This window comes from Salvelinus namaycush, chromosome 28 (genome assembly GCF_016432855.1).
Source record: "Salvelinus namaycush isolate Seneca chromosome 28, SaNama_1.0, whole genome shotgun sequence".
In the NCBI taxonomy this organism is placed as follows: domain Eukaryota; kingdom Metazoa; phylum Chordata; class Actinopteri; order Salmoniformes; family Salmonidae; genus Salvelinus; species Salvelinus namaycush.
This window is the reverse complement of record NC_052334.1, coordinates 33,402,319-33,474,407: the sequence shown is the minus strand read 5'-3', so window position 1 is coordinate 33,474,407 and position 72,089 is coordinate 33,402,319. Positions and strand designations below refer to the sequence as shown.

The 72,089-nt window shown below is 43.0% G+C and overlaps 3 protein-coding genes across 4 annotated transcripts in view; 1 reads left to right on the top strand and 2 right to left on the bottom strand.

Annotated features, from left to right (window-relative positions):
- The first annotated feature begins 6,314 nt into the window (after positions 1-6,314).
- On the top strand, positions 6,315-7,862 carry LOC120023331 (gap junction alpha-10 protein-like). The gene has a single exon (XM_038967346.1). The coding sequence runs from the start codon at positions 6,315-6,317 to the stop codon at positions 7,860-7,862; it is 1,548 nt and encodes a 515-aa protein (XP_038823274.1).
- A 6,273-nt stretch (positions 7,863-14,135) lies between these two features.
- Positions 14,136-44,662, bottom strand: LOC120023330 (transcription regulator protein BACH2-like). The gene is made up of 5 exons (XM_038967345.1): positions 44,579-44,662; positions 29,926-30,207; positions 18,690-20,255; positions 14,878-15,084; positions 14,136-14,639 (listed from the first exon to the last, which is right to left on the bottom strand). The coding sequence occupies exons 1-5, from the start codon at positions 44,660-44,662 to the stop codon at positions 14,136-14,138; spliced, it is 2,643 nt and encodes an 880-aa protein (XP_038823273.1).
- Positions 44,663-64,123: 19,461 nt separating this feature from the next.
- LOC120023627 (mitogen-activated protein kinase kinase kinase 7-like) overlaps positions 64,124-72,089 on the bottom strand; it is a 17,658-nt gene continuing 9,692 nt past the window's right edge. For both annotated transcript variants that reach the window (XM_038967672.1, XM_038967673.1), the window contains 6 exons: positions 68,292-68,379; positions 67,975-68,099; positions 66,275-66,425; positions 66,047-66,108; positions 65,688-65,803; positions 64,124-65,378 (listed from right to left, as the gene is read on the bottom strand). In XM_038967672.1, the coding sequence (XP_038823600.1) occupies positions 65,207-65,378; positions 65,688-65,803; positions 66,047-66,108; positions 66,275-66,425; positions 67,975-68,099; positions 68,292-68,379 (714 nt within the window). In that variant the 3' untranslated portion in view covers positions 64,124-65,206. The remainder of the gene's footprint in view (positions 65,379-65,687; positions 65,804-66,046; positions 66,109-66,274; positions 66,426-67,974; positions 68,100-68,291; positions 68,380-72,089) is intronic.

Here is a 72,089-nt window from a genome sequence, read left to right as displayed (position 1 = left end):
CTGTTATCAAGGCAAAGGGTGGCTACTTTGAAGAATCTCAAATATAAAATATATTTGATTTGTTAAACACTTTTTTGGTTACTACATGATTCCATGTGTTATTTCATAGTTTTGACGTCTTCACTATTATTCTACAATATAGAAAATAGTAAAAATAAAGAAAAACCCTTGAATGAGTAGGTTTGTTCAAACTTTTGACTGGTACTGTATGCTACAAGGAATAAAGCAACTATCATGACACAGGGCAAGATCCAGGTGCAGACACAGGAGGCAGATGGTTGGAGTCTTACAATATTTATTAATCCAATAGGGGAAGGCAAGAGAATGGTCGTGGACAGGCAAAAGGGTCAAAACCAGTTCAGAGTCCAAAAGGTACCGAAGGGCAGGCAGAATCAAGGTCAGGCCAGGCAGGATGATCAGGCAGGCGGGAAAGAAGTCCAGAGTCAGGCAGGAGTCAAAACCGAGAGGACTAGCAAAAAGAGAATAGGAAAAGGATTACGGGAAAAACACGCTGGTTGACTTGACTAACATACAAGACGAACTGGCACAGAGAGACAGGAAACAGGGATAAATAGACTGGGGAAAACAAGCGACATCTGGAGGGGATGGAGACAATAACAAGGACATGTGAAACTGATCAGTGTGTGACAATAGTGCTTGATGGTTTTTGCGACTGCACTTGAAGAAACTTTCAAAGTTCTTGACGTTTTCCGTATTGACTAACCTTCATGTCTTAAAGTAATGATGGACTGTTGTTTCTCTTTGTTTATTTGAGCTGTTCTTGCCATAATATGGACTTGGTCTTTTACCAAATAGGGATATCTTCTGTATACCCCCACTACCTTGTCACAACACAACTGATTGGCTCAAACGCATTAAGAAGGAAAGAAAATCCACACATTTTAAGAAGGCACACCTATTAATTGACATGCATTCCAGGTGACTACCTCATGAAGCTGGTTGAGAGAATGCCAAGAGTGTGCAAAGCTGTCATCAATGCAAAGGGGGGGATATTTGAAGAATATCAAATATTAAATATATTTTCATTTGTTTAAGACTTTTTTGGTTACTACATGATTCCATATGTGTTATTTCATAGTTTTGATGTCTTCACTATTATTCTACAATGTAGAAAATAGTACAAATTAAGAAAAACCCTTGAATGAGTAGGTGTCCAAACTTTTGACCGGTAGCGTATATACTGTACATATACATACACAGAAGATAAAAGTCCAGTATCCCGGAGTTGCCTCTTCGCTGTTGAAGTTGAGACTGATGTTTTGCGGGTACTATTTAATGAAGCTGCCAGTTGAGGATTTGTGAGGCATCTGTTTCTCAAACTAGACACTCTTATGTACTTGTCATTTTGCTCAGTTGTGCACCGGGGCCTCCCACTCCTCTTTCTATTCTGGTTAGAGACAGTTTGCGCTGTTCTGTGAAGGGAGTAGTACACAGCATTGTACGAGATCTTCAGTTTCTTGGAAATTTCTCGCATGGAATAGCCTTCATTTCTCAGAACAAGAATAGACTGACGAGTTTCAGAAGAAAGTTATTTGTTTCTGGCCATTTTGAGCCTGAAATCAAACCCACAAATGCTGATGCTCCAGATACTCAACTAGTCTAAAGAAGGCCAGTTTTATTGCATCTTTAATCAGAACAGTTTTCAGCTGTGCTAAATAATTGCAAAAGCGTTTTCTAATGATCAATTAGCCTTTTAAAATGATAAACCTGGATTAGCTAACACAACGTGCCATTGGAACACAGGAGTAATTGTTGCTGATAATGGTCCTCTGTACGCCTATGTAGTTATTCCATTAAAAAAAAATCAGCCGTTTCCAGCTACAATAGTCATTTACAACATTAACAACGTCTACACTGTATTTCTGATCAATTTGATGTTATTTTAATGGACCAAAAAATTTGCTTCTCTTTCAAAAACAAGGACATTTCTAAGTGACCCCAAACTTTTGAACGGTAGTGTGCATGTATGTTTGGTTAGGTGATTGATTGAAGTACTACGTACATGTAGGTAGGGGGTGAAAAGCAGGAAGTCTGGGTAGCAATTTCATCAACTGTTCAGCAGTCTTATGGCTTTGGAGTAGAAGCTGTTAAGGAGCCTTTTGGTCCCAGACTTGGTGCTCCGGTATCACTTGCCATGCGGTAGCAGAGAGGACAGACTGTGACTTGGGTGGCTGGAGTCTTTGACAATTTTTAGGGCCTTCCTCTGACACCACCTGGTATAGAGGTCCTGGATGACAGGGAGCTCGGCCCCAGTGATGTACTGGGCTGTACGCACTACTCTATGTAGCGCCTCGCAGTCAGATGCCAAGCAGTAGCCATACCAAGCTGTGATGCAGCGAGTCAAGACGCTCTCATGGTGCAGCTGTAGAACTTTGAGGATCTGAGGGCTTATGCCAAATCTTTTCAGCCTCCTGAGGGGGAAGAGGCATTGTCGTGCCCTCTTCATGACTGTTGGTGTGTTTGGACCATGATAGGTCCTTAGTGATGTGGACACTACAGCCCCGTCAATGTGAATGGAGGCGATCTCGACCCTCCGTTTCCTGTAGTCCACAATCATCTCCTTTGTCTTGCTGACGTTGAGGGAGAGGTTGTTATCCTGGCACCACACTGCCAGGTCTCGGACCTCCTCCCTATTGGCTGTCTCATCGTCGTTGGTGATCAGGTCTAAATCCATTGTCTCGTCAGCAAACTTAACGATGGTGTTAGAGTTGTGTGCAGCCACGCAGTAGTTGTTTACAAACATTGGAGTAAACCAAGCTTATATTTTGGGTTCTGATGGGGTAGTACATTTGAACTGAGCTCATGAGGCATTTCTAAGTTACATTCTTCAAAAATCAATGGGTACATTTCATTCATGTATAAGTCCAAAAATGGATGTAGCAACTACTGATATAAAATATTGTACGTCACCATCCAAATGTATGACCTTGTTAAAGTTTAAAGGTCAACCTGTACCTGCGAACTGCAACAATCATATAATATGCTCAATGGCCAAATACCCTTGTCTAATAACTTTTTGATGAACGCATGTTATTGACATCTGTTGGGTCAATAACATTAACAGTGAGCAATAGAACAAATGACTAAATGCATGTCGTTCAGTCAGAACAGAAAAAGGAGAAACTAATCAGATGAAAACATATGGGTGCAGGTCTGGGCATCAGCAACCCAGATAGACAACAACAAATCCAGGCCCGGCACCTATGGATCGCTAGCTAAGTACTAGATGAACTCGTTACGTAATGCAACGTCCCGATGTGACATCTGGCATTTGCTGTTGAAGCTTCTGCAAGGGAAAATCAAATCAATCCTCCATTGACTCTGTCAGTGTGCAATGGAAAGCTAATTAAAGCCCTGAGGCTTGGCTGGTCTTTTTATGCAGCGGCAGCAGCTCACCTACTATTGTGTACTATTACTTAGCATGGGTATGGGGGGTTTGTGTTGTGTAGAATAACTTCAGAACCACACAATTCAACTTCCCGACAAGGTTACACGATTCTCTGCCTTTCGTCCCAAACAGATAGAAGGGGAGTTCAATATATACATTTTGTGGATAAAACCAGTTCAGGAATATTGCACTGCAAACCAAAGTGAGCATACAATTCAGTTTGCATGGTGTGTTGTTTTTGATAGACAATACTCAACAGGACATAACCAATACTTTGAAATGCAAAGCAAAATAGAGATCACGCCAACCAACTCACACCAAATTTGACTAACTAATTATATAACCTATCCCTACGGTATTCAGTAGTTGGATTGGATAGATTGAGTATATTTTGCACTATGGTGTTCTCTTTCGGCAGACAAACCATCAAGGGGTTAGAACACACACACTCCAAAAAACAATAACTCCCCATGCAGCTAACTATGAAACTGGACATGACTCATTGAACCAGTGTGCCTGGCATTATAGATTGTGCATTACATTAATCAGATATGAGGGATTACATACCTTTGTCTCTGTAACGGTATTCCTCCTCCTCTACAACCGAAGAGGAGGAGTAGTGATTGAACCAAGGCGCAGCGGGTTGTGATGACAATTTTAATAAAACAAGACGGGAAAAACACGAAACGAAACCACTTGAAATAATTAACAAAATAACAAAACAAATGTAGACAAACCTGAACTATACGAACTTACATATAACACTAAGAACGCACGAACAGGGAAAATAGACTACACAAAAGGAACGATGTACAAACAAACCGAACAGTCCCGTATGGTGCGACAAACACTGACACAGGAGACAACCACCCACAATGAACACTGTGAAACAACCTACCTAAATATGACTCTCAATTAGAGGAAACGCCAAACACCTGCCTCTAATTGAGAGCCATACCAGGCAACCCTTAAACCAACATAGAAACAGAAAACATAGAATACCCACCCAAACTCACGTCCTGACCAACTAACACATACAACAAACTAACAGAAATAGGTCAGGAACGTGACAGTCTCAAAATGTCAATATCTGAAGCTTCTACTTAGGAGGGTTCCTATTCTAACCAAAGGGCCGAAATGGGAGCATTGTGGGAACGTAAAACAATACACAAATATACCCTCTCTTCCAGCGAGCGGGGTATTAATGGGGGTTAGAGGGCACTAGCTGGGTTGGCACTGTTGGTTGGTGTGAGCGTAGGCCGTTGCAAGCAGGATTCAACAATTGCCTGGCAAGATGTGCCATGGGGCATTGTCCCTCCCGTCGGTTGCAGATCAATCCTCACATCCTGTGAACCCTGTGTGCAACAGCAGCACGGTAGAACACAGAACAGTCACTCTGTGTGGCGGACTGACTGACTGAGGGAGATATGTGCTTTTGCAAAGGAAACCAACTTCTCCATGGGGTAACCATACCAAGCATGTGATTTTGTAGAGTGGGAAACATGTTTTGCATCGAGAGGCAAAGAAAGTACCCATACCATTGATATGTAAGTGCTTGTTTTTCCTTTGCATTGAAATTATGTATTGACTTGTATTGAAAAAATGTAGGGGAGAGTAGGTGTAAAGGGGTAAGTTGATCAACACTCTAGGAAACCATTTGACTCAATGTGTAGGAAGAAGTTACAATTTCATGGAGTCTGTGATGGAAGAAACCACATGGAAAGAGTGGTAAGGAAGTTAGGTTCAGAAAACGGATTTTCACCAAATCAAATGAATGTATTGTTTTAGAGGTTTCATGATACTTGTATCTATACCAAAGAAGATAATTTAAAGATTATTCTATACATCAGTTGGGGTCTCTATAAGCTTCAATATGAGGTCCTAAACCTAGCATGAAAGTGCGTCATTGTAGCCTTGGGGGCTAATATAGTCAAAATGTTTGCCTTGGGGTAAGTTGAGCCAATGGCAAGTTGAACAAATTGAAGTGTTGTCTTCCCAGGTGTAATGCAAGGCATTATTGCTGGGATATGAGCTAACAACAGGGCCTATGTTAAAAGTGTTAGATAGACATGGTTTTAAAAAGTTAGTGATAACATTTCATTCAGTACAGAAATCTGAAGGCGGCTTAAATTACCCTGTACCGCGGCTCAACTTACCCCATACCTGGGGGAAGAGACCACTTTTTTTGGACAAGCTATGTTTACATGTAATGTTTACATGACCTCTGATTATTGACAGGGATACACAACATCCTTAAATATATGTAAATATCTTTGTTAGAAAGAATACCATATTTCCCTTGACGGAGGAATGCTAAATGTAAAAATGTCTCAACTTACCCCACTCTCCCCTACTGCTCTTACTGTCTGCATCATGATGCTGATTTGCAATGCAGTTGTCTTACCAACATAAAAGTTAGAGAGGACAACAAGGAATGCATGTCTGAAATGACAACAACTAAGCGAAACTCTTAGGTGAAATTCTTCACTGCGTTTCGACTACAAAAGTCTTCTTCAATGCTGCCTGAAGAAGACTTTTGTAGTCAAAACATGTTGCAGTTGTGTGTCCTGATGTAAACTATAGATCGATCTGTTCCTATTATATGTATTCTTTAAAAAAATATTGTAAATAGTAAATAGTAAATAGTTCACTAAACTTTTCTGCATCGTACTGGCCCCCTACTTGTTATCTTTCATGGATTATCTTCCATTGAGATGGCTTCCTTCCACTGTGCTTGTCTCGATTATTAAGTCCATTCATTGCATGATAATCATAAACATTGCATGTCTTAAACTATAGTTACAATCAACTGTTAAAAGAAAATAGATGGGATATCCCTCTGGTCTCTTTCTCTCCAGTGTGAGGACATGTGGCAGTAGAGACCAGTGAGCCTTGAGGAGAGACTATGGGGGACTGGAACCTGCTGGGCAGCATCCTAGAGGAGGTGCACGTCCACTCCACCATCGTAGGAAAGATCTGGCTCACCATCCTCTTTATCTTTCGCATGCTGGTGCTGGGCGTAGCGGCCGAGGACGTGTGGGACGACGAGCAGAGCGAGTTCATCTGCAACACGGACCAGCCGGGTTGCAAGACCGTCTGTTACGACCAGGCCTTCCCCATCTCCCTCATCCGCTTCTGGGTCCTGCAGGTCATCTTCGTGTCCTCGCCCTCCCTCGTCTACATGGGCCACGCACTCTACCGCCTGCGCGCCCTGGAGAAGGAGAGGCACCGGCGGAGGGTCCAGCTGAAGGCAGAGCTGGGGGAGACGGAGGCGCTGGTGGAGCAACACAAGCGCATTGAGAAGGAGTTGAAGAGGCTGGAGGAGCAGAGGAAGGTGAAGAAGGCTCCACTGAGAGGGTCCCTGCTGCGGACGTACATCATCCATATCCTAACGCGCTCCGTGGTGGAGGTGGGCTTCATCATGGGCCAGTATATCCTGTATGGCATTGGACTGGAGCCTCTATATAAATGCGAGAGGATGCCTTGCCCCAACAGCGTGGACTGTTACGTGTCCAGGCCCACGGAGAAAACAGTGTTCATGGTGTTCATGATCGTCATTGCCGGGGTGTCTCTCTTCCTGAACCTCCTGGAGATATCCCACCTGGGCATCAAGAAAATCAAACAGACTCTGAAGGGAGACAAGTACCCAGCAGACAACGACAGTTTGATTTACAAGCCGAAGAAGAAAGCGATGATACAGCAACTGTGTGTGTCTTCTCACAATGGGCCGCTGACTCAGACCATCTTCAAAGTCATTCCTGAAGAGGATCTGAACCCAATGGACCCACCTCCCCACTACATACCAAACCACGAGGTTCCCAGGCACAACAGCGTGGCTCCAGGCCAGTACCTGGCCAACTGCACTGGCCTCCAGCCCCATCAGCACTACCAGCAGCAGCAGCAGCTCCAGCAACGTCAGCCCAGCCAAGGGATGATCCAGACCCTGCACCTTCAGGGAGCCCCAGAGAACCACACCACCACCATGGTTGACCAGCACCCTCCAGCCTACGGAGGAGTTTTCTTGAATGGAGACAGTGGGCCCAGGAACCTGCAGGGTCAGCCGAACCATAAGGACCCCAATTTACACCCTCAAGACCACTACCAGCCCAGCCACATGGAAGTAGTACCTGTGCCTATTGCAACACACAGACCCAGCATCATGACAACACACAGACCAAGCTTGGCTCTGAGGGACATAGACCTGGAGGAAGATAGGAGGAGCTCAATGGGCAGCGACTTCCTCTTGCCTAACCCAGGAAGGAAGCAAAGCTTCATGACACGTATGCCCTCTGAGAGCATGTCCACCATCAGTGACTGCAGCAGCAACTCTCTACGGACATCCGACTCTGAACTGGGCGACATGGGGGACATGCCCATGATGCCACCCCCTGGAAGGAGAATGTCAATGGCAAGTAGAGCCAAGAGACAGGCAGCCTCTGACCTAGTGGTTTAGAGAGCCATAAACACTCTGTAATGTGAGCTTATTACAACAGAGCATGATAACAACAGAGCATGAGAGCATGACTGAAAGCATAAGATGGGAAGGTAGTGGGACAGAAAGAGAGTGAGAGAGAGAGAGAGAGAGAGAGCGAGAGAGATGTCTAGACTTGACTGGTAAAGCTGCAATAGATTTGTAATGTTGTAAAAAAAAAAACATTTTTGAAATCTTCCAGAAAGTAAGTCATGATGACTAGTGTCAATGTGTTATCTAGCCACTCTCAATCCCAAATGTTCTCTCTCTTTCAGAGTGTATTCTTGGATATCTCCTCTATCATGAAAAAGTGAAGAGGGACGAGAGCAAAAATAGGACCCAGGAGTTGCCTACGAGTGAAACAACGCACAGGAGATATCAATAACACTGCACTCATCATTGATTGAGCCAAAAACAGCCACCATCCCATGCCAAGCCGTGCGTGGGCGTACATAGTGCCATGTGTGGGCATAAGCCATACGCAGTGCTGTTCTCCAATGTGTTTTCAATTCAAAGATCCTAAAAATGCTCAGTATCTCCAAATGAGTTACTTTTTATGTAGTTGATTGTGGCAGAAAGGGAAAAGGATTGTGCACATCAACAGAAATGTGTGAAGTGTGAGAACTTCAAATGATTGTGATAAAAGAATGTTGGTGAGCATGCAAAAGCATGGAAAATGTAATGATGTCCCTTGAAAAACTTTTATATGCTTATATAGAGCATTCACTTTTATAAAAGTATTATTTAGTTTGAACTTTTTTAAATCCTAACCCAGACGATGCTGGGCCAATTGTGCGCTGCCCTATGGGACTCCCAATCACGGCAGGTTGTGAAACAGCCTGGAATCGAACCAGGATCTGTAGTGATGCCTCTAGCGCTGAGATGCAGTGCCTTAGACCGCTGCGCCACTCAGGAGCCCCCATTTTATTCTCGAATGGATTAAATAAATGATTTTCCTCATCAATATACACACAATACCCCATAATGACAAGGCTAAATAAGTATTCAGACCTTTTGCTACGAGACTCGAAATTGAGCTCAGGTGCATCCTGTTTCCATTGATCATCCTTGATATGTTTCTACAACTAGAATGAAGTCCACATGTGGTAAATTCAATTGATTGGACATGATTTGGAAAGGCACACACCTGTCTATATAAGGTCCCACAGTTGACAATGCATGTCAGAGCAATGAGGTCGAAGGAATTGTCTGTAGAGCTCCGAGACAGGATTGTGTCGAGGCACAGATCTGGGGAAGGGTGCCAAAACATTTCTGCAGCATTGAAGGTCCCCAAGAACACAGTGGCCTCCATCATTCTCAAATGGAAGAAGTTGGAACCACCAAGACTCTTCTTAGAGCTGGTCGCCCGGCCAAACTGAGCAATCGGGGTAGAAGGGCCTTGGTCAGGGAGGTGGCCAAGAACCCAATGGTCACTCTGATAGAGCTCCAGAGTTCGTCTTTGGAGATGGGACAACCTTCCAGAAGGACAACCATCTCTGCAGCACTCCACCAATCAGGCCTTTGTGGTAGTGGCCAGACGGAAGCCACTCCTCAGTAAAAGGCATGCTTGGAGTTTTTCAAAAGGCACCTAAAGGACTCTCAGACCATGAGAAACAAGATTCTCTGATCTGATGAAACCAATATTGAACTCTTTGGCCTGAATGCCAATTGTCACGTCTGGAGGAAACCTGGCACCATCCCTATGGTGAAGCATGGGGGTGGCAGCATAATGCTGTGGGGATGTTTTTCAGTGGCAGTGACTGGGAAACTAGTCAGGTTTGAGGAATAGATGAAGGGAGCAAAGTACAGAGAGATCCTTGATGAAAACCTGCTCCAGAGCGCTCAGGACCTCAGACTGAGGGCGAAGGTTCACCTTCCAACAGGACAACGACCCTAAGCACACAACCAAGACAACGCAGGAGTGGCTTCGGGACAGGTATCTTCATGTCCTTGAGTGGCCCAACTAGAGCCCGGACTTGAACCCGATCAAACATCTCTGGAGAGACATGAAAATAGCTGTGCAGCGATGCTCCCCATCCAACCTGACAGAGCTTGAGACGATCTGCAGAGAACAATGGGAGAAAATCCCCAAATACAGGTGTGCCAAGCTTGTAGCGTTATACACAAGAAGACTCGAGGCTGTAATCCCTGCCAAAGGTGCTTCAACAAGGTACTTAGTAAAGGGTCTGAATACTTGTGTAAATGCGATTTTTCCTTTTTTTATATAAACATTTGCAAACATTTCTAAAAAACTGTTTTTGCTTTGTCATTACGAGTTATTGTCTGAAAAAAAAACAATTTAATGAATTTTAGAATAAGGCTGTAACGTAACAACATGTGGAAAAAGTCAAGAGGTCTGAACCCTTTCGGAATACACTATATTAAAAGCAATTTTCCCACGTTAGTGAAGACTGCATTCATGATAAATGCTTGATATGTCGGCTCAATCGGAAATTAAGTGTTAATGGCGCTATAAAGCGGATCTTTCACAGCCCACATTGAATCCAGGCCTCAAACATTCAACAAGAGACTGTTATGCTAAGGAATGTGTCTTTAGTTGTTTGATATACAATCTGAACTCATGACATTAAATGCTTATTTACTAAAACTGAAAATCACTTTTTGTCATCCTCTTTGATGGGTTAAAAGTATTATTTGAGATATTTCACAGAAGAAAAAACAAAGAATCGACACATGCTATTTGTTTTAATCCATAAACAGAAATGTTGTCTTTACAAAACATGTTTCTTCTTCCAAAACACTTGGATATCAAATGAACAAAAAACACAGTTACACCCTATTTACAATATAGCAAACTCAGGCAATTTGAACATTCAAAGATAAAATGGGGAAAGCGAAACAGCTGAATCTGCAGTTTTGCAGTTTATTCAAATTACACATAAAAAATGGATCACCAAAAATCTACAAATACAATAATAACTACTGTGTGTGTAAAAATAGAAACACCACCACATACAACTTATTCCTACAATACAGTCCTAGACCCAAAATGAGAGGTATGCCGAATTTTACAGGTAGATAAGTGTGAGAGTCCATTATGTTCCTACGAGGCATGACCTCCGCATACACTCAGGCTGGGATTCAATCAAACCTTTACTGGTGAAAAAATAACATTGTTAATGCACATTAAAAGAAAAATGCTATTATGTTTTTCCCCAACAAGTAAACAATTTGTTTGTACTCAAATCAATCATTTTTCATGGTACGGACAGAATGTTATTTTCCCACAGTATGGTTTTAAATTGACACCTGTTCCCTTTCACATGAGTTTGGCCTCTGAAACCTCTAAGGCAAGACTTGGAGCTGCATTTGTCAAACATGTACTATTAAAATCTTGTGTGAACACATCATCCACTTACAATTGTATGTTCCATTTTAAAAACAGTTAAAAAAATCGAACTTATCGAACCAATTATGCAAAGTCTCTTGTCATGGAAAAATCCTTAAAAAACTAAAACATGTAACAAAACCTTTTGTAAACACTTTCACCTCTTTTAAACCATCGCTTAATTTGTACTAAATAAGGACATTGTGAATTATACAACACACAAAAGACTTGTCTTTCATCCAAAATGTCAGTAAAAACAACCATTAAAAATCACTAGAATCAATATTAGGAGGTTTACATTTGTACCAACAAATAATCCTCATAGAAACATTGTTAAAATAAATTAATTTAACAACATGTCCATATTTCTTTTCTAAATTCAAAAATATCAAAATGGGGTGATAAGTATATTCAATGTAGTTAGAGTAACAGTTACATTCTGTGGAGCTCTGTCATTGGTACTTTCTACTATGAGGAAAACTAACGGATGTCAATGAGATTCCCCGAATGTGACATTTGAAAGTTCCTAGAGAAAACAACAAAGAAACCACTAAGCTAACCATGACACATGCTACAGAACGATCTTCCACAATGGAATCATTTGGCATTACCATGGATCAACAACTATCTAAGCATCTCTTTGAATTCGTTTTTAACATTTCACTTGATAATACACCATTAGGAATACTGGACAAGTTTAGAGGATAAATTGCACTCTTATATTTAAGAATTTACATGGATTATCAAACAAGGAATATGTGGTGCCTTCCACTTACGTCCCAATACTTTAATACATCTGATTTACACTAAATGTAAGTGGAAATACCTCAGGACGAAATACTACATTTTCACTACATGTGGGAAGGTACATTTCTACCCCTAAAAGCGCAATATGGTTCAGATAAGTATGATAGTCTTTGACACCATGAATATTTGTTGAATATAAGTTTAGTAAGTACTTGGCTTGGGAGTTTTAATTTCTAAGTGCCAATTTCAATGCATTTGGTAGGGATATGTTACCTCTTTGAGGTGCTGAATGGTGCAGTACATTTTTATTTATTCCCATTTCCATCTTTAGCTACAGTATGTTGATTCCTGCATTTCTTTCTTTCTTTCTTTCTTTCTTTCTTTCTTTCTTTCTTTCTTTCTTTCTTTCACAACAGATGCTACTGTGTGTCACAGGCAAAAGAGGAATGTTCATAAAAAACATGGGAAAAGAAAGTGAGAAATAAGAACTGAAGGAAACTTTGCATATGAGAGTTAATTCTACTCTCAGCTGTACAGAAGAACTCTTCAGATGTACAATTTGTAATGAAATAGCTTTTTACAGAGACATTATTGAACATTCAGAGGAATTCCTGAGTTTAACCTCCCATGATGAGAGCCAGGGAGTGAGCGAGGGAGAGAGAGAGAGAGAGAAATATATACCCAGCTAGCACATAATGTTCTGAGAACCATATGTTTCTTAGAGCTTGGTGAGAGCGTGGTTGTCCTATGGTTATTTTGCATACAACCTTTCCACAACTTTATGGGAATGGTGCATAATAGTTGCTTGGCTTTGGAACATTCTCAGCACATTTAAGGAACTTGACAATAAGTTATTTTATTGGTATTTCATTACTTTAAGAGAACGTTTCCTAAAAGTTCAAATGTGGTTACATTTAATTTCAATTTTGGTAATGTTCTAGGAATATTCTCCAACTGGTTTGACATTGGGAATGTTCTCAAATTGTTCAGAGAACATTAAGAAACAATGTTCTTCTGTGGGAATTTCGGTACTTCAGTATAACGTTTCCTACAGGTTTCCTCATGGTTCCATTTAAAGTCATGTTCTCAAATTGTTCAGAAAACGTTAAGAAAACTTTCCATTAAAAAAAACATAAAACTTTAGTAACGTTCAGAGAGCGTTCTAAGAATGTTATTTAAAAACATACATTCCATTCTCAGAAGGTGAAGAAAACTTTCCATAAAAACCACAAGAAAACTTTAGTAACATATACACAACATATACATTCCGTTCTCAGCAACAACAAAACTCTCTCTATCCTCTATCTTGTTAAGCGTGTTCAGGTGTGTTAACCGCACCCACTTATCGGCCACACCTGGTCTTAATGATCGCTTGTTTTCCTTGAAATGGGGTCTGTTAGAACAGACAAAAATGAACAGATTTGTATGCATAAAAAACATGGCATGCTAGCTCCATCCTGGTGGTGCAGTGGACTAATTCCATGGATAGAGAACAGAAAACTAAAGGTTTGAATCTCACTGATGTCGTGTCACAATAAAATATAATTGCGTTTGCATGATTAATGCCTAAGGAAATACATTTCCATGTGTCTTATCTGTGCTTGGAGTTCAAAAAAGTTAACACAAAATAAGCTAGCAGTGTTAGTTTTAAGGAAGTCATTCAAAAACCTCCAAATAACCTATAATTTCTGTTCTCAGAGCGTTAATAAAATCTCCCAGGAAAACTTTCAATGAACCAGAGTAAAAAGTTATCAGAACCTCCCTGCAACCTAAAAATAAACATTCCCAGAACAGACAAAATGTTCCCTTCTGTTCTCGTTTAAAAAACGTTCAGTTTTACCAGTCAGGAAACGTATGGCTTCGTTCCCACAACGAATGTGAAACCAAAAACATACATTCCCACAACTTCCAAGGAATTAAATGTGCTAGCTGGGTGGAGAGATAAAGAGAGAGGGGGAAGCTGCCAGTGCTATGTCTTAAGGAGTTTGATAACTCCAAATACCTGTTTTAACAGTATTGCTGACAAGACAACTGTAGTGTCATCCTTTAAAAAACACAGATAACAAATGTATTTCAAACTTTATACATATCAAGGTAGAGATGTGCGTCATAATAACAATAAAAAGACAAATGGTTGCTAGCTATTCAGTCGTAGCTAGCTAGGTACAGACCTGTCCGGGCTGTTCTTCTGTCGTGCATTTCTCAGTCATCTCTTGACAGAAATCCACCGAAACAGTGGGGCTACACACACCCGGAGATGCTCCAGGCTCTAGGGAAGACTCAGGGTTATCCTGCCCCAGGACAGACACCTCTGTCTCCACACCGCCCTGCCCCCTCCTAAGCCTCTGCCCAGAGCCAACATCTCTCTCCACAGGGCTTTCATAGGAGCAGGGTGACTTGGTCAGGCTGCCCTCTGAGGTTGGGGAGCCTGGGTTGGAGGTGAGGTCGATGCTGGCCATGATGGAGATGCTGTTGGTGGGCGCGGTGGGATCGCTGGGCCTGTGTGTAGGGAGCAGGGCTTTGGTCTTCTCGGGGTTCCCCTGCACCTCCCTGCACACCTCCTGGGACACAGCCTGGGACAGGTAGGAGAGGTTCTGCCACAGCTCACCCATACACACCTTCAGCTGGTTCCTCTCACTCAGTAGCTTCTCCTTCTCATGCACCTGCAAGGAAACACACATACAGTACAGTACATATATGTTATGAGTACATAGAGAATAGACACACAGCTTACTCTCATGGAATACAAACATATAGAAAATCCATTCGTATACAGTGCATAACCAGTATACCAAAACCTGCTCTCAAAATATTAAAACAACTGACAGTCCTACAAATGCTAACCGTAAAGATGAACCTTCCTATGATAAATAGACCTTCATGTTAAAACAATGTACGTACCAATTTGCGTATCTCCACCTCCAGGTTCTGGATGCAGTCCAGCTTCCTCTTGCGGCAGCGCTGGGCGGCGATGCGGTTCTTACTGCGCCGCCGGATGTCGTGAATGAACTCCAGCTGCTCTGAGGTCAGTTTGTGCATCTTTATCATGATCTGGAAGTCATTACGGGGAAGGTTGGTGATCTGATCCACCGGGAATGGAAGTTTGACCTGGCAGACAAATAACAAAATAAGTTTCTATCTTCTCTGGTGTACAATACAACACAACTTTATTGTCCATGTTACAGTGAACAAGTGAAATGTGTCCTCTGCTCTAATTACTCAACTCCCCCAGATAGCACACATCTCACATACACACACACACACACACACACACACACACACACACACACACACACACACACACACACACACACACACACACACACACACACACACACACACACACACACACACACACACACACACACACACACAAGCACGCACACGCACACACACAGTTTAAAGAAGCCCAGGGTGTACCCACTCAGTCCACTAGGTGACACTGTCATTCTACCTCTCGTAGATGGTCGTAGCCTGTACATGATGTTCCACTTACACTACATGACCAAAAGTATGTGGACGCCTGCTCGTCAAACATCTTATTCCAAAATCATTGGCATTAATATGGAGTTGGTTCCGACCTTTGCTGCTTTAACAGCCTACATTATTCTGGGAAGGCTTTCCACTAGATGCAGGAACCTTTCTGCAAGGACTTGCTTCCATTCAGCCACAAGAGCATTAGTGAGGTCGGGCACTGATGTTGGGCAATTAGGCTTGAAGTTGGCATTCCAATTCATCCCAAAGGTGTTCGATGGGGTTGAGGTCAGGGCTCTGTGCAGGCCAGTCAAGTTCTTCCTCAACGATCTCAACAAACCAGTTCTGTATGGACCTCGCTTTGTGCACAGGGGCATGTTCATGCTGACACAGGAAAGGGCCTTCCCCAAACTGTTGCCGTAAAGTTGGAAGCACAGAATCGTCTAGAATGTCATTGTATGTTGTAGCGTAAAGATTTCCCTTCACTGGAACTAAGGGGCCTAGCCCGAACCATGAAAAACAGCCCAGGCCATTATTATTGTTCTCCTGGCATCTGCCAAACCCAGATTCGTCCATCGGACTGCTAGATGGTGAAGCATGATTCATCACTCCAGAGATCGCGTTTCACTGCTCGTGAGTCCAATGGCGGCAAGCTGTGGCATTGCGCATGGTGATCTTAGGCTTGTGTGCGGCTGCTCGGCCATGGAAACCCATTTCATGAAGCTCCCCACGAACAGTTATTGTGCTGACGTTGCTTCCAGAGGCAGTTTGGAACTCAGTAGTGAGTGTTGCAACCGAGGACAGGCAATTTTACACGCTACGCATTTCAGTACTCGGCGGTCCCGTTCTGCGAGATTGTGTGGCCTACCACTTCGTGGATGAGCCGTCGTTGCTCTTAGACTTTTCCACTTCACAATAACAGCACTTACAGTTGACCGGGGCAGCTCTAGCAGGGCACAAATGTGACGAATTGACTTGTTGGAAAGGTGGCATCCTATGACGATGCCACATTTAAAGTGACTGAGCACTTCAGTAAGGCCATTCTACTGCCAATGTTTGTCTATGGAGATTGCATGGCTGTGTGCTCGATTTTATACACCTGTCAGCAACGGGTGTAGCTGAAATAGCAGAATCCACTAATTTGAAGGGGTGTCCGCATACTTATGTATATATAGTGTATTTGAAGAGCAGATATAAATCAATAGTTTATATTAGTCAAAAACAGTGGGACGAAGATATTAATTTACTTCCAATTGACAAAAAGTACTTTGAAAAATACAGATTAACTAATGTTCTCAAACTGATGTTTACGATTCAATAAAGTTATCTCTGTTAACGTCATAAGGAACTCCTCCAACGTAAATAGTTGTCTGCATGATGTTCCCAATTGAAAGTCCTAGTATTCAGTGTTTAATGGGTCAGTATATGCTGTGTGACGTTTTGTCATGTCTCAGAGAGAGCTGGGGAGAGGCAGGGGACTTAGGGAGTGCTCGGTTTCAGCTGTGACCTTGGGGGAGGGGGGCTCTCTCTCTCTTTATCTCTCTATCTCTCAGAGCTGGATAGACATCTATATATAGCCCCTCCACTCACACCAGTCCCATAACAAGGTTAGGATGACAGAGTGAGCTTCAGACACAGCCGTAAATCCTGTCCTTCTCTCTCTCTTGTTCTGGTTTCCATTTTTACCTCTGCCTCCCTCTATTCAGTTCATTACTCCGCTCTGTGAGTGGGTCAGCTCTAAGAAGTAGGCCTCATCTGTATCAACTGGTGTGTGTCTGTATTATATGGGCCAGGTTCTGGGCCTGGTGCTCTGTCTCCAGGCAGGGGGCTCGCATAGTGGACTGTCCTAGTTAGGAGTCTAAACTGGGGGAGGGTGCCAGATGGTAGAGGGTACAGGGACACAACACCTTGTACCTGGTCACTGTGGATCCTGGGGTGTGTGTGTGTCTGTTCTGTCTGAGCTAAGTGTGTCAGTGCTGAGAACTGGTATGAGCATATGGACACACACACACTCCTCACCTCCCTTTCAGACTTGAGTGAGAAAAATCGCTAAAGCATCAACCCTCATTATGAACAGAATATCATTTTATTACACTAATTAAAAAATGACACCTCTACGGAGCTATGTGACTGAGAGTTACTTCAATTTCCTTCCGTTCATCTAAAAAAAACAGTGCCTAAAAAAGTTGAACAATTCTAGCCCTGTTTGTGTATTTTCAGCAGACATTCATTGTATTACATAAATCTCTTTCCCACGCACACCCGTTCCAACGGCTTCTGACTGACTGACTCATCACTGGTCCTGAAATAGGGACTTGAATCAAACGAGGACGCTGATACAGATGAGTTAATAGAAGAAGCTGCTGTGTGTGTGTCTCTCAGAGAGAAGCTGAATGACAGGCTTTAGCCCACAGTGCAGCACAGGAGGAATCATCAAATGTCTCTCCACACAGCAACATGAGAGACTGAGTGTGAGCTTAAACATTGCCATGGCAACCCCTGCAGTTCTCTTGAAGTCAAGGCAGTCAAGGTCTTATCCTCAAGAGGCTGTGTGGATGGATGGTGTGTACCAGTATAGACGGTGTGTGTATGGATGGGCCATGACTAGAGCTTTAGAGATGAATAGCATCACAGATGACTAGTACTGTTCTAAACTCTCCAGGCTCTTCTTCCCCAGAACAATGGTTGTCATACCAATAACCAGTACATTCATTTACCACTGTCTCTCTGTCTCTTTCTGTGTCTTTTGTCTCCACCACTGCTTTCATAGCAGTTCATAAAGTGGAGTGGTCGTAGCAATTTGTTCAGAAATGTTGCCCTTTTGGTTTAAAAAAGTATATTTCCAACCATCAGAACATATTTTCCACAACACACTCTTAGAAAAAAGGTGCTATCTAGAACCTTAAAGGGTTTTTTGGCTGTCCCCATATGAGAACCCTTTGAAGAACCCTTTTTGGTTGCAGGTAGAACCCTTTTGGGTTCCATGTAGAACCTTTTCTACAGAGGGTTCTACATGGAACCCAAAACGGTTCTGCCTGCAACCAAAAATGGTTCTACCTGGAACCAAAAGGGGTTCTCCTATGGGGATAGCCGAAGAACCCTTTTGGAACCCTTTTTTCTAAGGGTGTAGTTCATCATTTTAACCATAACACTAGTAATATCTTCAAAGAGCAAACCAATTTCGAAACCCATCGCACAGATTGCAATTGTAATATAGAGTGTAGATGAAGTATTCTGACCTCAGGGCCTGGCTCTCTGGCAGGGCCGGACTCACTGTCTCCCTCCGAGAAGGACCCAGATTCATCACTGGAGTTGGCCCCGTATGAACGTTCACACTTGATCTTGGCACGGCCCTGAGAGAAGATGGCTTCCCCCACCACCATCCCACCGTGCTCCCTCTGCTCCCCCACCAGACAGCGAGCCAGGCCAGAGCCCGACACAGAGCATGGGGAGGAGGAGAACTCAAACTGGGGCATGTTGGAGGGCGAGTCCCCGCTGCCCACGTCCTCCAGGTAGGAGAAAGATGAGCAGGAGCTGGAGGTGCGTGTGCGGGGCTCGCATGGAGGGGAGCGGGGGTAAATCTTTATGGGCAGAGGACAGCTGGTGGTGGGTTGCGCTCGGCAGGCCACGGTCGGCAGGGGGTCCTGGAGGGCCGTGGTGAGGGTGGTAGAGGAGGTGGAGGAGGATAGGGGAGAGTAAGGCTGGCGGCAGGGGAAGGACTGACTAACACCTGTCCACAGGGATTTTGATGTGATCTCCAAAAGATCTTTTTCCAGAGACTTCCGGTCGCAGTAGGATTGAGACGGTGTTCCCAGGCGGTCGCACACTCCGGAGGAGAAGATGACGCTGCTACGGCGATCCAACTCTACTTCCTGTTTGCTGAGTCCGTCTGAGGGCATAGGTTGCATGGTCACGCCATCCACAGACGAATGCACTGTCCCTGCAGACACCGCCCTGAGGTCCCTTCCACCCTCACCTTGAAATGCCCCCCTGTTCCTGTCCCTATCCCTGTTATGGGCTAATGAGAGTTCGTTGTTCAGTAGCTGCTGGGTGAGAGGAGTGGTAGGTAGAGTGCTGTCTGGGTTACTGAGGCCCCTCTGGAGGTAGGAGCTCAGGCAGGATGGTGAGCCTCTGCTGGGGGGACGCTCTGAGGGCTCCGGACCCATCTCCATCTCCATCTCCAGGACATCCTGGCTATCCTCTGACAGTCCTGGGGGACTCCCCTCGCCCCAGGAACGGGGTTCCTCTTTGATTCTGGAGGGGGAGAGAGGGTGAGGTTGTCCTCCTTGACGGGTGCTGCTGGTCTCTGAGAGAGGGCCTGGGGGGGTTGAGGTATGGCAGTGTGACGAGGCGGCTGAGGTGACGCTGTCATCGTCGTCATTCTCTTCGCTGTGCTTGGCGCATGCCTGCTGGTACTTCCTGTATTTGGGGCATCGTGGGAGGTCAGAGGTCAGGCTGCTGGTGAGGGACGTGAGGGTTGAGTGATTGGGCCGCCGCCTCGTTGCTGAGGATGACGTCACCCTGAGCTTCTCCGACGATGCGGAACCACCACTACCGTCCATCTCTGTGATGAAGTCATCGGTGTGCGCCGACGGTGGTAACTCCTTGCGGCAGAGAAGGCCATTGTTGTGATCAGTGGTGTCGCTGTGCAGCTGGGCCTGCAGAAAGCGGAAGCAGGAGTCCTCTAGGTTGTGAACGCCTAGGAAGTCAGCACAGCGGATCACCTCATGGATGTTCTCTTTGCTCAGAACCAGCTTGGCTGTGTAGGCAAACTGTAGCAGCGGGGCAAACCCCCTGGCTGTGACCTGGTTAGGGGAGGAAAGGAGGAAACGCAGTGTTAACATCTGTTGTGTTGTTATTGGTCCTGGGGATTTTGTGTGGGGAGAAAGCTGCTGCTTACACTCCTTACACACAGGCAAACAAACACTGCAGTGTGGACTACCCATTCATGTTTTTATTTAGACATTTTTACGAGAGAGAGAGAGAGAGAGAGAGAGAGAGAGAGAGAGAGAGAGAGAGAGAGAGAGAGAGAGAGAGAGAGAGAGAGAGAGAGAGAGAGAGAGAGAGAGAGAGAGAGAGAGAGAGAGAGAGAGAGAGAGAGAGAGAGAGAGAGAGAGAGAGAGAGAGAGAGAGAGAGAGAGAGAGAGAGAGAGAGAGAGAGAGAGAGAGAGAGAGAGAGAGAGAGAACATCGTTACAACACTGTATATAGACATAATATAACATTTTAAATGTCTTTATTATTTTGGAACTTCTGTGAGTGTAATGTTTCACTTTTGTTTATTATCTACTTCACTTGCTTTGGCAATGTTAACATATGTTTCCCACACCAATAAAGCCCTTGAATTGAATTGAGAGAGGGAGAGAGGGAGAGAACAAACTAACTGGAACACCACCTCCATACCTCCCCACTACTCCACCATCATCCCAAAAAATACCTGGGGGCTCGTCCGTGTCTGAAGGTGAAAGTCACCCAACCTTAAAATATGTCTCTCCCTCCCTTGTCGTCTTCTCCCCCTTCAGCTCGCTATCTCTCCCCTCCACTTTAGCACCTCCTAGCACCTTCCTCTTCCCCTCTTTTCCCCCTCTTAGCTCCCCCTATCTTCTCCTGTCCCTCATCATCTCTTGTTCTCTCTCATAGTAGCTGATAGCCAGCAGGCCTGGTGTGTGTACAGCGTGTGCGTTTCTGAATATGTGTGTGTGTGTGTGTCTGAGTGTGCCTGTGTGTGTGTGTGTGTGTGTGTGTGTCTGTGCCTGTTTATGTGTGTGCGTGTGCCTGTGTATGTGCGTGGGGGGGGGGGGGGGGGGGGGGTAGAGTGCTGAGTGTTCTGAGGCTCTCTTTTCATTGCGTCAGCAGCTGCCTACTATGCCTGCATAAGCATGTCTTTATGAACAGACAGAAGCATGTCTTCATGAACACACAGAAGCATGTCTTCATGAACACACAGAAGCATGTCTTTATGAACACACAGAAGCATGTCTTCATGAACACACAGAAGCATGTCTTTATGAACACACAGAAGCCAGGTGAGTTACCTTTAATGTTACTACAATCCTTCCTAATAAAGGCAGGGAAAGAAAGAGGGAAAACAGAATGAGAGACAACGGAGAGAGAGAGAGAGAGGAAGAGATAGAGAGAGACACTACAAAGCAAAAAGGAGGCAAACGAAAGGATGGATAGAGAGAAAATTAGTGTGAGTGAGAAAATTCACACTACAAAGAATAAAGGAGGCGAGAGAGGGAGAGGGAGAGAGAGGACTTCTGGTGAGAAAGAGAAGAGAGAGATATGGAAAATAAGCCATTCGGTCGCTTGAGCAAACACTGTCTGGCCGACCTCGCGGTTGTACATGACGAACCAAAGTATATATAAATTATCTCCAATAATAATAGTCCAATAATTGCACTATTTTACAACCTGCAGTGAAACCTGTGCAGAAGTTTGGGATATGGTATGGGGTATGCAAGTACAAAGTGTGCATGCGCAAAACCACAAGTGGGCAGTTGATAACAATCCCTAACTCAATCTTCCTGGGCCCGTACAACGGGAAGATCTCCTGCCCTAGACAGACCCCTCAATGTTACATCTCCCAGAGGCTGGACCATCAGGTCAGTGCCCAGAAGTGTTGGAGACGTGGAGACCCTGAGTCTCCAAGCATGTGCACCCTGTGTGCAAAAGAGGCCCACGACTTCTTCAAGTGTCCCTCAGTCTTATGTCTACAAAGCAAGGGCTTCAAATCAAATCAAATCAAATCAAATGGTATTGGTCACATACACACAGCAGATGTTATTGCGAGTGTAGCAAAATGCTTGTGCTTCCAGTTCCGACAGTGCAGTAAAATTGAATGGTCCTTTCAATGGACCAGCATTGAATGGTCCTTGTCACGGGTACATCCTGTTTGAGTTTCTGCCTATAGGAGGGGAGAAGCAAAATGGAGTCGTGGTCAGATTTGCCAAACAGAGGGCGGAGAAGGATCTTGTATGCATCGCGGAAGATAGAGTAGCAGTGATCCAGTGTTTTGCCAGCCCAGGTACTACAATCAATATGCTGATAGAATTTAGGTAGCCGTGTTCTCAAATTTGCTTTGTTAAAATCCCCAGCTACAATAAATGCAGCCTCAGGATATATGGTTTCCAGTTTGCATAGAGTCCAGCGGAGTTCCTTAAGGTCCGTCGTGGTATTGGCTTGAGGGGGGATATACAGGGTTGTGACAATAACCGACGAGAATTCTCTTGGGAGATAATACGGTCGGCATTTGATTGTAAGGAATTCTAGGTCAGGTGAACTGAAGGACTTGAGTTCCTGTATGTTGTTACAATTACAACATGAGTAGTTAATCATGAAACATACACCCCCGCCCTTGTTCTTCCCGGAGAGATGTTCATTCCTGTCGGCGCAATGCACAAAGAATCCCGGTGGCTGTACCGACTCTGACAGCATGTCCCCCAGAGAGCCATGTTTCCGTGAAACAGAGTATGTTACAATCCCGGATGTCTCTCTGGAAGTAACCCTTGCCCTAATTTCATCTACCTTGTTATCTAAAGACTGGACATAGGCGAGTAATATACTCGGATACGGTGGGGGGTGTGCGCCTCCGAAGTCTGACCAGAAGGCTGCTCCGTCTACCTCTTCTGTGGCGACATTGTTTTGGGTCAGCCTCTGGAATCAGTTTGAATGCCTTGGGTTGTTCGAACAAAGGATCCGCTTCGGGAAAGTCATATTCCTGGTCGTAGTGCTGGTAAGTTGACTTCGCTCTGATATCCAATAGCTCTTCCCGGCTGTATGTAATAACACTTAAGATTTTCTGGGCTAACAATGTAAGAAATATTACATAAAAATAAAAAAATACTGCATAGTTTCCTAAGGACTAGAAGCGAGGCGACCCTCTCTGTCGGCGCCATCTTGCTATTGTCCCCGGGAGAGGAGAGAGAGCGAGAGACAGGGCCACCGACACCGACAGTGAGTTCCATCCCCCACGCCACGACAGACCGCGAGTTCACCACTACAGGTTCAAGCGCAGCTTAGAGGCAGATGCTAGTGAATAAGAGAGAAGCAGAGGGAGTGGAATCGAAAAAGTTAGGGCGGCCAGATCTCACAGGTGTAGGTGTAGAGGGAGCTGAAAGTGTAAACGAGATTATCCAATCCCCAAATCCAGCTGCAGTGAGAGTGAGGAAGAAGAGTCCTTTGAGGAGACGAGCGGGTCAGACTTTAGTATTAATTCCGCGACCCCCGAAAGAGAGAGAGAGATGACAATGAATCCCGTCCCCCCCTGCCCACATTCTCTCTGCTCCCTTCCCCACCAGAGTTAGTTCCCCCCACCACTCAAGCAGGTGGATTGAAACCCCATTCACACTATCCAATCCAAAGCAAAGTTAAAAATAAAGATGAGAAACCAAGTCCCCAGTAGAAGGTAAGCAAATAATCTAAAAGAATAACAGACTTTGCAGACATCGATTATTTAATACTGGACTGCTACTTTAGAGGAATGAAACTAAGAGCGATAAATGTATACACAGCATATTATTTATGAAACTAGGGGCTATTTATGTGTGAGATATTCAGTAATTATATGTAGGGATTTGAATACTCTGACAGAACCTAATGATCGGGTATCTCAGGCAATTTCAGACATTTAGATATTAACTGGAACAGTCTTTTGAACAAAACTATTTATAAAGTGATTTCTGATTAATTATATAGTTGTCACGCCCTGACCAAAGATAGCTTTTTATTCTCTATGTTGGTTAGGTCGGGGTGTGACGAGGGTGGGTTATCTAGGTGAATATATATATCTATGTTGGCCTGGTATGGTTACCAATCAGAGGCAGCTGTTTATCGTTGTCTCTGATTGGGGATCATATTTAGGCAGCTATTTCCCCATTGTGCTTTGTGGGATCTTGTTTTTGGTACTGTGCTGTTTAGCCCTACTAGACGTTATGTTTCGTATTTGTTGTTTTTTCGGTGTTCATTTAATAAATTAAAATGTACACCTACCACACTGCACCTTGGTCCATTTCTAACAATGATCTTGACAATAGTGGTGAAGTGGCATACCGCAACCTGACCCCTGCAAAGACTAAATAATTTATTAACAATTCTACTCTGTGCACAACTGTCGAAACATTTCAGAGATACTGCCTGGGTGATTTCAGTACGACAGATAGTTATCAATATTAGTTATTTATTGTGTAGGCTGCTAAATGGTTTTATTTAACCTTTATTTTATTTTATTTATTTAACCTTTATTTAACTAGGCAAGCCAGTTAAGAACAACTTCTTATTTACAATGACGGGCTACCAAAAGGCATAAGGCCTCCTGCGGGGACGGGGGCCTGGGATTTAAAAAAACAAAAAACAAAAATATATAAATATAGGACAAAACACACATCACAAAAGAGAGACAACACAACACTATATAAAGAGAGACCTAAGACAACGACATAGCAAGGCAGCAACACATGACAACACAGCATGGAAGCAACACAACATAACGACAACATGGTAGCAACACAACATGGTACAAACTTTATTGGGCACAGACAACAGCACAAAGGGCAAGAAGGTAGAGACAACAATACATCACACAAAGCAGCCACACATGTCAGTAAGTGTGTCCATGATTGAGTCTTTGAATAAAGAGATTGAGATAAAACTGTCCAGTTTGAGTGTTTGCTCCAGCTCGTTCCAGTAGCTAGCTGCAGCGAACTGAAAAGAGGAGCAACCCAGGAATGTGTGTGCTTTGGGAACCTTTCACAGAATGTGACTGGCAGAACGGGTGTTGCATTAGATCTCTCAGATAGGGGGGAGTGAGGCCTAAGAGGGTTTTATAAATAAGCATCAACCAGTGGGTCTTGCAACGGGTATACAGAGATGACCAGTTTACAGAGTATAGGTGCAGTGATGTGTCCTATTAGCAGCATTGGTGGCAAATCTGACGGCCGAATGTTAAAGAACATCTAGCTGCTCGAGAGCACCCTTACCTGCAGATCTATAAATTACATCTCCGTAATCTAGCATGGGTAGGATGGTCATCTGAATTAGGGTTAGTTTGGCAGCTGGGGTGAAAGAGGAGCAATTACGATAGAGGAAACCAAGTCTAGATTTTACTTTAGCCTGCAGCTTTGATATGTGCTGAGAGAAGGACAGTGCACCGTCTAGCCACACTCCCAAGTACTTGTATGAGGTGACTACCTCAAGCTCTAAACCCTCAGAGGTAGTAATCACACCTGTGGGGAGAGGGACATTCTTCTTACCAAACCACATGACCTTTGTTTTGGAGGTGTTCAGAACAAGGTTAAGGGTAGAGAAAGCTTGTTGGACACTAAGAAAGCTTTGTGGTAGAGCATTTAACACAAAATCTGGGGAGGGGCCAGCTGAGTATAAAACCGTATCATCTGCATATAAATGGATGAGAGAGCTTCCTACTGCCTGAACTATGTTGTTGACGTAAATTGAGAAGAGCGTGGGGCCTAGGATTGAGCCTTTGGGTACTCCCTTGGTGACAGGCAGTGGTTGAGCCAGCAGAATTTCTGACTTTATACACTGCACGAGTTAGCAAACCAGGCCAAAGACCCCTCAGAGACACCAATATTCCTTAGCCGGCCCACAAGAATGGAATGGTCTACCGTATCAAAATCTTTGGCCAAGTCGATAAAAATAGCAGCACAATATTGCTTAGAATCAAGGGCAATGGTGACATCATTGAGGACCTTTAAGGTTGCAGTGACACATCCATAATCTGAGCGGAAACAGGATTGCATACCCGAGAGAATACTATAGACATCAAGAAAGCCAGTCAGTTGATTATTTACATGTTTTCCCAACACTTTTGATAAACAGGGCAAAATAGAAATAGGCCTATAACAGTTAGGATCAGCTTGATCTCCCCCTTTAAATAAAGGACGCCCATTGGCTGCCTTCCAGGCAATGGGAACCTCCCCAGAAAGGAGAGACAGGTTAAAAAGGTTGTAGATAGGCTTGTCGATGATAGGGGCAGCGACCTTAAGAAAGAAAGGGTCTAAACCATCTGACCCATATGGTTTTTTGGGGTCAAGTTTAAGGAGCTCCTTTAGCACCTCGGACTGGGTGACTGCCTGCAGGGAGAAACTTTGTAGCGGGGCAGGGGAAAAACAGGGAGAACCATAGTCGCATTAGGGATAGTCGCATTAGAAGGGGTGGGAGATGAGGAAATGTTGGATGGGCAAGGAGGCATGGCTGAGTCAAATAGGAATCCTGACATGAAGTGGTGATTAAAGAGCTTAGCCATTTGCTTATTGTCAGTAACAACCACATCATCAACATTAAGGGACATGGGCAGCTGTGAGGAGGAGGGTTTATTCTCCAAGTTTTTAACCGTTTTCCAGAACTTCTTGGGGTTAGACCCACAGAGAGAGAACTGCTCCTTAAACTAACTTTGGCCTTCCGGATAGCCTGAGTGCACTTATTTCTCATTTGCCTGAACGATAGCCGGTCAGCCTGAGTATGCGTGTGCTGAGCCTTTCACCAAATGCAATTCTTGAGGTGGAGCAACTCTGCTGTAACGAGTGCGCTGAGAGTCAGGAAGCAAGTTCAGGGAGTGTTTTAATAAATATAATATACACGAAACACAAACAACGCACCGACATGAAAACAGAGTCAATAACACCTGAGGAAAGAACCAAGGGGAGTGACAGATATAGGGAAGGTAATCAAGGAGGTGATGGAGTCCAGGTGAAGGTCATGAGGCGCAGGTGGGCGAGACGATGGTGACAGGTGTGCGGGATAATCAGTAGCCTGATGACCTAGAGGCCGGAGAGGGAGTATACGTGACATCTGCAAGATCACGGTCGAACCAGGGGCTGAACCTGTTTTTAATTCTAATTTTCTTTATAGGGGCGTGTCTGTGAACAATACCACTGAAAATATTTTTTTTTTTAAAGGTTCCAGCGTCCCCGACGGAGGGGATCAAGCTGATTCTATACCATTTAACAGAGGCCAGTTCATTAAGGAAGGCTTGCTCATTAAAGTTTTTTAGCAATCGTCTATGACAAATCAGGACAGGTCGTTTCACTGAGCAGCCATTACGAACACAGGCTGTAAAACAGTGATCCCTAAGGTCAGGGGTGTCAAACTCATTCCACGGAGGGCCTAGTGTCTGCAGGTTTTTGGTTTTTCCTTTCAATAAAGCCCTAGACAACCAGGTGTGGGGAGTTCCTAACTAATTAGTGATGTTAATTCATCAATCAAGTACAAGGGAGGAGCGAAAACCCGCAGACACTCGGCCCCCCGTGGAATGAGTTTGACACCTGTGCCTAAGGTCATTACAGAAAACAACAGACTGATACCTATCAGGATTATTTATGAGGATAACTTCGAGGAGAGTAGCCTTTTCTGGGTGTTTGGAGTCGGGGGGGAGTGGTAATAATGGGATTGGTAATAATCTAAGAAAGATTTAGGGAGTCCCATTGCTTCAGGACTTGGTCAGGTGGTTTAAGCATGTCCCAATTTAGGTCACCAAGCAAGACAAATTCAGACTTAGTGTCAGGGGCCAGGAGAGAGCTTAGGGCAGGTAGGGTAGGGCACAGGCCGGTGCTGATGGAGGACGATAGCACCCAGCAACAGTCAACCAAGAGCTATTTGAAAGTTTAATGCTTAAAACCAGCAAATCAAATTGTTTGGGGACTGAAGGTGATCCTTGGTAAAGATTGCCACTCCCCCACCTTTGGAAGATCTGTCTTGCCGAAAAAGGTTATAACCAGAAAAGTTAACATCAGTTTTCAAAACACTCTTCCTTAACTACGTCTCAGTAATGACCAACACATCTGTGAGCTGTGAACCCACACTTTCAATTGATCCATTTTAGGTAACGTGCAGAAAACCCAGGCTTTTATGAGAGCAGAAATCAGTGAAGCAGATATCAGAGCACAAGTCAGAATTGGGGCTAGCAACAGTAGATGTACATGCACATTTCCAGATATCAACAGTAATACAATCAAGGCACGGCAGAGGACAGGGATAGATCTGCAGTGCTGATTTATGACATCTGAATGTGCATCAGATGGCAACAAGATCATATTGTACAGCAATTTCATCAGGTAACATGAATACAAAGACGGCGAGAGGTGGTTAGAATAGGATGGGAGGCCAATTAGGCAGGTCAGTTTAGAACAATGAGTGCCAGAGTTAGGAATTGTGTGTGTTGTGTGTTTGTGTGTTGCGTGTGTGCACATGTTCATTTGCATGTGTGCATATATGGAGCTGTGTGTCAACATTTTAATTGTATGACTTAATTTGCCCTTTTTCCTTTGAAAATAATGACCAGTGCGTGCTGCAGTAAAGTGGAGTTGTTTTGACAAAAGTTAATTTTGTCCTATGCCTAATTGTCATGATGAAGAGAATTTAGAACACCTTTAAGTGAAATACTACAGAAGTAAAGAAATATGGGATCTGATGAGAATTATCGGGTTTGATGTATGTATAAATCCCAAGTCAAGGTGTCTTCGATATTTACATGGATTACTTTACTAAAGAAGTATGGTGAACAATATTATGCATTGACATTACTAAACAAATATTGTGGACAATAATATGCATTATGAACAGCAAAATGTGGAAGACAAGATGTCTATAAGACTATAAAACAACATTATTGTTCAAACACTATTTATTTTACAAACCAAAATGAAACTAAAAACAAGAAGAAAAAAACCCTCTATGGAAACTATTAAATCTGTAAACCATGCTATGTAATTATGAACTTAAATGTTTCGATGTAAAAGTTCATTTGAATTCATGTGATTTATTTATGATTGTAAAATGTGCAAAACTTGAATAAAGATATATACATTTTTTTAAACAAACAACAACTGAAATAAGCCATGCTTTCTAGTCATTAGAGGATGGATTTTGACATGTGAAGTGGTTCAGGCGTTGATAGTGATTACTATATGAGGTAGAGTCAAAGAGATAATCAAATTGACAGATCTAGGACATTATATGCTAATGGTAGCCACTGGGATGTGGGCCGGGGCTGTTCCGGCCGCGATTACATATAGCGGCGGAAACGGCGGAAAGATAACGTATCACTGATTCTGAAAATTAACACAGGGTTTTCAGGAATCCTTCCAACACTAGGTAAACAAGCTATTGGAATGCTTCAGTGTGACACCTGAGTAAGCTACCCGGCCGCCTCCCTGTCTCTATCTCACTCTCTCTCTCTCTCTCTCTCTCTCTGCCTCACACAGACACAAAAGATCATGAATTTTGAGTACTCAATAAGTCTAGATTCTCTCTCTCTCTCTGTCTCTCTCTTTGACTGACACGTCCTTTCTACCACTCTATTGCAGGTATCTGAATGTAATGGAAGGGCTGTGTAATAATACATTGTAACAGTATAAAACGGCCACGCCCAGGGGCGCATAAAGTCTTTCAAGTCAAGTTATAGCGCTTTCTAAGGGCTGTTAGACATACATATACATGTACATGATTGGTCATTACCCACCTTGTCAGACAGGCTGATGATTGGCTCCTGCTCGGGGTGTGTGTGTCCCAGCAGCACCTGTAGGAAGTATCTGCTGCTGGCTGCCAGGACGGCCCTGTGGGCCCTGATCTCCGTCCCCTCCACCACCACCGTCACATCACACAGGATGTCCTGCCGCCGCTGGTCCTCCAGACTCAGCAGCACGTTGGCACAGTGCACCGTCGACTCATACACGTACATGGGAGCATCCCCGGACCTGACGTGGGCATGAGCCCCCTCATCCGCAGACATCCTGCTCACGTCCTGCAGAGAGCACAACACACAGACAAGATGTTTGTTGGATACACAGTCAATGGACCCAAAGGATGCAAAGGACCTCATTTCTCGGAGGTTTCTTTTTTTCTTTCTTTCTTTTACAAATATGGAGAAAAGAAAACGCTCTCTCTCTCCTCCATACACGTACAAACGTGCCCACGTGCATGCACGCACAAGCGTACAAACTTGTATTCTGTTCAGGTGTTCAGTTAGACAGGGGACATACCACAGTAATGAAATACCTCAAATATGTTTTTATCACCTCTTCGCCACTAGCTTCAACAGAGAATCCTGGATTCAACAAACCTGACATACATCCCGTGATCATTTCCTAATAGGATACACATGTAGTCTCTGGACTAGTCTCTCTTGACCCACATTCATAGCTCAGACGTTCATGGCGATTTGAGATTACTAGCCTACAGCACAAACAGCATTATCTTGTTGTGCTGATACCTAGGAAAGGACAACGATGACATTAGTTAAGGGCTCTAGCACGCTACAGACAACAACGATTTAGCGTTAATTGTAAAAAAAATAAATAAATGTAAAGCACATTGGAAATCATATGATGTGACAATAAAAGCATAGAAAATAAATACGTTATGTGCAGGAAGTCTAAGGTAGCGTCACTCGGTATGGTTCCACATGGATTCAAAGTGGTTCAATGCGGAGGCATTTTTCATTGTGCTCATCTCAACACTGGAGCACTTAAAGCTCCTGCAGCCCTACAGACAGCTGAGGCTGCAGTCTGTCTATTTGAGCCCAGGAGTGTGTGGTGTGTGTGTGTGTGTGTGTGTGTGTGTGTGTGTGTGTGTGTGTGTGTGTGTGTGTGTGTGTGTGTGTGTGTGTGTGTGTGTGTGTGTGTGTGTGTGTGTGTGTGTGTGTGTGTGTGTGTGTGTGTGTGTGTGTGTGGACTCATCATGCTTGGAGGGGTTTCTTTCTGCTGTGTCACGGTGTTTTAATGTGCAGAGCCTGGAGCCAGGGGCCTGCCGCAGAGGAACAGACTCCAGAGGGGAATCTTCTCAGAATTCTAAATCGTCTACTATTTGCCCTCAGGTTACCTTTATGACTAGGGGAGAAAAGGCTCACAATAGCATCGTAATATTCCCTTTCTTTGTAGCTCAATAAATAAACGGTGATGCTTGCAAATGCTATTAATAAGCCACTTTGGTGTCCCTCTCCTCATAATATTTAGGTTATTACAGAATATACATTTCAGCATTTATATTTTCCCCCTTGTCAAAATACTGTATTTTTCTAGAGCAGTGTTGACTAGTACTATTACAGTAATACGCGTGATGCCATTAATTGGTCTTGATTGAACAGAATCAGCCCTTGATTGAACAGATTGATTGCCCTCATTCGTAGTCTCTGTGAGCTAAGCAGGCCAGCGGTAGAACAGAACAATTTTCTCTTTAACGGTTTGATAAATGTGGAGGACAAAACGTTCGGACAAAACAACAAACCAGCCACAGACAAAGAGCTTGTTCCCTTTCCATGGCCTAATCTTCCACACCTTCCATCTCTCTCTGCTCATCTACAGGACAACCACAACCTTCCCTCATTATCTTTAATACACCGATATGTCAATGGAAATGAGCCATAACTTCAAACCAGTGTCAATAACCTTACAATACCTTGCGAATTAGAATAGCAACCACATGACATACCTTTGTAAATTAGACTAGCTATCATTCTTATGTTTGACACTTGATCTTCAAAGTCGAATTCATTAACTCACCACAAACACCAGATGAATATTAAAAAACAGTCTGTTTCTGTAAACAAACCGTTGCAGGTCGTTTCATCATGTTGTCTGTTGTGTGTGGATGACATATTTCTACATCATATTTGTCTGCCAGACAGACAGCTTCTAGACAGACAGGCAGCTATCTGTATAATCATTACTCCAGGCTTCTGGGAGTCCAACTGTTAATACTTGACGAGAGCCAGGGGAGGAGAGCATATCCCCCTGCTCACCCCTCCTTCTCATCCCTTCTCGTTCCACTCTCAGCATGTCACAGTTCTGGGATCATATTGGAGATAATTGAGCTTTGGCTGGTTCAGACTGAGGGTAGAGCTAGTTGGGTGAAATAAACAGGACGTGAATTGAGGTTGGCGGGGTATACACAGTATAGAAAGTGCTGTAAGACTGTTTTGCCTTGGTGTGCCTGTAGGTGACTACATTGTAATTGGCTACAGTGTACACGGAGGTTGCGTGGGCAAAATCAGACATCAACTCAGAGATAAACATCAGTTGTCATTTTAGAGTACAACAGACTAACAACGAGGAAGAGAATTCGTCTTTCAGAATGAAATAATCAGCTGGTGATACAACACTATTATTATGAGCAACGACTCAGTGAGGAACTGTGTGTGTGTGTGTGTGTGTGTGTGTGTGTGTGTGTGTGTGTGTGTGTGTGTGTGTGTGTGTGTGTGTGTGTGTGTGTGTGTGTGTGTGTGTGTGTGTGTGTGTGTGTGTGTGTGTGTATGTGTGAGTGTGCATGTGTGCGTGTGACATTACAAAGGCAATAAACAAACACATTAACAAAGGGCACAGTGGGAAGGTCTCCCTAAGTCTCCTTTGTAGATGACTTTATGAAGCTGTACAGTATCAGCGACAACAATTAACAATTAAATATTTTAACAGCTCCTCTGGGTCTCACTGTCTCTGCCTTCTGTTCAAATGAACAAGCGCAGCACTAGATAGCACAGCTGTGATAGGCACTTACCTAACTTCATTGTTGAAGAATAAAAACATTAGTTACCAAACCCGTTCACAGTGTTGGTTAACTCCTGAGCTTCCGCGGGTGTCCACCGAATTAGGTAAATACGCATTTAGTTTTACCGCACCTCACTGCTGGAACGATTTACAAAACTCATTACAATTGGATGTTCTGGTGCCACTCGGGCAAATTAAAGTATTGATTGAGGTCCTAGTAGCTGAGAAATGTAATTGTTTTTCTTATAAAATTGTACATTGTATTGATCGCTGTTTTGTTTCATATTGTATTTTGGATTTTTACGTTACTGTGATCAGGGCACCGTTGTGAATGAGACTGATCTCAATGGGTTAACCTCAGAAGCTCAACTCAAAGGAATGCCACATCGATCCACATCATCTTCCATAGTTAGGGTTGCAAATGGAGGGTTATATTACTGGAAACTTTCTACGTTTACCAGTAAACTACCAGAATTTTGGTATCTTTCAAGGATTTTATGTTTTTTTATTTTTTTTATTTCACCTTTATTTAACCAGGTAGGCCAGTTGAGAACAAGTTCTCATTTACAACTGCGACCTGGCCAAGATAAAGCAAAGCAGTGCAACAAAAAAAAACAACACAGTTACATATAGGATAAACAAAAGTAAAGTCAATAACACATTAGAAAAATCTATATACAGTGTGTGCAAATGGAGTAAGGAGGTAAGGCAATAAATAGGCCATAGTAGCGAAGTACTTACAATTTAGCAAATTAACACTGGAGTGATAGATGTGCAGATGATGATGTGCAAGTAGAAATACTGGTGTGCAAAAGAGCAAAAAAGTAAATAAAAATAATATGGGGATGAGGTAGGTAGTTGGATGGGCTATTTACAGATGGGCTATGTACAGTAAGCTGCTCAGATAGCTGATGCTGAAAGTTAGTGAGGGAGATATAAGTCTCCAACTTCAGCGATTTTTGCAATTCGTTCCAGTCATTGGCAGCAGAGAACTGGAAGGAAAGGCGGACAAAGGTGGTGTTGGCTTTGGGGATGACCAGTGAGATATACCTGCTGGAGCGCGTGCTACGGGTGGGTGTTGTTATGGTGACCAGTGATCTGAGATAAGGCGGAGCTTTACCTAGCAAAGACTTATAGATGACCTGGAGTCGTGTATGTAGCGAGGGCCAGCCGACTAGAGCATACAGGTCGCAGTGGTGGGCGGTATAAGGTGATTTGGTAACAAAACGGATGGCACTGTGATAGACTGCATCCAGTTTGCTGAGTAGTGTTGGAGGCTATTTTGTAAATGACATCGCCGAAGTCGCGGATTGGTAGGATAGTCAGTTTTACGAGGGTATGTTTGGCAGCGTGAGTGAAGGAGGCTTTGTTGCGAAATAGGAAGCCGATTATAGATTTAATTTTGGATTGGAGATGCTTAATATGAGTCTGGAAGGAGAGTTTACAGTCTAACCAGACACCTAGGTATTTGTAGTTGTCCACATATTCAGAACCATCCAGAGTAGTGATGCTAATCGGGGGGGCGGGTGAGGGCAGCAATCGGTTGAAGAGCATGCATTTAGTTTTACAAGCATTTAAGAGCAGTTGGAGGCCACGGAAGGAGTGTTGTATGGCATTGAAGCTCGTTTGGAGGTTTGTTAACACAGTATCCAAAGAAGTGCCAGATGTATACATAATGGTGTCGTCTGTGTAGAGGTGGATCAAGGAATCACCAGCAGCAAGAGCGACATCATTGACATATACAGAGAAAAGAGTTGGCCCGAGAATTGAACCCTGTGGTAACCCCATAGAGACTGCCAGAGGTCTGGACAACAGGCCCTCCGATTTGACACACTGAACTCTATCTGAGAAGTAGTTGGTGAACCAGGCGAGGCAGTCATTTGAGAAACCAAGGCTGTTGAGTCTGCCGATAAGAATACGGTGATTGACAGAGTCGAAAGCCTTGGCCAGGTCGATGAAGACGGCTGCACAGTACTGTTTTTTATGATATCGTTTAGTACCTTGAGCGTGGCTGAGGTGCCCCCGTGACCAGCTCGGAAACCGGATTGCACAGCGAAGAAGGTACGGTAGGATTCGAAATGGTCAGTGATCTGTTTGTTAACTTGGCTTTCGAAGACTTTAGAAAGGCACAGCAGGATAGATATAGGTATGTAACAGTTTGGGTCTAGAGTGTCACCCTCTTTGAAGAGGGGGATGACCGTGGCAGCTTTCCAATCTTTAGGAATCTCAGACGATACAAAAGAGACGTTGAACAGACTAGTAATAGGGGCTGCAACAATGGCGACGGATAATTTTAGAAAGAGAGGGACCAGATTGTCTAGCCCAGCTGATGTAATCTATCACAAGACATTTAGTGTCCCTTTTGGGTCCTTCTGATTATCACAGGTGTCTGTAATTATCTCTGGCCCTCTGTGTGGCCTTATCACATGAAATTATTAAATAATAATATTTTTTATAACAAATTTAATGACATAGCTGTTAAACATTATCCTAAATATAAACCATAAAATTAGTGAATACCATTGGTATTTAATCAAATCAAATCAAAATGTATTTGTCACATACAAATTAGTTAGCAGATGTTAATGCGAGGGTAGTGAAATGCTTGTGCTTCTAGTTCCGACCATGCAGTAATATCTAACAAGTAATCTAACAATTTCACAATATGAGGGTTTCAGCATGAAATCCTTTAAAAAATGTTTTACACACTTTTATTTATTTTACGATGTCAATATGTATTTGTTGTCAATGTTTTGGCATCAAAATGGTGGGAGTTGTGAAAAAAGTCAATAGTTGAAAGAGTTGCAAAATAATGCCACTGTTGATGTTTTTTTCATTAATTAGGCTATTTTCTCTTGAACCACATGGTCTATCTACTAGAAACTCGTGGACAATATAAAAAATGAATACTATATATGAATAGATATTTTAAAAGTTATTCAAGTATAAATGACCAAAGTTACAATAGATTGCCATAGATTTTCTGTTAATTAGCAAAATTAGTGAAGATTCCAGTAACTTTAGTAAATTACCGGTAGCTTTGCAACCCTACCCATAGTACCAAATCAAAAGAAGAAGAAAAATACAGTTTTTACAGTGCATTTATTTTTCAAGGATACTTTACAAAACAAAACAAATTGTATGATCTATCATCTCTGTTTCGACCTGGAGTTTCCACAGGGAATGCACATAAACCTTTGAGTAATTTAGTGCAATATTATAACATGGCATTCGTAGTTTAAAGTGAGGCTAGCCTATATTCAATCCATCTGCATCTATCAAAAACCCCCCACATCTAAGGCCGCCCCCTGAGTAAGAAGGAGGAAGAAAACAACCTTGTGATCGAAAGTAAACCAGCAGGATTATCAGCAACTAGCTGTGAATTATTTAGCACAGAGCACAGAGAGTGGGGCCCCAGTCTTCCTCTGGGCTGGCAGAGAAATATTAATTAACAAACAGTAATAATTCAGGGCTTCCCACTTGAAGGCCGATGCTGGTGGTGATGTACAGTACACTATACACCACTGACAACTGCTATGCCCTACTTCCCTCCACCCTGTGTTCTTCCTGCCCTGATTATGTCTTATTTTCAACTCACGACAATGTGTGCGTGTATGTGTGTGGTGTGTGTGCGTTGGGAGTGTGTGTGAGAGAGAATAAGAAAAGGAAGGTGATGAAAGTGGGTTTTATGTGAGGTTGATCTCGACCAAAACACACATAGCCCAGCTCGACGGCAATGTGTGAAATCAATAAAACAATGTCAGACTTCTTTCGTTCCAACACATATTGGGGAAGAACATATAACACATTTGTTTTTATAATTAGTCATCAAAAGGGGCATTAGGTTGGATGAAACATCATAAGACAAGTGATATTGAGAAAGCTGGGCAACAGGGTCCATTACCAGGGGCCTTCCCCTGAGGGCTGCTGGGCCGGAAATGCACCAGTCACATCATCATCTGCGTTTAACAAAACCTCTTTGTTCCAGAATCAGGGTTAGGAGATCTCACTTTCAGAAGGTCAGTGAAACCCATGACATACAGTATGTCATCTGAGGTCATACCTTACACTGTTTGTGCAAGTCTCAATCTTCTTTACAGCTATAAGGCACCCAGGCATTGTCAAGTGAAATTGGATTTACTGCAAACGAGCTCCCCACTGGCCCTCCAGACAGGAAAATGGCATATTCAAGGGTTACTCGAGACGCAACTGAAGGGTGAGTCGACCTGTGCACAGCCAGCCTGTTTAATGAAGGGCCTGGTTCATTTCAGATGAACTAGGTTAGAGCACACGGCATCTGAAATTCATTCATCACGGAGAGGAGAGATCCTTCATTATGAGTAGTTCATGATTTAACTACAGAATAGAGAGAAAGAACCAGCGAGAGATAAGGAAAAAGAGGGAGACTGTGTGTGTGTGTGTGTGTGTGTGTGTGTGTGTGTGTGTGTGTGTGTGTGTGTGTGTGTGTGTGTGTGTGTGTGTGTGTGTGTGTGTGTGTGTGTGTGTGTGTGTGTGTGTAGTGTGTGTGTGCAGTAGTAGTAGTGGTGTAACTTACAATCTACTCCCCTCTAGACGCTGACATGATACATTGAACATTGGCTCCCATCTCTGGCCATTGACTATCAATAGTCACTTTCACCTTGCTCGCTACTTCAGCGCACAGACATGCACACGCACACATTTTCTGAGGGAAAGTCATGCACAAACAATGGACCCACGATGTGGGTCACAAACTTAGTCAGCCCAAGATAGCTGGGTCTCCACTCCACAGCTGTATTCTACTAAAGTTGCACACTTTCTTTCTCCCCTAAAAACAACATCTTTGTAATGGTGCATAGTTGGACACTCCATGAAAGGACAAAAACACACTCACTAAAGAGTTAACATCCACCACAACCATGAGTCATGCAGTGCATACCTCAGAAACCTTTACAGAGCAATTGCGTAATGTCTCTCTCCAGTCCATGTCAGGGTCAGTGACTCCAGTTAAATGCACCCTAGGCCTAGTAAACCCTTTCTCTCAGTGGGCCAGAGCAGATATTCCCCATAGGTAACAGCAGAAATGCATGGTGGTGCTGGAGAAAAGCAGTCTGTCCATGCTAGCCAGCCAGTCAGTGGGGAGCGTGGTCACGTCGTAGTAGCCTGGAGAGTATTTTGGGCGTGTGGTGGTAACTAAACTAAAGTGAACTAAACGGAGGGAGCAGGAGGAGTGAATCATGACTTCCCACAGCTCAGCGCTTTGTTGGTCGGAGCCCAGCCAGCCCAGGGTGAGTCACCACCACAGCCCAGTTTAGAATGGTAACAGACAGCTTAGAGCTAGCCGAGCGGCCATGTGACAGAAACGTACACTGTTGCTCTGGCCAGGAATAACCCCCAGCAGTCAGTCAGTGTGTGTAGAGAACTAACACGGCCGCCCAGCATTCATTCATGGTCAAACATGGACAGGCTACTGAATGGATGAGTGTGTGTATGTATGTATGTATGTATGTATGTATGTGTGTGTGTGTGTGTGTGTGTGTGTGTGTGTGTGTGTGTGTGTGTGTGTGTGTGTGTGTGTGTGTGTGTGTGTGTGTGTGTGTGTGTGTGTGTGTGTGTGTGTGTGTGTGTGTGTGTGTGTGTGTGTGGGTCTGCATGGCTGCTTAATGCTTGACAAAAGCCATGTCAGTACAAACAGACCATTCTTGGAATGTATCAGTAACCACACAAGGATTTCAGTTGAAAAATTCCGCAAACAGGCAAAACATGAAAAACATCTCAGAATCAACGGTTCCTAAAACATCAAAGTTGCTTAAATGACCAAAGTCATCCAGGAGTGATTGTAAAGGCTTTGTGTGAACCCTAAGAACTACATGTCTCCTCGGGGTCTGTATCAAGGCTGACCCCCTGCCATGTGACACCCCCTGGTGGTAATTTGGCGGCAGTCTCAGCACCCGCCATACCGCCTCTGACCATTAATGACTGGATGGATCCTCAGACACAGAGGCCTGATTAGGAGAAAGAGAGCGAGAAAGCTGGTGCGGGCAGCAAACCAGGAGAACTGTGGCTGATCACGTTTCACCCCAGAGCTGGGTGACGACCTCACAACAGCCGGTGTGTGTGTGTGGGAGAGAAAGATGAGCGAAAGAGAGAGGGGGGTGGGGAAGTGGGGGAATGTAACTTACAAATATGAAAACGTCAAATACCAAATATTTGTCATTTTCCTTAAAAGAAATTGAAATGCCATCAGGGGTCCACTCATATCTGCAATGTCCTGTGGTTAACAAGCTCAAAACAGTACAGGTCAGTAACAACAGTGACATGCTTTCACAGTTTATCACGCCTCCATAGCATAGCATTCGTTTTCAGATCAAGTGGAAATAGTCTGGGGGAGGAAATGTGGTTTGGAGCTATGACACGGAACGATACCTTAATGTCAATGTGAGGGAGGACCTAGCGAAATATCACAGCAGTGAAAGTCAGGAGGAAATGAATGGCCAAAATTGTGACGGAAGTGAGAGAAGGTGTGAGACAAGACCACAGGGTGACTTTCTGTTAAATACATTCTGGTTTTGAGGTACTTTCATAGAAGATGAAAAACAGGGAACTTGACTCTCTGGCACCTCTGAGAGGTTAGACAAGGATGGAGATGGCCAACAGCTACCATTTCCACTTCCTCTAAAACATACATGGAAACGTAACATCACTCAAACAATCAGCTTTAATTAATAATCAATACATCCCAAAATTGTATCCTTGCAGACTAGTAGTGGCAAAATATCTCTGGTTATTTAATAATTTTGCTTATATGCAAAATCCACATACATGTAAAAAGAGATTGACTGATAACCCTGAGGGTGTGAAACCTCTCTGTTGACAAATTAGTCACAAAGAGAGGAAAATTGTGCCAACCACTTTCATGTGGGATATTTCATTCACTGGCTAACACTAACATCCTCTGCAGCTGAAAAACGAAAGTACATGTGTGGGTCGTTGCACACCTACAGTGTTTCCATAAAGGAAAATCTACCAAGATAATACAGTACACAATGACATGATCTGAATTGTACTCAGAAAGTTTGTTTTTACAGCGCAGCAGATATTCTGTCAGATTCTGGAAATGTATTCTGTAAGGACCAAATCCTAACTCAGATATTTGTGTCAAATCATGCATTGAGGTCAACAGGACATTCAGGTTACACATGTGAACTCAATATACACTTTAGCCCTAAAAAGAGAAAATTGTATTGATGAAATCCGAGCGTAATCCATTGGTGTATTTCATCCAGAAACTGAGTCACTGTGACCTGGTTACTGGATGTCAGGATGCAGCTGGGAAGAGATATGATTAAGAAAAGATATTCAGTGGCATCTTGGTTTATTGGGATCCCCATTAGCTTTAGCAGAAGCCGCAAATATTCTTCCACAAACAAATATATAAAACATGACAAGTAACAAAACACTGATAGACAAAAACAGTCACACAATTTTAAATTCAACAACATACAAACAATACAACTAAAAGCATCTCTGTGGAAGCACCCCCCCCCCCCCCCCTCGTAGTCTCATCCTCCCTTCTCACAGGAACAGTGATGATAACAACTGTCCCTGATAAAAACGGAGCAGCTTCTGTGACAAGGTGTGTGTATACATTACACCTGTCCTCACACAAGCAGGGGAGTTTCCATCTGTGGGAACATTTTATTGGCTGTCAGTCCATTTCCAGATTTAAGTCATCCACTCTCCTCTTCTTTCTTTTCTTTCTGCTCTGTGGCTGACATCATTTATAGCCTGGGATCTTTTTCTTTTAGTCTCCATATCTTGCACACTCTAGGGTTTCTGGTAAACTCAGGTGTTACCCAAAAAATGATTGGATGTCTCACATCTGTAGAGTCATGCAATGGTAGAGCATCTAGTGCCAACACAAATGTTAGAGGCTGGGAATCTATCCAAAATAAGATATGGGTGATATAAACAAGTAAGAAAGAAAGGTTGTGGACCAATGTACTTCCCCAACAATGTCCGACATCAATCCAACTAGCAACTCTATCTCCTACATCTCTCTCCATCTACCCTATGCGTCAAAATATGGTACGGTCCCTATGCTCGCTGTCCCTACCAAAGTCCTTAGACTACGCCAAAAGAAGCTGATCTCAGGGCCTCCACAGTTCCATCGGTGTTAATGGAACATGATGAGGAATATTAACACAAGCCCAAAAGACCACTGTCTCGTGCCATCACAAAATGAGCAGATTGTGCCTCTCTCACATCGCAATTAACATGACACAGCAGCCAATTAACGTGACACAGCAGCCATTTCTTCATCATTATCTGTAATAATTATCTGCCTAAGATATGTCAGACATTCATTGAGAGGCATGTGTAACGGCAATCTCTATGGGGCCTCTCAAATTTGATTATTTTTTTATTTTATTTCACCTTTATTTAACCAGGTAGGCTAGTTGAGAACAAGTTCTCATGTGCAACTGCGACCTGGCCAAGATAAAGCATAGCAATTCGACACATACAACAACACAGAGTTACACATGGAATAAACAAAATTTACAGTCGATAATACAGTAGAACAAAAGAAAACAAAAAGTCTATATACAGTGAGTGCAAATGAGGTAAGTTAATGCAATAAATAGGCCATGGTGGCGAAGTAATTACAATATAGCAATTAAACACTGGAATGGTAGATGTGCAGGAGATGAATGTGCAAGTAGAGATACTGGGGTGCAAAGGAGCAAGATAAATAAATAAATACAGTATGGGGATGAGGTAGGTAGATAGATGGGCTGTTTACAGGTGGGCGATGTACAGGTGCAGTGATCTGTGAGCTGCTCTGAGAGCTGGTGCTTAAAGCTAGGGAGGGAGATATGAGTCTCCAGCTTCAGAGATTTTTGCAGTTCGTTCCAGTCATTGGCAGCAGAGAACTGGAAGGAAAGACGACCAAAGGAGGAATTGGCTTTGGGGGTGACCAGTGAGATATACCTGCTGGAGCGCGTGCTACGAGTGGGTGCTGCTATGGTGACCAGTGAGCTGAGATAAGGCGGGGCTTTACCTAGCAGAGACTTGTAGATAACCTGTAGCCAGTAGGTTTGGCGACGAGAATGAAGCGAGGGCCAACCAACGAGAGCGTACAGGTTGCAATGGTGGGTAGTGTATTATCTGTCATATCGGATGTGTATGACAGTACTGCAGGGGCTTGTGAGAGTTCTAACTTGACCAAGAAACTAAAAAGAGACAATGTTTTGTTGCAGTGAACATTCCAAGTAAAGGATTGGAGGGTAAAAGCAAGGTGGTGCGTCACTTCCTACGAGCATAACCAAGCGGTTGTTTATTTACCTCCTACTGTACTATATCATCTGTCCCAGAACCGTCGAGGCTCACAAACACTAATCCCCTCACATCAAAGACCAAAATATGTCTTCTTTCAGCCACAAACATGGAAAGGAATGTGGAAGCATTATAATGTAAAAAGACAGGTGTAATATTCACCACATAGGGCACAATCTCACATCCAATGTTGTATTGTATTGCACTGTATTAACACGAGATTATTTAAGCAATAAGGCCTGAGGGGGTGTGGTATATGGCCAGTGTAACCGGCTAAGGGCTGTTCTTAAGCACAACGCAACGCGGAGTGCTCGGACACAGCCCTTAGCCGTGGTATATTGGCCATATATCACAAACCCCAGAGGTGCCTTATTGCTATTATAAACTGGTTACCAACCTAATTAGAGCAGTAAAAATAAATGTTTTGTCATACCCGTGGTATACGGTCTGATATACCACGGCTTTCAGCCAATCAGGATTCAGGGCTCGACCCACCCAGTTTATAATACTCAATAACTTATCAACATTTACCACAGCTGCTGCAATAATAGTATTTGTAGAATAAGAATGCGTGAGGAGAAATGCACAACCCTGTTCTTTCCACATTAAAATGAAAGAGGTGGAACCGCTGACTAAGTGATCAAACATAACAAACAGACCAGAGCAATGACCTGTGTTTGTTTTTGTTCCCTTGATTGGAGTGGTTTTCCCCCTCAATGACCCCTCGTTCCTCGTGGAGCACATGACTCTGTCATAGAGTCTGACTGGCCGGCTGGCCGGTGTAACTTAGCTCCCAGGAAGAACCTTAGAGCCCCACTCAGGTTCACTGGGTTCAGCTGGTTAATGACTGACAGCCTGTAGAATGTAGCCCCAGCTAAAGTGCATTCCAAGAATCCAGCTCATTCTCTCTCGCCCTGCCTATGTTTCTTCCTGTGGTTCGTGAGGATTCCATGCCTGCCTTCCTGTCTAACTCCTCTCTCTGCATGAAGCTTCTCAAGGGTTTCCTCTCTCTCTCTCTCTCTCGCTCACACACTCACACCGAGCTTGATGAGTTCTACAGGCCTTTTTCCTACTGCCTTGTTCACTGGCTTCACACTGGCTCTTCGACTGCAAGGCCTTTGCCATTGTTTTGCCCAGTGGTGCCATGACTCATACCAAATATAACCTATATGTATCTGGAGGCCTTTAAACAAGCAAGAGAGAATGGGAATAAACAACATGGGCTTTGGCTTATCTGGTGGGCCCACCCATGGAATCCATGGATTAATGCACCCCCCAAAACAACAAAGACCCAGGGTATGATCTCGTCACCATCTGCCCCAGCTCCACTAATCATGCCCTGCCATGCCAGATGGGCTGCCAGATATATGGCAAGGTTATCCAACCCCAACCGAGCCAGCCATCAGCTGTGCCAATACTGGGCCAGAATGCCCGGACTGGGGACATTCTAGTTTCTATAAAGCAGACTAGCCTGGTATTGGGCAATCAAGAGGGCTTTTCTCTTAAATCAAAGCATACACATTAGAGCATATACATACAGCCTCTGGAGTGTATGAAATATATGACATTGGTGGTCTGTGTCAAACTATGTTGCCAAAATGTATAAGCATCCCCTAATATGCTGTCAAAATCCTACAATCCGGCGAGCACAATTCTTACCAGCGGTAGGTCCGGATGAATACATGAATGTGGAATGATCTGTCAAGAAACGCCAAAATTCAACCACAATGTGAAAACAACTGTCATGCTGTGAACATGAATTGTCAATTCCATGCCTATTAAACGTGATGTACTGGTGGCACAGATACGAGCACAGCCCACTGGGCACACCACATCATATCAACATGGATAATTAGGTAATATTTGATTGAGATGTTGATCAATGAGATTAGAAACTATATTCACCCACTCAAAAAGACAGCCAAAAGTTTGTTGAATTTCCAATGTGTTATCACTATGGTTTCTAGTGATGTGCAGTTCCCGAACAATTTGTGCTTTTTGAATTACTCCTTTTACTGACTCGCGAGTCATGACTTGTTTTTCTGAGCGACTCGTTCATTTTAGTCATTCGTGTGACCTGCTAGTGCTGGCCACAATGAGTCTTACAGCAGGATTAATACATACTACTCCTGCTCAGCGGTTCCAGAGATGTGCTCCGACCACCAACTGTCTGTCATATGTGCGCAGGACAATAGATCATGAGCATAGAGGAAAAAGACATGTTAAGAATTGATCATTGATTGTGCATGGTGCAAGAGTGAACGCAATTCATTGATGATTGAATATTATGATGGACAGAGCTTTCTAGAACCTTAACACACTGGAACACTCGTACTCTAGAACCTCCACAAACCTGAACTCGAGGAAAGAATCGTAGGGGGTCTGCAGTTTGCCGAACGACATCGCGCTTATCACCCTCACGGCAGTCAAGCAATGCACTCTGTCAAGAGTCGTTCACAATCTAGTCCGGTTGCGGCCCCAACTAGACCTCAACACATTTGTATGCCTAGCGATCAACAAATGTACATTGTTAAAAGCAGACGTTTGCAAGTCTCAGTCACAAATGACAGCTCCAATAAGACACCTATTGTGAATGACGTGAACGAGAGGCTTGTCGAACCATGACTCTTTCGAGTTTTCAGTTCATCGTTCACCAGTCGTGCTCTGGGCATGACTGACTCAAATGAACTAAATGAGTCGAAAGATTTCTTCTTTTTGACTGAACAAGTTGAAAAAATCAGATTAAAAGAGCTGAACCTCCCATCCCTGTCTAAAAGCACAACCAAATTCCAATGGAAAAACAATGTCTCATTTTCGGTTTAGTCACCACCCAAATGGCTATCATTGCACATTCAACCATTTAAAAGCACAACAAAGTTCAAATGGGAATACAATGTCAGATATGTTGTTTATTTATGCAACAGATTAATGGGTTATCAATGTGCTTCATCTAATAGCAGAAACAAATGGTCTGGACTGGAGATGTGATTACATTAAAAGTACATGGTGCAAATGATCAATGCCATTTGAGATTCTGCGCAGATTATTACAGAAATTGTGAAGATCTCCACAGACCTGCGAAGACCTTTGCATGCTATGTTGAACATGCACGCCTTATATGATTACATAAGAAGACATGTATAGTTACAGTAACCTCAAAATGTGGCCATGGATGTGATAGGGAAAGGGGGATACCTAGTCAGTTGTACTACTGAAATGTGTCTTCCGCGTTTAACCCAACCCCTCTGAATCAGGGAGGTGCGGGGGACTGCCTTAATCGACATCCACGTCTTCGGTGCCCAGGGAACAGTGGGTTAATGCCTTGCTCAGGGGCAGAACGACTGATTTTTACCTTGTCAGCTCGGGGACTCCATCCAGCAACCTTTCTGTTACTGACCCAATGTTACATTCGTTTGTAAGATAACCTTAACTTTAGGTTATTTGCTGTATTACAAAAGTAATATTGAATTGTGTTTGTTTGACAAGGCAACCAAATATCAACTTTTAAATTAGATATATCTACTGCTTGGTTAGTTCCATCTGAGCCACTGGCTTAATCACATTCTTTAACTTTTATTTGTGGTTGAGTTGGAGACGTGAATCCAACATATCATTTGTTAACTTGTCGGCAACTTATTAGACTATTTGTTGCATTTCAAAAGTGATATTGAATTGTTTGGTTGTCAACGCAACCAAATATCAACACTTGATGTATCTTCTGCTTAGATAGTTCCATCTGTCCCACTGACTTAGTCTGGCTTTAATGCCAGTTTGTATACAAATTAATAATTGATACATTGATGACTTTTTTCAAATCCAATGTATTTTCCACAAAGATTCCACATCACAATACGTTGACAAATTACATTGAAACAACGTTGATTCAACCAGTCTGTGCCCAGTGGGAGGGAACTGCATGCATCAGGACGTAGGATGTACACATCCTTTCACACTTTGATAAAAATACACATTTCTGCTGTGCTAGTAGGGCTGGGGGATATGGCCTAAAAATCATATCTCGATTTTTTTCAAACTTATGGGCGATTCACATTTCATAAGAAATAGCACAAAAGGTCAATACGTTTTTATCAATGTGTGCACTTCCATACATTTTGCATTAAAAAAAAACATTTTATTTCATATAGGAATTTGATGGAATATAGGTTTCGATGCAGGTTTGCTGACAGTCATGAAAAATCACAGGATTCATGTGTGAAATATAATCACATGACAGACCGCGCTGCTTGAGCACCATTAAACCCTCTACTGCATTCACAGACAATATGTTAATGGGGGAGAAAGAGAGAGAAAGAGAGGGAGAAAGAGAGAGAGACAGAGATATAAAGCATAATAAAGGTACATAAAGGAGGGAAAGCTAAAGATAGAGAATACAGAAAGAAAAAGACAATGAAAGTGATAGATAGATAGAAAGAGAGGGATATTCATCTACAGCCTCTCTCCACGGTTTGGTCTGTCTGCCCTGGAGCGCTCTGGCACTCGGGCGTCCCCAGAGACAGTCTGTCCTTATCACCTTGGACGGATTGATGGGAGTGATAATGGGGAGAGGAGAGGAGGTGGTGAGGCGTCGCTCCGACTGCTTTTCCTGCACCTCAGCAAACCTCTCAGAGAGACGGGAATCCTGATACACTCAGTCATACCCGCACTTGACTTTCACTACGCTCTACACTGTAAATTATACATGTACCTCACAGCACTATCTGTACTCTGTACATACTAGGGGGCTGTGCTTCAATACTGCCTGCCAGACAGTGTGTGGAAGAATAACATACGAGGTGATGTCTCATATGGATAGATTCCGCATGGGTAACGGTAGATTCTGTACTATGTCTTTCTCCAGTGGAGTTGAATCCAATGCATTGGTACCACTGTCTGTCTATCATACAGACGTTCTCCCTCTGTGTGACAGCACCGAGAAATGCCTCACAGTGCTTCACCATACATAATGTAATTGTCTATTTCCATGTAAAAGGGCCAATGAGCACCAACATGTGAAGAACATAGGAGCATGTCCAATTGGCTGTCAAATGCAAGCTAAGAGTCAATATTTTTGAAAATTAAGGCATATACTGTATACATCTTTCAACAATTTTCCATCCTATAAATTACAAATAATCAAAGGCTTTGATTCTGGTCAAACAGAAGGAAAAGAGTCTTAGAAAACATCTACCAGAAAAAGTCTTAAAGGGTGTTAGAAATACATCAAAACAGAATAATGTTGAAGTAAAGACCCCTTCCAACTAATATCAACACTTATATTTAGTTTAGGAGAAATGTTTCTGCCTTCTATAAGTTTAAGAAACATTGCCTTGTACCTTGAAATTCCGTTACCAAAAACCCACATATCTTTAAGATATTTTCTCATTTCTCTCCCTCATGAGGGAGGATAATGAAAAATCACAAAAGTAACAAGTAATGGTAGACCTCTCAATTAGTTATAGTGTTTTTACTGATTAAGTGATTAACCCCCCCCCCCCCCACGCTATTTGCCACCGCTGCTGAAATACATCCTAAGGGAAACACTGACTATGAGTGGAATATGACAGGCACACACACGCACACACAAAGACGCAGCAGACACACACACAGAAGCGGACACAGACACACAGGCGTATACAGACACAAAGGTGGACAAACACACACAAAACACCCTCTGGCAATGTCCTCACATGACGAATCTAAGATGAAAATAGACCTGCATTCAGTTCAGCTAGTCCTATTTATTCTTATTACGATGTGACAAAATATGGGTCGGCAGCCGGCAGATAGCATAGTGGTTTGAGAGGCAACCGGAAGGTTGCCAGTTCAAATGCCAGGTCTGACAAGAAAAATCTGTCAGGAAGTGAGCTGGCAACCGGACGGTTGCTGGTATCAAATCTTAGATACCATCGCCTGCTGTTGTGGACTTGAGCAAGGCACTTAACCCCCCGAAAACAACTACTCCATGGGCCCCATAGTATAGTGGCACCCTGTTCCATGTGTATCTTGCTGAGAGGCTGGGATATATCTTTTTTTTTTAACCTTTATTTAACTAGGTAAGTCAGTTAAGAACAAATTCTTATTTCCAATGGTTTAACTGCCTTGTTCGGGGGTAGAACAACAGATTTTTACCTTGTCAGCTTGGGGATTTAATCTAGCAACCGTTCAGTTACTAGCCCAACGCTCTAACCACTAGGCTATCTGCCACCCCAAAGCAGAAGTCAAATTTCTGTTTGACCTTGATACAATTAGACAAATAAAGTGATCTTAATCTTAAATCTGCAATATGCAATTTTTGGGGCGACCCAACCAAATTCACATTGAAATGTGATTTACAGATCTGTCATTCTCATTGAAAGCAAGTCTAAGAAGCGGTATATCTGTTCTATGTGCGTTATTTCTATGCTTCCCGTTCTTAAGTTTTGTTTTTGCGTCTTTAACTCTCGGTTTGGTACATCAGCTTCAAACAGCTGAAAATACAATATTTTTGGTGATGGAAAAGATATTTCACAGCAGTTTAGATGATACAATGATTTTCTACACTGCACCTGCTTGTTTTGTCACATAAACTGAAATTAGGGGAACTATTAGAATTTTAGCAACCAGGAAATGGCGGAGCGATTTCTGCATAGTGCATTTTTAATCTTAATTTAGACACAATCTACAATTTCCACTATAAATGTGACTGTCAAAACACTACTGATTTTACTTTTCTGTACAGTGCATGTCCATATATCTTGGATGTGTTGCTGACATGGCAAGGCAGTGAGAAGTTACCACAAGCGAATCCTGTTATTTAAGCGAGTGAAAGTGGCAATACGCCTCCGTACATACACAGCACAGGAAGTGTGTTTCACTCTCCTCCCAACCACATGTATGTCTGTCACAGGATGCAAATCGCCAACCTGAACCTGCCCACCCCACACTCACTCATTCGAAGTTACTGAAGTAGAAGACAAGCCACACTTGCAGTGTTGTGTATTCATGGATGCCATATATACTTTTTTAATTTTTTATTTATATTCTTATCTTTCGTCTCTGTGTTTTAATAATTTTCCTTCAATTTGCTGAATCTATCTCACCGGAGAAATCATCCGAGTGAGGGAAACAGCGCCCCTCTGTTTCAGTATGTGTAGCCCATGTATCTGAAGCTGTCTGGACAAAAAGAGTTTAAAATGTTGCCACCATAGCCTTATATTGATTGATGTTTTGCAAGCATTTGATTTCCCTTGATAAAAAAATATTAAATTATTAGCCAATCAGCGTTGAGCTGAGCTCAACTAAAGTTCAATATGTAACCCTAGCCTAGATTTTGCCTAGTATGCTCAGTTTAAAGCTGATATATGTACATTTTTGGGCAACCCAACCAAATTCACATAGAAATGTGAGTTACAGATCTGTCATTGAAAGCAATTCTAAGAAGCGATAGATGTTGTCTATGTGCGCTATTTCTATGCTTCCCTATCTTAAGTTTAGTTTTTGCGTCTTTTACTTTTGGTTTTGTACACCAGCTTCAACCAGCTGAAAATACAATATTTTTGGTTAATGAAAATATATTTCACAGCAGTTTAGATTACAATGATTCTCTACACATTGCGTGTTTCAAATCAAATCAAATCAAATTGTATTAGTCACATGCGCTGAATACAACAGGTTTAGACCTTACAGTGAAATGCTAACTTACAAGCCACTAACCAACAATGCAGTTTAAAAAATACGAATAAGAATAAGAAATAAAAGTTACAAGTAGCAGCAGTAAAATAACAATAGCGAGACTATATACAGGTGGTACCGGTACAGAGTCAATGTGCGGGGGCACCGGTTAGTCAAGGTAATTGAGGTAATATGTACATGTAGGTAGTGTTATTAAAGTGACTATGCATAGATACTAACAGAGAGTAGCAGCGGCGTAAAAGAGGGGGGATGCAAATAGTCTGGGTAGCCATTTGATTAGATGTTCAGGAGTCTTATGGCTTGGGGGTAGAAGCTGTTTAGAAGCCTCTTGGACCTAGACTTGGCACTCCGATACCGCTTGCCGTGCGGTAGCAGAGAGAACAGTCTATGACTAGGGTGGCTGGAGTCTTTGACAATTTTTAGGGCCTTCCTCTGACACCGCCTGGTATAGAGATCCTGGATGGCAGGAAGCTTGGCCCCAGTGATGTACTGGGCTGTACGCACTACCCTCTGTAGTGCCTTGCGGTCGGAGGCCGAGCAGTTGCCATACCAGGCAGTGATGCAACCAGTCAGGATGCTTTTGATGGTGCAGCTGTAGAACTTTTTGAGGATCTGAGGACCCATGCCAACTCTTTTCAGTCTCCTGAGGGGGAATAGGTTTTGTCGTGCCCTCTTCATGACTGTCTTGGTGTGCTTGGACCGTGTTAGTTTGTTGGTGATGTGGACACCAAGGAACTTGAAGCTCTCAACCTGCTCCACTACAGCCCCGTTGATGAGAATGGGGGCATGCTCGGTCCTCCTTTTCCTGTAGTCCACAATCATCTCCTTTGTCTTTATCACGTTGAGAGAGAGGTTGTTGTCCTGGCACCACACGGCCAGGTCTCTGACCTCCTCCCTGTAGGCTGTCTCGTCGTTGTCGGTGATCAGGCCTACCACTGTTGTGTCATCGGCAAACTTAATGATGGTGTTGCAGTCATGCCTGGCCGTGCAGTCATGAGTGAACAGGGAGTACAGGAGGGGACTGAGCACACACCCCTGAGGGGCCCCTGTGTTGAGGATCAGCGTGGCGGATGTGCTGCTACTTACCCTTACCACCTGGGGGCGGCCCGTCAGGAAGTCCAGGATCCAGTTGCAGATGGAGGTGTTTAGCCCGAGGGTCCTTAGCTTATTGATGAGCTTTGAGCTTTGAGCAAAGAATAGCATTCTCACATAGGTGTGTTCCTTTTGTTCAGGTGGGAAAGGGCAGTGTTGAGTGCCTATGCCGTTCTGTACCATCACTCATTCATATATCTTTATGTACATATTCTTTATCCCTTTACACTTGTGTGTATAAGGTAGTAGTTGTGGAATTGTTAGGTTAGATTACTTGTTGGTTATTACTGCATTGTCGGAACTAGAAGCACAAGCATTTCGCTACACTCGCATTAACATCTGCTAACCATGTGTATGTGACAAATAAAATTTGATTTGATTTGATTTGAGTGCAATAGAGATTGCATCATCTGTGGATCTGTTAGGGCGGTATGCAAATTGGAGTGGGTTTCTGCGATGATGGTGTTGATGTGTGCCATGACCAGCCTTTCAAAGCACTTCACGGCTACAGATGTGAGTGCTACGGGTCGGTAGTTATTTAGGCAGGTTACCCTAGTGTTCTTGGGCACAGGGAATATGGTGGTCTGCTTAAAACATGTTGGTATTACAGACTCGGACAGGGAGAGGTTGAAAATGTCAGTGAAGACACTTGCCAGTTGGTCAGCGCATGCTCACAGTACACGTCCTGGTAATCCGTCTGGCCCTGCGGCCTTGTGAATGTTGACCTGTTTAAAGGTCTTACTCACATCTGCTGCGGAGAGCGTGATCACACAGTCGTCGGAACAGTTGGTGCTCTCATGTTTGTTTCAGTGTTATTTGCCTCGAAGCGAGCATAGAAGTAGTTTAGCTCGTCTGGTAGGCTCGTAACACTAGGCAGCTCTCGGCTGTGCTTCCCTTTGTAGTCTGTAATGGTTTGCAAGCCCTGCCACATCCGACAAACGTCGGAGCCAGTGTAGTACGATTCAATCTTAGTCCTGTATTGAAGCTTTGCCTGTTTGATGGTTCGTCGGAGGGCATAGCGGGATTTCCTATAAGCTTCCGGGTTAGAGTCCCGCCCCTTGAAAGTGGCAGCTCTAGCCTTTAGCTCAGTGCGGATGTTGCCTGTAATCCATGGCTTCTGGTTGGGGTATGTAATAACGGTCACTGTGGGGACGACGTCATCGATGCACTTATTGATGAAGCCAATGACTGATGTGGTGTACTCCTCAATGCCATAGGAAGAATCCCGGAACATATTCCAGTCTGTGATAGCAAAACAGTCATGTAGCATCTGCTTCATCTGACCACTTTTTATTGACCGAGTCACTGGTGCTTCCTGCTTTCATTTTTTCTTGTAAGCAGGAATCAGGAGGATAGAATTATGGTCAGATTTGCCAAATTGGGGGCGAGGGAGAGCTTTGTACGCGTCTCTGTTTGTGGAATAAAGGTGGTTGGGAATTTTTTAACATGCTGATAGAAATTTGGTAAAACAGATTTAAGTTTCACTGCATTAAATTCCCCGGCCACTAGGAGCTCCGCCTCTGGATGAGCGTTTTCCTGTTTGCTTATGGCGGAATACAGCTCATTGAGTGCGGTCTTAGTGCCAGCATCGGTCTGTGGTGGTATGTAGACAGCTACAAAAAATACAGATTAAAACTCTCTAGGTAGATAGTGTGGTCTACAGCTTATCATGTGATACTCTACCTAAGGCGAGCAAAACCTTGAGACTTCCTTAGATATTGTGCACCAGCTGTTGTTTACAAATATGCATAGTCCGCCACCCCTTGTCTTACCAGACTCCGCTGTTCCATCCTGCCGATACAGCGTATAACCAGCCAGCTGTATGTTGATAATGTCGTCGTCCAGCCACATTTGGTCACATCAACTGAAATTAAGTGAACTCTTTGAATTTTAGCAACCAGGAAATGGCGGATCGATTTCTGCATATTGTACCTTTAATTAGAAAGCTAACTTAGCTTGTTCATTGTTGCTCATGTGAGGAGTTAGGCTACCATGGACAGCCACATGTTATTTAGCAACATTGATTGCACTAAATCGTTTATTGCTATCTTTAACTTTGTTTTCACTGTATTAGGCCTAGTTGATTTAATGATGCTTACATTTTTAAGTTGAAATGGTGCTGGAATAGCGGAGGCAGTGCTCCAGTTTACTTTTTGCTGACTTGAGGTAACTCTGTGGTTCTAAATCAGTAGTCGTTTAGTAAACTGTCGGAAACGTTAACTTGCTTGACCATGATGTATGTCATGTTTGTTACATGCAATATTTGCCTTATGGACATCACCGGACAGATGTTGCTCTCCGGTTTTGTGATGAAAGAAATGTATGTGCTGTTGAATTTACTCCGCCTCTGTGTGACTGTTGTCTTTTTGTTGTCTCTGCCTTATTGTATATCCCAGTGGTGTATGAACAAATGGGTCATAGAGCAAACAACGCAATTATCACAACATAGGTTGTAATATGGAATTTTTCCTGGCTTGGCTTCCTCAGTTATTATACCCACACATCACCACTGCACACTTGACACGATTATATCCTCCTCGACTATCATAACTGCTATTTTAACAACATTACATTTTACAGTAGTATTTGTGGTTATATGGTTCAATTACTGAGAATATTGTTTTAAAAAGGTGAGGTAAAAAAGCAGGTTAGGTTAGGTTCAGACTTGTTTTTGATGCATTCATAAAATGCTGTAGCAGCTATGCTGAATATTTCAGTTTCACAAGCAGTAGCAGCGCATGGGTAAAATCACAGAAAAAAAGCCCCCCCAAAAACCCATATTACAACCTATGTGTTGTGATAATTGCGTTGTTTGCTCTATAACCTGTTTGTTCATATGCCTTGACACCGTGATATATAGGCCTGAGGCCGAGACAATAAGAAGACACAGTGGCAGAATAAATTAAACCACACATTTGTTTCATCACAAAACTATAGAGCAACCTCTGTCCGGTGAAGTCCACAAAGCATATTGCATGTAACAAACAGTTAAATGACCTACAGCATGGTCAAGCAAGTTAATATTTTCGACATTTTCGGACTACTAAACAACTATTGATTTAGAACCATGGAGTTACTGCAAGTCGCAAAGAAAACAGGAGCTGGCACCACTATTACAGCACCACGGTTGGGTGTATAACGCGAACATCTAGCAACCCAAAAGTTGCAAGTTCGAAACTCATCACGGACAACATCAGCTAATTAGCAGCTTTTCAACTACGTGCTACTTTGCAACTACTTAGTATTTTAGCTAACCTTAACCCTTTAACCTAAATCCTAAACTTAACCCTGACCCATAGCTAACGTTAGCGGGCCACCTAGCTAGAATTCGTAACATATCATACATTTAGCAAAAATCGTTACATATCATACGTTTTGCAAACGTGTAACATATTGTACATTTCGCAAATTCGTAACATATAATACTAATTGTAATTTATCATACGAAATGAGTTATGGAAATCCACTAATTAATACATACCATACAAAACGTAACATATCATACTAAATGTAGTGTCTCAGATTTATGTACAGAATAATACGAAATGATGGGCTGAAACACATACAAAGACCGAGGGGCGCTGTTTCGCTCGCTCGAATGCTTTCTCCGGTGAGATACATTCAGCCGCTTGCGAATTGATGAAACAGTATGAAACACAGAGAGACGAAAGATAAATTATTTTATTGGTCAATTTTGGGGGGAAACCTGGCTTCACTTGGCATCCATGAATACACGCCACTGTTCACAAGTCATCTCTCACATGCCACGTTCTATTCAATTTAGGGCATGATCCTGGTGCGTGGTTGTGTGCATATAGCTAGCTTCCCCATGCATGGTTGAATGTGTTCATTGACTGGCTCTGGCAGACTGACAACAACTCAGGGTCGTCCAAGTCCCACCTCCTCCTTGCCCCCTCTCACTCACTCTATCCTTTCATTTCAAAACAATGATGCAAATCCGCTTCCTCGGAATCAGATGCTGTGCTAAAAATGTTCCACTCTCAAGTGCTTGAGTTGCTGTTGCACCCAAATCCGCCTTTCCCCGTCATGTGAGACCATAAACAAGGAAAGATAAGGGAAAGCAAATGACCTTAGTATGATTAGATTAAAACAAAGAGGCAGCTGTTCAAAGACTGCTCAAGTAACAGGTCAGGGAGTGCGAGTGACACCACATTCCAGATTGAAAGATTACAATAGTATTAGATGGCCAGGAGGGGTAGACGATATTCATGCATGGCACTGAAACAAAATCCGTTATATTAAATCAAATTAATCAATCAATGCAATGAATCCAAAAAATAAGATTAGGACATTAAATCATTGATCATTTAAAAATAATAATTTCAGACATTCATCTACATATGTTAAGATTTATTGTCATCTGTAATTGGTGTTTGTAGACTAACACGTGGGGAGCAGAGTGACATCTAGCCGTGAAACAAAAATTGTCAATGTGCAATTTATTTCCCGTTTTTTGTGAGTAAAAATCTATATTGCATGATTGAAAGTCACTAATTCGTTGAAAAACATTAATAAAATGTCCTTCTAGCGCGGCCAAGGGCGGGAATAGGAGCTACGAGATGTGATCCTTTGTCCCTCTCTGCCCCCCCTTTCCGCAAAATGACAGTGCCCTCATCGTTATGGAAGCTCGAGTCATGTTGACCATGCAGCGACCACCCAGCCTCTGCGCTTTGACCGTTCGAAAACATGCCCCCCACAACAAAGCGCACTGTCACGGCTCTGCACAATGGGACGAGCACTTCAAGGTATAGCCAAATGAAGGATATTCGTTCGCTATGCTGATTAACAAAGTAAAAAAAATAAAAATAAATACACGCGTCTCTATGCATTTACGTATGCATATGATTTGATGTCAACAAAGAACTTATGGGAAATGTAATGCAATGCGCGGCAACATCAGTATAAAACAATCACTGCAAATTGAACAATGCAATCGGGGAAAGGAACGCACTTTAAACCAAAGCCATAATGTAATTAGTTATAGGTAATAAGCAGTAATAAGCTCACCGTAACTTTCCCGTTTTCTTGCACGTCAGCGCTCCGTTGGTCTCTTACAAATTAGAATGGTTCCACATGGTGACTTCAGCAGCACCCCCTCCAAACTGCTGAAACCGCGTGTTTTTCAATAGTCATCAATATTTTGTTTTATAACGTGTAAAAGTGTGCTTACACTATTACAATTGCTATTCGGTGAATGTTACGGTTTTTGTTCCTTTGAAAGACAGCGTGCAGCCTCCTCTGCTGTTTGTATCGCTTATGAAACGCCTTCTCCCAGGAGCTACATTGTTGACATTCGAGGGCTGACGTCACCCTGTCCCTCATTCACAACAATGCGCTGTGCAGAAATTACGCTACAGCCCCAGTCGCTTTGACATTTTACTCAAAATAGCGGGACGCACTTGAGGTTGGTGAATTGGCCTTACAATCATGTCACCGTAAGTCCCGGTTTGGCTATAGAAGTGTTTGATTCAGCGCGGAGCGAGGCACAGGAGGATGGCTAGGAATGAAAACAGCATACAATGACGATGATCCTATGATGATCAACCATTAATAAAGGACAAAATAACATCCTATCGTCATACCAGCCCGAAGCCATAAAAAAGCTACAATAATAAAAAATAAAAATCATAATAATAATAATGCATCTCACTGATGACACATTTAAACACATTTACTCAGAGAAAACAATCCCCCTATTGCACATCACCAGCCTCTGCTTGAGCAGCAGAGATGCTTGTCAGACTCTATTCACATCACTGTTAGACCTCAGTACACAGAAAGCATGATCTCATCCTGCTACAGATCCATAACTGACTGACTGAACAATAGCCAGCATCAGCAGTGTTCACAACTCCATTACCCATTATGCTACTAAAACCCTACACAATCACCATCAAGTGATAATGATATAGGCTATATAATGGTAATGCTACTGATAGTATATTTTTCTAAAATAAATAATATTATGGCCTATGAGTTTCAGACCCTCTATGTGTCTGTTTGAGCATGCAGCTAAAGGTGAGAATGCCACAGGCAGGAAACAGTGGGCTTTGACATGATACATGCTTGTTAGTCGCCTACACAGAAATCCTATTTCAAGATAATTGTTTCAGGCTGTAACACAGAATGTGCATGAAATATCATGGCAAATCTCTCCACTGGACAAAAAAACCTACCTACATTTCATTTGAATGATCAATTCTAGACAATAATAATCAACAGCCATTTCTTACATAATTAGACAAATATAATTCAGAGGTTACAGCAGACATGAGACTGTCCACTCCTCTGCATTATGCAGAAACATATTGGTTCAGTATGGAGGCCACTCTAATATAGGTTGAACAAGGCAGCAATAGTCAGGCAGAGAGAGTGTGTTTTCTAATATAGAGACAGCGGATCCCCAAGGAGCTTGCACGCTATAACGTTTTATCAGGTTGTCACAGACTTGCTGCTCCTGGAGCCCATTTATTTTCCCTGTGTGGCATGGGCTGGCTAGGACAAGAATTCGGCCCAGGCATTTTATCCACACCAGCCCACATCAATGTGCACGCTGCCAACTCATATGCTCAGTATGGTGGAGAGAGGAGTGTCTTTGTAGTGTATTTCTTTGCTTGTATGTGTGTGTGTGGGAGGGGGGGGGGGGGGGGGCTTAAGGGTAGGCCTTGTCAAAGAGATGGGGCTGGCTTTAGAAAGGACTGAAAGATGGGGATGGACTCAGAGTCACACAGGGAGGAAGTTCCCGGAGCCTAGGAGGAACCCTGGAGAAGGCCATGTCGCCGAATCTCTGGAGCTTCGTCCTGGGGATGACAAGGTGGCCTGCTGTGGTGGAACAGAGTGCACGCGTGGGTTGGAAGGGGAGAAAAAAGGTAAGAGGGGTGCAAGATTGTGAAGGGCTTTGTAGGTCAGAAGGAGGGTCTTGTAATCAATGCGTTGGGAGACAGAGAGCCAGTGGAGTTCACAAAGGAAAGGGGTGATGTGCTGCCAGGACTTAGCATGGGTGAGGAGTCGGGCTGCAGAGTACTGAGTTGCAGTGGTCAATAAGACGGGAAGAGATGAATGCATATATGAGGGTTTCAGCGGCAGGATGGGAGAGGATGGGAGAGGGAGGACCTGACTTTGGCAATGTTGCAGAGGTGGAAGAATGAGGATTTGACAGTCTGTCTTGTGTGGTGGTCAAAGGAGAGGGTGGAGTCCAGGATGACATCAAGGTTGCGTGTGTGGGGAGAGGAAGAGACAGTGGTGTCAATGGTGAGGTTGCCAGTTTTGGTGAGGTTGGATTTGGTGCCTATGAGGAGGAGTTTTGTTTTATCACTGTTAAGCTTGAGTAAGTTTTGTTGCATCCATGTTTTTATTGTAGAGAGGCAGGATTCAATGTGTGTCAGAGGTGGGTTGAGGAGGGATTTGGTGCTGTTGTAGAACTGGGTGTCATCGGCATAGCAGTGGAAGTCAAGGTTGAAGTGACGGAAGATCTGACCGAGGGGGCTGATGTAGATGATGAAGAGTAAGGGATTTAACACAGAGCCCTGGGGGACACCCTGTGTAACTGCAGCTGAATCTGAGGTGTGGCCATTGAGGGAGATGTAGTGGGTCCGGTTTGTGAGGTATGATTGTAGCCAGGACAGTACAGATCCCTTAATACCTAGACCCTCAAGCCTGATGAGGAGGATCTGATCGCTCACTGTGTCAAATGCGGCACTCAGGTCGAGGAGAATCAGAATGTTGAGGGCACCAGCAGAGGTGAGGAGGTTATTGACAACTTTTGAGGGGGCGGAAAGCAGACTGGAGGGACCCTACACCCTGACCCTGACTTAGACACATGCAGTCATGCTGACCCATAACATTGGCAGGACAGTACAACGTTTCTCAACCATTCCTGTACCAGTGACTGGCGAGACATGGTCCTCCTCTTGTTTAACCAGCTCATGTTTAAAACCAATACAAATTTGTAACAACACACTGGAGATACAACTCATCACTATAACTGGGCCTCTGCTCTAGCCATTTTGTTTAACTCCCTGTTGTGCTGTCTATCTGTCTCAGCATCTTCTCTGCTGTCACTCTGTGCTTCTTTTGTTCTCTCTGTCTGTCGGCTACCTATTTCGCAACAAAGCCTCCTTCACTCATGCTGCCAAACATACCCTCGTAAAACTGACTATCCTACCGATAATTGACTTCGGCAATGTCATTTACAAAATAGCCTCCAACACTCTACTCAGCAAACTGGATGTAGTCTTTCACAGTGCCATCCGTTTTGTCACCAAAGCCCCATATAATACCCACCACTGCGACCTGTATGCTCTCGTTGGCTGGCCCTCACTACATATTCGTCACCAAACCCACTGGCTCCAGGTCATGTTATATGTGTCGAACTGCTTTGTGTAACGGGTGTCGTCGTCGGATGAAGAGGAATCGGACCAAAGAGCAGCGTGGTAAGTGTTCATGACTTTTTATTTAAACTGAACACTAAACAAAAATAACAAAGTGAATTCCCGAAACCAAAACAATCCTGCAAAACACTAAACAGAAAACAACTACCCACAAAACACAGGTGGGAAAAAGCTGCCTAAGTATGATTCTCAATCAGAGACAACGATAGACAGCTGCCTCTGATTGAGGACCACACCCGGCCAAACACAAATAAATACAAAACATAGAAAATGAACATAGAATGCCCACCCATATCACACCCTGACCAAACCAAAATAGAGACATAAAAGCTCTCTACGGTCAGGGCGTGACACTTTGCTTTATCTTGGCCAGGTCGCAGTTGTAAATGAGAACTTGTTCTCAACTTGCCTACCTGGTTAAATAAAGGTGAAATAAAATGCGCACTAACTAATATCATAGGCTTATTAATTTGGGGTTACACATTAACTAGATCACTTACTCTAAATATACTACTCACTGCTAGTAGCCATGTATTTATCCAACAGTAAATGTAATGTCTTTAAAAAACATTGCAGTTGTAGGCTACTACCCATGAGACCTATAGGCCTATGCCCTCACAGTGGCCTGTGAGGGCCATTTTGTGTGCGCGCCGCTCCATATCTCAAAGCCTTATCAAATATCTTGGTTGTAAAATAGTTGCTATTGAGCTGAATATTAAGAAATCAGTTATTATACCTACAGATAGCTGAGGCACTCCTCTCTTCACTAGGGACAAGGGAACGAAGCCTGAAATGTTTGAAATGTTATATGATCAGAACACACTTATCTCTCGAGCGCATGGGGGAGAGGAGAGTGGCTCGCTCATTATAGCAGCAAGTCCCACGAAACAGGCACAGGGGCAGGGCACACACTTTCATTACAGAAATCATGAGAATAATGCTTTACTGTTTGACCAAATCATGGTTTTAGCCATCCAAAAATAGAACGTTTTGTGTGAGGTGACAATGTAGAATGTGCTTTTTCTGTTTATTCATAGGTCGCACCTCTGTCACTTGGTCGCGTCATGCCATTGTTATGAACGTTCTCAAACCGCCCATTATCGGTGGCGCCATAGTGGTGTCCTAAAGTGGTGATAAGCCCAGTCATATCGGACAGAGGCTAACTAGCTACTGTTTAGTCTAAATTACACTATAGTGTCTGGAAATATGCCATTTCTAAAGTAGTCAAATATTTTGCAGGAAACAACTTTGCCAGCATTATCATGTTGTCAAATTTACTTTAGACAGATGGCAATGTTGTCATTAACTAGCAAAGTTTGTAAAAAATATGTTAACGTTAGCTATCTAAAATCTGGTGGCCTCCCATCAATCTTAGCTAGCTAGCTAGCAAATTATATACTGCACCTAAAGTCAATCTGGTGACATCAAAATGTTTTTCTACTAATTATTTGCCTCCTTTTGAATGCCATTGTATTTCCAAGCCACTGTAAAGTATTTTTGATGAAATCTTCGTCAGTGCTCATTGATGATGCATTGAGTAGAATGCTATGTCGGGCATCAGTCCAAAACGAATGTTCAAAACAATACTGCAACGAAATATGCAACCCATGAATAGGCACCCTTTCCATTTTTACGATCCATGATCTTTGCTGTCTAGCTGATGACAGAGTTGGACCAGGTCTCTTTGCTGATAGGTTTTGAGATTTTTTGCACAATTTCTCTGTTATACTAATCTATAATGAGCCTTTGGTTGATCAGAGCACAACGGCCGCCCCCCTACCAAGTTGGGCCAGCCCCCAAAAATTCAAAATACATCTTAACAGGCCCATGGGCTGCCGGCTATGTCACCTTGTCATTTATTTACTTTTATATTTAAAAAAATATGTTTTCGTGTATGTCAATTTAGACCAGCCCATCTGGAATTTTCCAGAATTGCCAGATGGGCAATCCGCCCCTGATGTGTGGTCTTCAGATTGGCCCACATTTTCAATGTCAAGTGGTATAAATAACCAAAGCTGATTCTCACTGCAGATCTATCTGCTCAACAGCTGGACATGGTGTACTAAGTGGTAATGCAATGAGCCAGTGATGGTAATAATCACACATTTTACACTTGCTTCAAATGCAGTGTAAAATTGACAATGAAGAAACATTAGAAAATTATCAGATGTTGCTTTGCTATTCATATCCCATGTAAGCGACTGTCAAAAATGCATTTCTGCAACAGATAATGGAGACAGGGAGACACAATTACACACAGCCAAACTGACAAGTCCCCCAGGAGGCCATGGCCTACACTTGAACATGACCTGAAATTGAACAAAATTCTGCTGTCAATTCTCTCATTGCCTCTACTTTCTTTTAAAGGAGAGATTAAAGATGACACAGCAGTGACAGATCAGCTTGTTATTTTTCTTGATGGAAACATGTAGGCTACATTCCTGCGTGGGCAGGTTGGTGGGTGGGTAACTGGGTTCAAACTCAGTCCAAATGTTTTGTTTAAGACTGAGGGTTGTATGGAAGCATTCATACACAAAACATGTAATCGAACAACCTTATCAAATTGCCAGGATTCACAGTCTTATTGCAGCCAAGATTATCATACTCCTTTTGACCTAATTAAGCTACTGAAATAGCCTACTTTGGTAACTATGGAAACACTTTCAAGTAAATTGGTTTCGCAAACATTATGAACACAATATCTATCATACATACAGATGAAGGATCTTAATTTGATCACCCTGTTGCAGGAGAACTTGTAGTGTATTTGAGGTTTAAAAAGGCTTCTGAAATAATTTCTACTTTGAAATTTGAATTGATTTTCTCTTACGAAAAATGTATCAACCCCTACAAAAATGTTTAATAATTACAATCCAGATAATAATTTACCTTTCCTGTTGCTGCAGGATTATTTTCCTGCTGTAGCAAACTGGCTCAAATTAAGATCCCACATCTGTACTGCGCAAAATAACATTTACATTTTTGGAAAGAACTTCATACTCAGAACAAGTCAATGTAAGGGTCAAAGGCAAAGCATACTCAACATGCAGGGAAGACGACTGTATGAAGACCAGCTTGTAACCGGAATGCCAGGAATGACAGAGAGAGTGAGATCATCAGTCTTTTTCGACAACACAAGCCAGTCATGTTAATCACTAGCCAGTGATTTAGCCATCATATCCCCACTGCACTGCAGACAAAGCAAACCCCCTCTGTCAGGACTGAGCAAGCCCTTTGTCATCACACTGTTTCAACTGGGAGACAAAACATATTTCAGAAACATAAAAATTGTTTCAGATTTGTTCCATACCTTACTCATATGCTTCATATAGATGTAAAGGAGTTCATGACTTTATTCAGTACGTTTGATGAGCATGCAAATGGCCATATGCACATAAGTTTATCTTGAAGAGGGGCTACCAAAATGATTTGGTATGCATAAACGCATGACCAAGCACAATGTTTAAATAAAGGATATACAACAAAAAAAACTGTGCTCAAAGGGTGTCACCAATTTACAAAAAGGGGGGAACAAGTAAATTGAAATTAAGGACATTTATGCTGATATTATTCTACTTCCCAACAATACTATCTAAATAAATATTTTTCTAAGAATATATCAAATCATTGAAAACATAGATAATAGGAAATGTTTTATGCACTCAAGCATACAGGCGTTTCAGAACTGCCAAGTGACACACAAAGTGCAGATGAAATCAAAAAGATATGCTAGGGCAACAGATTATATTATATTCAATCATGAATGCCTTTATACCAAGAATGTAAAAGCAGCCTTTTCCTGTGTGCATTCACTTTTTTATTTCAGTACTTTTGAAGTTCTTAAGATATACATTCAAAAGTGCATTGACAACCTTTCCGATTTTGCAAGTCAAAACGCTATTTAGAAAAATACAATACATAGTGAGATATAACCTAAGGCAACCTGTGAACACACACGCACACAGAGGGCAAATCAAGCAAACAAGTGTATAACACATTTGTGGAAGTACTGGAACAAGACCAAACTCCAAGTCCACAACCAGCACATACACATTTAGGAGTGAATACAAAAGTGAAATATTTGACAAAATATAAACACTAATACTGAGTGGACTACGTGGTGGTGGTATTCTATGAGAAAACATATCGAAAACATCTAAGGCAGATAGACTTGAAAAAGACCTCAAAAAACAGGCTACATAAAATTAATAAAAACAAAGATCCTTTTGAAATATTGTCATTGCTTCTCAAGGAGCCACTGCATATACATTGAGAGTGCAAAACATTAGGAACACCTGCCCTTTCCATGACAGACTGACCAGGTGAATCCAGGTGAAAGCTATGATCCCTTATTGTTGTCACCTGTTAAATCCACTTCAATCAGTGTAGATGAAGGGGAGGAGACAGGTTAAATAAGGATTTTTAAGCCTTGAGACAATTGAGACATGGATTGTGTATGTGTGCCATTCAGAGGGTGAATGGGCAAGAAAAAATATTTAAGTGCCATTGAACGGGGTATGGTAGTAGGTGCCAGGTGCACCGGTTTGAGTGTGTCAAGAACTGCAACGCTGCTGAGTTATTCACACTCAACAGTTTCCTGTGTATATCAAGAATGGTCCACCACCCAAAGGACATCCAGCCAACATTGGAATCAACATGGGCCAGCATCCCAGTGGAACACCTTCGACACCTTGTAGAGTCCATGCCCTGACAAACTGAGGCTGTTCTGAGGGCAAAAGGGTGTGCAATGCAACATTATGAAGGTGTTCCTAATGTTTTGTTTACTGTGTACGTAAAAAGGGAATACAGATATAAGAATGAGCATAAACATTTAAAAACACAACTTAGTCATCTATTTGTCATCTCCATACCAAGTTAGCTGTCACAGAGAGGCCAGAGTCAGACGGTGAAAACAAGCTGAGTCACTTCTTTTACAACTAGCACCTCTAGAACAGTCCTGGGGAGGGTATAGTGACAGTCATCTGCTACAAGACAGGAAACACCTCAAGTCATCTGAGGTGTTACTGCAAGTCACCCCCCTTCACAACATCAATCATTTTCTACAAAGCCTTTCTGATAATTCCTGGATGTCGAGCTATGGGCAGAAGTTGCCCTTAGGCACAATGGTGAGAGGGGGGGGTACTAAACTGCCCCAAGATCAGTCTCTAGGGGCAACTGCATTTTCCTCTGGATGTCAATAACTACTGTAGGAGATGACTTTACAGGGCCTCCAGACTTTCCTTGTTCAACTAGTCCAGTGTACCTCTGGCAGAATAGAATGACGTCTTTCCGAAAACATGCATGTAAATTAACTTAGCTGTTCTTAATAGGTCTTGCACAACATTTCGCAACATTGTTGTACTGAACGCAGCTCTGGATTGAGACAGGTGGAGTATGTTGTTGCTGTACAGCGCATTGGGGAATCTGAGGGGAGATATGCTTTGTGCAGTCTGCTGCTGACTGTGGATCAGTTGAGGATCTACAAAGCATTCATAATGACATGGCCTTCCGCTTTGGCCACTGATCCAGGAACAGCTTAAGAGCAACAGGAAAGAGTTCACTAAATGGCCAGTCTCTTGGGCTGCTAATCTGAAAACAGTTGATGAGAAATATGAAGCAGTCATCACAAATATGGCAGGTATATTTGGCTGCAAATCCCAAAACAGTTGAGGGTCTACAGAGAAGACATCACAAAATGGCCCCTTGACAGTCTATTTGGCTGCTGATGATCTGAGGACAGTTCTGGGGCAACAAGCACACATCAAGAGGCATTCTAACTCTTCTGTTGTTGCTGACTCTGAATCCGCTCCAGCTTGTTCTTACAAATGTGGAAGTAGGTGGAGAGGCTCTTGTTCTCGTCCAACAGTTTGTTGTGCTCCTGAACCAGACGAGACGTATTTTGCTGCTCCCTTTCATCCTGGTCCAGCTCAGAGATTAACTCCTTCCTACACATCACCATGACAAAGGGAGAGAGAACATGTTTAGCATTTAGGTAGCCTACATTCACTGGTCACTCTACAACTAATTACTACATACAGTAAAATACTACAATATTCTGTACATGAAACAATGTTATTAGATTTAATTCTAATGAATTTATTCATGTTAAGAGTAACTGGTATCACAACAAATAGAAATCTTCAACAGTAATTCATTAGACATAACACCATATTGCAGTGCCATCTTCAGTACAGTTTGTACATATTGGACTAACATCTTCCGCATAGGGAATGCTGGGCTCATATGTGACTTACTTTCTCTGGGTGAGTAGGGCAATTTCAGTCTCCACTTTCAGGTACTCCTGGGCCATTCTGCAGTGCTGCTCAAACACAGCCATGGACTCTTTGGAGTTTGAGAATGGGGCCAGGGGCTAAACCCAACCCAGGAATACACACATCACCATCATGCACTTACAATTTACACATACATTCTTATAATGAACAGTACTTCACTTTTTAAACAAATTTCATATTTGAAGTGGAGGACACATGAAATCCAAACAGGGCAGTGAGTAGACTATTGAGATGTAAGTATGTAAAACATTGCTAGTTGGTTATCAGTATGAGGATTTAGCATCAGTCAGGATTGAGGATGAATGGAGAAAGAACAGTACCTGCAGCTGGTAATCTAGTGTCAGATAAGCCATGGGGATGGAGCTGTCCAAACCATTAATATCTGAGGACATAGAAAACATAATGGTGAGCATATAATGTATGTTGTATGGTACTGCCCCCTGGTGAACACTGTAGTGACAGTGTCAGAAATACAGTAGGTTCCATGCATTTACAATCTTTGGTAAACTAGCTCTATTGTTTCAACCAATACTAAATAGGCCCCATACCTGTGGGACTGATAGGTGCTCTCAGCTCTGGCCCTGACTGGCCAGCACATTGCCCTTTGACCTCAGTGGGGGCAGGGCTCTGGGTACGCTCAGGCAGGCTCTCCATACTAGGCCCTCTGGATAGGGGCAGGCTGGGGCGTAATGTTCCCCCCTGAGAAAGAACATGAACAGCATGAACATGGATGGGGTGAGTTATTACTTGAGCTTTTGCGATAACTAAACTAAAAAGAAACGTCCATTTTTCAGGAGCCTGTCTTTTAAAGATAATTCGTAAAAATCCAAATAACTTCACAGATCTTCATTGTAAAGGGTTTAAACACTGTTTCCCATGCTTGTTCAATTAACCATAAACAATTAATGAACCTGTGGAACGGTCATTAAGACACTAACAGCTTACAGACGGTAGGCAATTAAGGTCACAGTTATGAAAACTTAGGACACTAAAGAGGCCTTTCTACTGACTCTGAAAAACACAAAAAGAAAGACGCCCAGGGTCCCTGCTCAACTGCGTGAACGTGCCTTAGGCATGCTGCAAGGAGGCATGAGGACTGCAGATGTGGCCAGGGCAATAAATTGCAATGTCCGTACTGTGAGACGTCTAAGACAACGCTACAGGGAGACAGGACGGACAGCTGATCGTCCTCGCAGTGGCAGACCACGTATAACAACACCTGCACAGGATCGGTACATCCAAACATCCCACCTGCGGGACAGGTACAGGATGGCAACAACAACTGCCCGAGTTACACCAGGAATGCACAATCACTCCATCAGTGCTCAGACTGTCCGCAATAGGCTGAGAGAGGTTGGACTGAAGGCTTGTAGGCCTGTTGTAAGGCAGGTCCTCACCAGACATCACCAGCAACAACGTCGCCTATGGGCACAGAGCCACCGTCGCTGGACCAGACAGGACTGGCAAGAAGTGCTCTTCACTGACGAGTCACGGTTTGGTCTCACCAGGGGTGATGGTCGGATTCGCGTTTATCGTCGAGGAATGAGCGTTACACCGATGTCTGTACTCTAGAGTGGGATCGATTTGGAGGTGGAGGGTCCGTCATGGTCTGGGGCGGTGTGTCACAGCATCATCGGACTGAGCTTGTTGTCATTGCCTGCAATCTCAACACTGTGCGTTCCAGGTAAGACATTCTCCTCCCTCATGTGGTACCCTTCCTGCAGGCTCATCCTGACATGACCCTCCAGCATGACAATGCCACCAGCCATACTGCTCGTTCTGTGAGTGATTTCCTGCAAGACAGGAATGTCAGTGTTCTGCCATGGCCAGCAAAGAGCCTGGATCTCAATCCCGTTGAGCACGTCTGGGACCTGTTGGATCGGAGGGTGAGGGCTAGGGCCATTCACCCAGAAATGTCCGGGAACTTGCGAGTGCCTTGGTGGAAGAGTGGGGTAATATCTCACAGCAAGAACGGGCAAATCTGGTGCAGTCCATGAGGAGATGATGCACTGCAGTACTTAATGCAGCTGGTGGCCACACCAGATACTGACTGTTACTTTTGATTTTGACCCCCCCTTTGTTCAGGGACACATTATTCCATTTCTGTTTGTCACATGTCTGTGGAACTTGTTCAGTTTATGTCTCAGTTGTTGAATCTTATGTTCATTCAAATATTTATACATGTTAAGTTTGCTGAAAATAAACGCAGTTGACGTTTCTTTTTTTGCTGAGTTTATAAATGCATCACCTTTGGTTTGAACTGAAGTGGAAATTTTTCATTTTTCAGGGTGTCATCTCTCTCTTGACAGTTTGTTCCATGCTCCATGTTGCTTTCGGATCTGTAGCTGTTGATAGTGTTGTCTGCATTGGAACCTACAGAAGAGAAGATGGCTTTTTAAAATGTTTTTCCAGAAACTTCTGTAATAACAGCAACTTCTGAACTTCATTAATATGCATTTCCAAAGCAATTACTCATAATGTTAATACAAGATAAAGTGTTACTTGTCTCCAAATGTTTATATAATCCATAAACTTTCAAAGCGTATCTAAATCTATGGAACTCACCTGTGCTTGTGGCTGAGGAGGAGCCACTCCTGCTGTTGCTTGGACACTGGTGGGGATACTGAAGAGGCTCATCAGACCCTGGGAAGTACTGCAGACACATGGGAGGAAGAGTGCAATGCACAATGCTTACAGGAATTGTATACTGAACAAAATATAAAAACGCAACAATTTCTAAGATTTTACTGAGGTAAATTCGTTTAACTTGACTGGGAATACAGATATGCATCTGTTGGTCACAGATACCTTTATAAAAAACATTTTTTTTAGGGGCGTGGATCAGAAAACCAGTCTTCCTCATGCAGCGCGACACGTCTCCTTTGCATAGAGTTGTTCAGGCTGTTGATTGTGGCCTGTGGAATGTTGTTCCACTCCTCTTCAATGGCTGTGCGAAGATGCTGGATATTGATGGGAACTGGAACACTGGAACACGCTGTCGTAGACGTCGATCCAGAGCATCCCAAACATGCTCAATGGGTGACATGTCTGGTGAGTATGCAGGCCATGGAAAAACTGGGACATTTTCATCTTCCAGGAATTGTGTACAGATCCTAGTGACATGGGGCCGTGCATTATCATGCTGAAACATGAGGTGATGGTGGCGGTTGAATGGCACGACAATGGGCCTCAGGATCTCGTCACGGTATCTCTGTGCAATCAAATTGCCATCAATAAAATGCAATTGTGTTCATTATCCATAGCTTATGCCGGTCCCAGACAATCCCGCAGGTGAGGAAGCTGGATGTGGAGATCCTGGGCTGGCATGGTTACACATGGTCAGCGGTTGAGAGACCAGTTGGATGTACTGCCAAATTATTAAAAACAACGTTGGAGGCGGCTTATTGTAGAGAAATTAAAATTCAATTCTCTGGCAAAATCTCTGGTGTACATTCCTGCAGTTAGCATGCCAATTGCACACTCCCTCAAAACTTGAGACATCTGTGGGATTGTGTTGTGACAAAATTGCATATTTTAGAGGCCTTTTATTGTCCACATCACAAGGTGGGGCCAGGGGCACCTGTGTAATGATCATGCTGTTTAATCAGCTTCTTTATATGCCACACCTGTCAGGTGGATGGATTGGCAAAGGTGAACTGCTCACCAACAGGGATGTAAACAAATGTGTGCACAGAATTTGAGAGAAAGAAGCTTTTGGTGCGTATGGAATATTTCTGGGATATTTTATTTCAGCTCATAAAATATGGGACCAACTCCTTCAATGTTGCATTTACAGTTGAAGTCAGAAGTTTACATACACCTTAGCCAAATACATTTAAACTCAGTTTTTCACAATTCCTGACATTTAATCCTAGTAAAAAGTCCCTGTCTTAGGTCAGTTAGGATCACCACTTTATTTTAAGAATGTGAAATGTCAGAATAATAGTAGAGAGAATTATTTATTTCATCTTCTATTTCTTTCATCACATTCCCAGTGGGTCAGAAGTTTACATACACTCAATTAATATTTGGTAGCATTGCCTTTAAATGGTTTAACTTGGGTCAAACGTTTCAGGTAGCCTTCCACAGGCTTCCCACAATAAGTTGGGTGAATTTTGGCCCATTCCTCCCGACAGAGCTGGTGTAAATGAGTCAGGTTTGTAGGCCTCCTTGCTCGCACACGCTTTTTCAGTTCTGCCCAAAAATGTTCTATGGGATTGAGGTCAGGGCTTTGTGATGGCCAATTCAATAACTTGACTTTGTTGCCCTTAAGCCATTTTGCCACAACTTTGGAAGTATACTTGGGGTCATTGTCCATTTGGAAGACCCATTTGCGACCAAGATATAACTTCCTGACTGATGTCTTGAGATGTTGCTTCAATTATATCCACATAATTTTCCGCCCTCATTATGCCATCTATTTTGTGAAGTGCACCAGTCCCTCCTGCAGCAAAGCACCCCACAACATGATGCTGCCACCCCCGTGCTTCAAGGTTGGAATGGTGTTCTTCGGCTTGCAAGCCTCCCCCTTTTTCCTTCAAACATAACGATGGTCATTATGGTCAAACAGATCTATTTTTGTTTCATCAGACTAGAGGACATTTCTCCAAAAAGTACGATCATTGTCTCCATGTGCAGTTGCAAACTGTAGTCTGGATTTTTTATGGCGGTTTTGGAGCAGTGGCTTCTTCCTTGCTGGGCGGCCTTTCAGGTTATGTCGATATAGGACTCGTTTTACAGTGGATATAGATACTTTTGTACCTGTTTCCTCCAGCATCTTCACAAGGTCATTTGCTGTTGTTCTGGGATTGATTTGCACTTTTCACACCAAAGTACGTTCATCTCTAGGAGAGAGAACGGGTCTCCTTCCTGAGCAGTATGACGGCTGCGTGGTCGTATGGTGTTTATACTTGCATACTATTGTTTGTACAGATGAACGTGGTACCTTCAGGCGTTTGGAAATTGCTCCCAAGGATGAACCAGACTTGTGGAGGTCTACAATTTTTTTTTCTGAGGTCTTGGCTGATTTTTTTTGAGTTTCCCCTGATGTCAAGCAAAGAGGCACTGCGTTTGAAGGTAGGCCTTGAAATACCTCCACAGGTACACCTCCAATTGACTCAAATGATGTCAATTAGGCTATCAGAAGCTTCTAAATCCATGACATCATTTTCTGGAATTTTCCAAGCTGTTTAAAGGCACAGTCAACTCAGTGTATGCAAACTTCTGACCCACTGGAATTGTGATACAGTGAATTAAGTGAAATAATCTGTCTGTAAACAATTGTTGGAAAAATTACTTGTGTCATGAACAAAGTAATTGTCCTAACCGACTTGCCAAAACTATAGTTTGTTATCAAGGAATTTCTGGAGTGGTTGAAAAAATAGTTTTAAGGACTCCAACCTAAGTGTACGTAAATTTCTGACTTCAACTGTATATTTTTGTTCAATGTAGATATAAAATCAAACACTCAAACTGTGGAACAAAGACACCATGTCTAAATAACTAAGGGCCCGATTCAGACTTCAGTCAGAAATGTATGCGCCTTTTCAATGCGTTTTGATTGAAGCACTTCTCAGTATTTGGTATTCAGACTTACCTTATGCAGGTGCGCAACGAGCTCTATGTGCTCTGAATAAATGCCATTAAATCGCTAAAAAACCCTCCCACTTGCTGTCCAACAGATTTCCTCATGGAGTTTATAAAAATGTATCTAAAGCCATCCCTTTAAATACGGTGCATCTTTCATTAGAATTTTCTCAACAGACTCAATATAATATATAGAGAGAACGGGTTCAGAACGTTAGGGATCAATTACAGAAAGCCATCTATATACAGAAAGTATTCGCACCCCGTGACTTTTTTCACATTTTGTTGTGTTACAATTGTCATTTTTTGTCAACGACCTAAAATACTCTAATGCCAAACTAGAAGAAAAAATATATCTTGATTAGATAAATATTCAACCCCCTGAGTCAATACATGTTAGAATCACCGTTGGCAGCGATAAAAACTGTGAGTCTTTCTGGGTAAGGCTCTAAGCGCTTTCCAAACCTGGATTGTGTTGTGCAAAATTTGCAAATTATTCTTTTCAACATTCTTCAAGCTCTGTCAAATTGGTTGTAGATCATTACTAGACAACCATTTTCCCATCTTGCCATAGATTTTCAAGCAGATTTAACTCAGCCACATTCACTGTCTTCTTGCTAAGCAACTCCAATGTAGATTTGGCCTGTTTTTTTAAGGTGAATTCATCTCCCAGTGTCTGGTGGAAAGCAGACTGAACCAGGTTTTCCTTTAGGATTCTGCCTGTGCCTTTTTTCTCCTGAAAACTCCTCAGTCCTTAACGATTACAAGCATACTCAT

Coding starts and splice junctions, on each gene's coding strand:
- LOC120023331 (XM_038967346.1), top strand. CDS start 6,315: ATGGGGGACTGGAACCTGCTGGGCAGCATCCTAGAGGAGGTGCACGTC.
- LOC120023330 (XM_038967345.1), bottom strand. CDS start 44,662: ATGTCGTTCGGCAAACTGCAGACCCCCTACGATTCTTTCCTCGAGTTC. Junction 30,208..44,578: donor TAGAGTACGAGTGTTCCAGT/GTGTTAAGGTTC, acceptor TGCTCTCTGCAG/GACGTGAGCAGGATGTCTGC. Junction 20,256..29,925: donor TCATCAGCCTGTCTGACAAG/GTGGGTAATGAC, acceptor TCCCCTAACCAG/GTCACAGCCAGGGGGTTTGC.